At 39.3% G+C, this 72,089-nt stretch overlaps 2 protein-coding genes and 1 long non-coding RNA gene across 3 annotated transcripts; all 3 read left to right on the forward strand.

Annotated features, from left to right (window-relative positions):
* Positions 1–11,225: 11,225 nt before the first annotated feature.
* On the forward strand, positions 11,226–16,253 carry LOC106089856 (uncharacterized). The gene is made up of 4 exons (XM_059363408.1): positions 11,226–11,246; positions 11,315–11,609; positions 11,679–11,831; positions 16,115–16,253. The coding sequence occupies exons 1-4, from the start codon at positions 11,241–11,243 to the stop codon at positions 16,153–16,155; spliced, it is 495 nt and encodes a 164-aa protein (XP_059219391.1). The 5' UTR covers positions 11,226–11,240; the 3' UTR covers positions 16,156–16,253.
* A 4,501-nt stretch (positions 16,254–20,754) lies between these two features.
* Positions 20,755–34,991, forward strand: LOC106089850 (U-Kazal-Dg21.2-like). The gene is made up of 4 exons (XM_013255847.2): positions 20,755–21,056; positions 21,115–21,261; positions 31,606–31,758; positions 34,834–34,991. Exons 1-4 carry the CDS (start codon positions 20,828–20,830, stop codon positions 34,899–34,901), a joined length of 597 nt encoding a protein of 198 aa, XP_013111301.2. The 5' UTR covers positions 20,755–20,827; the 3' UTR covers positions 34,902–34,991.
* Positions 34,992–37,864: 2,873 nt separating this feature from the next.
* On the forward strand, positions 37,865–39,035 carry LOC131995195 (uncharacterized). The gene is made up of 2 exons (XR_009397249.1): positions 37,865–38,834; positions 38,912–39,035. It is a non-coding gene; the product is annotated as an uncharacterized LOC131995195 (long non-coding RNA).
* The last annotated feature ends 33,054 nt before the right edge of the window (positions 39,036–72,089 follow it).

Raw genomic sequence — 72,089 nt, forward strand, 5'->3', positions numbered from 1 at the left:
AGAAAATTATATTTTCTTAAAAGAAATTAAGTGGAGTTTATCATAAAAATAAAAAGCTATAAAAAAATCCATTGTTTTTTTTTTTTTTTAATTTATTTAAATGGTGTCATAGGGTATGGTTCACTTGATAAAAAGTAAAAATGCAATATGGTACCCACTACTATAGATTATAACAAGTAAAAATCCATTTAGATACCCAACACCTCGGGTATATATGTAAACCCCCTTTCGTAACAATCCGGTGAAAATGGGTTAACTTATGTACCCAAATTCGGACATTTGAGTGGTCTAATAAATATAAGTCACTGATCAATTTTGTAGAACAAAATGTTGGTCTTTTTGGCAGCTTTATACTAAAACAAGTAAAAAAGCGTTCAGCCGGGCCGGGCCAGGCCAGGCCGGCTGTAAACCACCTTTCATCAAAATCCGGTGAAAATTTCATACCTTATGTGCCATAGCAGTAATATCGAAATATGATCCGATTTGGACCAAATACTAATAAGTACAAATCATTTTTCAATTGTGTATAAAAAATATTGGCCATTTCAGTAGATATATCTAAAAATAAACCAATCTGAACCATATACAACATGGATGTCGAAAGCCTAACATAGGTCAATGTGTCAAATTTCAATTGAATCTGATTATAAATGCGCCTTTTTGGGGCCAAGACTTTAAATCGAGATATAGGTCTATATGGCAGCTATATGTAAATCTTGATCGATCTAGACCAAATTGCATAAATACGTGGAGGGGCTTAACTTAACTCCCTGTCCCAAATTTCGGCAACATCGGACAATAAATGCGCCTTTTAAGGGCCCTAAATTGGAGAAGAATGTCGAAGAGCCTAACACAACTCACTGTCCCAAATTGCGGCGACATCGGATAATAAATGCGCCGTCTATGGCCCCAAAACCTAAAACCTAGAGATCGGTCTATATGGCAGCTATATCCAAATCTAGACCGATCTGTGTCATAATGCAGAAGTATGTCAAGGGGCTCAACATAAAAAGCGATTTAGCCATGTCCGTCTGTGAGTCCATGTATTCTTGTAATCAAAGTGCAGGTCCTATTTGTTGTCCGATTGTCACGAAAACGCTATTGATTTTGAAAAAAATCGGTGCAAATTTAGTTATAGCTCCCATATATATCTTTCATCCGATATGGCTTTTTAAGGCTGTAGAAGCCACAATTTTCTTCCGATCTTTACAAAATTTGCCATGGGGTGTTTAATTTGACGTCTCCATTTCATAAAAATCGGTCTAGATTTAGATAAAGCTCCCATATATATGTATCGCCCGATTTGCACTTAAATGGCCGTAGTAGCTACAATTTTCAACCGATCTGCAGAAAATTTGGCACGGACTGTTTTGTTACTGCACTTAATATATCTGGAAATTTTCATTAAAATCGGTTTAGATTTAGATATAGCTCCCATATATATCTTTCATCCGATTTGAACTATTAAATCTGTAGAAGCCGCAATTTTGATCCGATCCTTACCAAATTTGGCGTGGAGTCATTTTTGTGAAGTCCCAATGTTTGTGCAAAACTTCATAAAAATCGTTTCAGATTTAGATATAGCTCCCATATATATCTTTCATCCGATTTGGCCTTTAAAGCCTGTAGAAGCCACAATTTTGGTCCGATCTTTACAAAATTTTGCATGAGGTGCTTTATTTGACGTCTTCATATTTGTGCAAAATTTCATTAAAATTGGTTTAGATATAGATATAGCTCCCATATATATATTTTATCCGATTTGGCCTTTTAAGGCTGTAGAAGCCACAATATTGGTCCGATTTTGCATGAGACGTTTAAATTGACGTTCCAATACGTGCGCAAAATTTCATTAAAATCAGTCCTTATTTAGATATAGCTCGAATGTGTATATTTCATCCAATATGGACTTTTATGGCAATAAAAACCACAATTTTGGTCACATCTTATTGACACATACTGGGACGTCATATTTGACGCCCCAGTATGTATTATTAAAATTGGCACAGGTTTCGATATAACTCCCATATCATCTTTTATTCGATATGGCCTTTTAAAGATGTGGAAATCCAAATCTTTTGTCGTATGGTAGGAAAATCGTACAAGGTTCTAAATTGCTATTTCAATTGGTATCCAAATTAAAGTCTGACTAGATTTCGAGATAAGTTCTACATATAAAAAGTACTACATGCACTAGTTTATAAATGTTTTTTGTTGTACTTTTCTTTGAATAGAAAGCATTAAACAATGGTCTAAACCCAGACAATATTCTGCAATGGAATCTCAATAAGATTTCAAGACCGAAAAAATAAAGCCCAAACAGACAATCCATGTAATATTTTTGCTGTCATCTACATTTTTATTTAACTTAAACATGCAGAAACCAAAACACCTTAAAACCGTTCGTGATTATTTTCGAATCGAGTATGCACATGTTTAAGTATCGCACAAAGTTCAATTGCAACTAAATTCTAATTATGTCCATTGTTTAAACACAATATAAGGGCATTAGTTTCTACTTAGAGCAATTAATTGAAAATTAATCCTCCATCGTGTAGTTTCAATAATATGAACTTTTTGAGAATCTCCCTCTGCTTGGCAGTGCTGGGGTTGCAATACGTGTCATTATGTCAAAGTGCAACACTAAAACCCGATTACACTTCTAGCTATTCCGGTTGCCCTACCTCTTGTACTAAGGAATTCGAGCCCGTTTGTGCCAGACTACGTGATGGCAGTCGTCTACAGTTTTCAAATAGATGTTTACTTTCCCTGGAAACTTGTAACAAGAATTTATGTATGTAGTGATTTAATCAAAAGTCAATATAAATCATTTATTTAATAATATTTTTTTTTGTTGATTTTGCAGATGTTGTCGAAGTTGTAAAAGGAACTTGTTGATCTTTATCACTTAATTACAAAAAAGCGACACAAATTTTGGACATTATTAAATAAAGAATTCAAATCATCATAGAAAAATAAAAGCAAAAGTCTTCTAAGTTGGGCGGGCTTAATCTTGGGTACCCACCATCATGAATTCTGTTAAACATTAACCATTATTAACTGAATTTTTATTTGAATTATTTTGGTCTCAAGAAGTCATATCGGAATATCGGTAGTTAAGAGGGCTTATATCACCATATTGACCGATTCGGATAAAACTTGGCATGGATGTTGTAAGTCATAGGATAGGGCTTTGGGCCAAATTTCAGCCAAATCAGATGAAAATTTAGGCTTCCAGGGGCTGAAGAAGCCAAATCCAGGGATTGGGATATGGGGTCTATAACCATTTATAGACCGATTTGGATCATACTTGGCATGAATGTTGAAAGTCATAACTCAAGTCCTTGTTCCAAATTTAATTCAAATCTGATGAAAATTTAGGTTTAAGAAATCAAATCCGGGGATCGGCTAATGGGGGCTATATCTGCTTATAGACCGATTCGGATCATATTTGGCATGGATGTTGGAAGTCAAAGCATAAGTATTTGTTCCAAATTTCAGCCAAATTGAATGAAAATTGAGTATTTTAAAAGGGTCAATCCAGGAATCGGTTTGTATGGGGGTTATATCTGCATATAGGCCGATTAGGATCATACTTGACGTGGATCTAGAAGTCATAGCACAAGTCTTTGCTCCAAGGGATCGGTTTATATGGGGGGCTTTAGCCAAATCTGAACCGATATGGTCCGTTTGCAATCCCCAACAACCCAACAACAACAATCTTATATATAAAAATCAATTTGTGTTTGTTTGTTTGATATGGTATTTCACTAAAAGATCTTTAATTGTCGAAAATAAATATTCCAAGGAAACTTTTTTTCCATATAAAGTAAAAGAAGGCGCTGCGGAGCGGGCCCGGTGTTTCTTTGTGGGTTTGTAAATTTGTTTTTTCCGCCTAGAGTCAAAAACGGCTGAACTGACTTCTCTCAAATTTTCGCAGATTGTGGGGAGTGGTCCGGAAGGAGCAATAGGCTACATAATTTTTTGATATCTCAAGGGGGTCGGACCCTCCCCCTAACCACGAAAATACCAACCAAATATAAAAGTGGACCGATGGGGGCAATATGGGACTCAAATGAAAGGTATTCCGGAGTAGAATAAAAAGTTGGTATCAAAATTTGGATCCAAGTACCTAGGGGGTTTACCCGATCCCAAAACCCCTTCAAATAGGCATATTGAACGATAATGACAATATGGGACTCGAATGATTGGTATTCTGGAGTAGATTACGAATATGGTCAGGAAGGAGGAATAGCCTATGTAATTTATTGATATTGGAAGGGAGCGGACCCTCCTCCGTTACCCCAAAAACACCACCCTAAATCAAGGTTGACCGATCGAGACAATATGGGTATCAAATGAAAATTATTGGAGAGCAGAATACGAATATGGTATTAAAAGTTGAGTCCAAGGAACCCAGGGGCCACTCCAACCACACAAGTATTAGGCGTAAATATCAATATGAGACTCAAATGAAAGGTATTCGGGAGAAGATCACGAATATGACATAACAAATGATGTCTAAGTATTTGCGGGTCGCCCTACCCCCAAAGGGCCCCCCAAATGGGAATTTTGCTTGGTCATATCTATATAAGACTCAAATGAAAGGTATTTGGAAGTTGATTACGAATATGACATTAAACTTTGTGTCCAAGAATCAAAGTGGCGCTTTACCTCCAAAAATCGCCTCTAATATATTATTTGGCCAATTAAAATGGCGCTAATTTGGAAAAGATAACATGAATAGAAAGTGGGGAAAGTGGTCAAAATTGATCATACAGCATTTATCTTCGTTATGACTTCGTTGCGGTTATTTGCGGCATTATTTTTTAACTTTCCCACTCTAAGACGGGCCTTAACAATAATTTTTGAAAACACCAGATCTGGGAGATGGGTAGGGCGATTTAAGCGAAATTTTGTTTGCATACAGTAACCTTAACCTTTGTAACCTTTGGTGCCTAGGAGGGCCGCCCACCCCAAAACCCGCCAACCGGATTTATAGGCCATTCACTACAATATGGGTATCAAAATATTTGAGAGTAGAAAGCGAATCTGATATCCAATTGTGGAACAAAGTGTTTCGTTTGCCACCCCATCCCTAAAAACCCCTCAAATTGGACATATTTACCGACCATAGCAGTATGGAACTAAAATAAAATGGGTTTGGGAGTAGAGCACGAAATTGATATGCACTTTTAGGACCAAGTCTCTGGGGATCCACCACACCTTTAAACAGGACTTTTATTCATTGGGGTTTAAATAAGAGGTATTTGAGAGCAGATACCAACACCCCCAAACAGAACTTTTTTCCTGAATTGACAGTATAGGGCTCAGATAAAATAAGAGAGTGAAATAAGGCGCAGCGAAACGGGGCCTATCCAGCTAGTCTAATCTTAATGTCATGGAAGTCGGAAAGAAAATGTGCCTTTTCCACGGATGGCTTAACTGGATAGGATATGACTAAATCTGATTAGACCGTCAAGCCAATCAAGAGAATATATACCTTATAGTATCACAAATTAAATGACTAATGATCATGTTACAAATTAAATGTTTGTCTCCATCCTATTCTGCTTGTGGTACCGTTCTGTTGAAACCACATTTTGTCCTGGTCCATGACTTCCAATTCAGGCAAAATATATTCTATGCGCGATACAATGTGCAGTCACGGTAACGTGTGACGATTGAAATCGTCGACGAAGAAGTATGATCCAATGACGCCGCCGGCATGCAAACCGCACCAAACACAGTTATTTGTTGAAGATGACCAATATGATGATTTTGCTCTTAGCGTAGCGATAACCGACTCCGAATTTCATTTCGATGTTCGTTCGTTTAGTTTACCATAATGAACATGTTGAGTTTACTTAATAAGTTAACAAAGACATTTTGATGATTAGTGTAAGACTGCGTTCACAAATTAAGTTCAAAGTGGTCAAGTCCCAAAATAAAAAACTCTATATATTCATTGAACATGAGATGTCTTATAAATATCACGAGTATATATTTATATGCTAACGATATGTTCAAACAAGAAATCTAGAAGCGTTAGCAGATGATTTCCCAAAATACAATTTAAACGTAAATGTACACAAATGCTTGATCGCCGAAATTTTTATGTCCAATAGTCAAATAATGACGACAACAGTTTCTAACATTTCAAACCAGATTGATTCACTTAATTGTGCCTGTTTACTGTATCTAAATAAAGCATTATCTTTAAAACAAACTAAAAACAGGAAAGTAATATTATCACATAATTGGCAGAAATCATCAAGCAATTATTGATAGTTCAAAATATTTGAAACAAACAATCACTTCAATACAAGAAGAAAAGATAAACACAAAACCAAACAAATTATTTAAATAAAGTTACGGAGCAAACATAAGAACATCGACTCTATGTGAGTGATAGTGGGAGATAAATAAACAAATAACAACAACCACTTTCGAATTAACAACTAAATAGTAACAAGTAAACGTGTGCTAAGTTCGGCCAGGTCGAATCTTATATACCCTCCACCATGGATAGCAATTGTCAAATTCTTGGCTTGATATTGGTGCTATATCAGCTTAGGGACTGATGCGGACCATACTTGGTTTGAATGTTGGGCAGCATATTAGAAGTCATTTTTTAAAATTTCAGACAAATATGATAAAAATTGCTCCCTATATAAGCTCAAGAAGTAAAATCGGAAGATAGGTTTATATTATATGGGTATATCAGGATATGGATCGAATTAGAACTTTATAGGCAAATAAAGGGTAATTGCCATTCTATTAGAGCTATATCAGCTTATTGGCCGATTAGGAACATACTTGGATTGGATGCTGGAGACCATTGCAGAAATCATTGGGGCTTATGAAGTAAAGTCGGGAGGTTTTGAAGTAAAGTCTGGAGATCAGTTAATATGGGAACTATATCAGGCTATGGATTGATTTTGATCATATTTGGCACGCATATTAAGTGTACATTTCAATCAAATGGGAAAAGAATTGTGTCTTCTAGAGGCTCAAGAAGTCAAGATCTGAGATCGGTTTATATGTGAGCTTTATCAGGTTATGAACCAAGTTATTAGACCATACTTATCATAGCTCGTTGTACAAAATTTCAACCAAATGGGAAAAGAATTGTGCCTTCTAGAGGCTCTGAGATCGGCTTATATGGGAGCTTTATCAGGTTGTGAACCAAGTTAGACCATACTTTGCATAGCTATTGAAAGTCAAAACAAAACATTTCGTGAAAAATTTCAGCTGAATCGGATGAGGATTGCGCCCTTTAGGGGCTCAAGATGTAAAATCGGGAGATGGCAGCTTTATCGAAACATAGACCGATATGGCCCATTTACAATCCCAACTGACCTACACTAATAGGTAGTATTTGTGCAAAATTTTAAGTGCCTAGCTCTATACATTTGGAGTTATTGTGCTTTCAACAGAGGGACAGACGGACGGACATGGCTGAATTGATTTAGAATGTCAAGACGATGAAAAATAGAACTACTTTTTTGGGTATCAGATCAATATTTCGATGTGTTGCAAACGGAATGAGAAATAATATGGTGGATTGTATAAAAACGCATTAAGTTTGATACCTCTAGTATAACTTTACTATATCCATATTAATTTCCAATTATTGACCGATCATAATCATATTTTGTTTTGGTTACGCGAAGCTTAAAATTGGGTTTTTTCATAAGAGCGCTAAAATTTTTTTTTATAAAAGAAAAACGGTTGTGGATATCAATTAAATTATTTATTTCTGTACGAAGGTACATTCGATGCCATTATATATGGAACTCGATTTCTTTTGCATGACCATCATGGGCGCGCTTGCAGAAGCCTAGTCATACGACCAAACCGACTAATCGACTGGACCATTTCATGAGATAACACATTTTTCAAACTTGGTTTCCAATAAATTCATTGTGACATTCGCTGTGTGCCTTGTGGCGGCATCCTATTGGAGTCACATGTCTTCCAAATCCATATTATCCAATTGGGGCCGAACATATTCTGTTATCATTGAGCGGTAGCGATTCCCATTCACAGTAACGTGCTAGTTTTGATCATTACGGAAAAAGTACGACCCAATGTAGCAACCGGCCCATAAACTACACCAAGCCTTAATTTTTTTGGGATGCAATGATGACTGCTGTGTGACCAATAACACATAAGCTATTCAGCCAGTAATGATAGAACGATTATGACGACCATAAATTGGACGTAGCGCTCTTAAAGTTGAGGCCACTGACTGAGAATTTCGGTAGTTAGTTTTAATAATTTCGACTTGTTGGCTCGTATATCTTTCCATCTTGAAATGACAAACCTTACTGAAGAGAGCTGTCGTTTATGTCGTATGGCGTCGTTTGTTGTCGCTATCGGTCTACTTTTGTAGCGTCCCTGTTGAAAATCCTTTTACAAGTAGCAGTTTAAAATTTCAACGAAATTGGGTAAAAAATGGCCATTTTATGTGATTCAGACCTTTATCGGCAGAATTTAGTAGTAATGTCGAATTATAATCTGAATTAGACCGTCTATAGTGTCTGAGCATACTATTCAAAATTTTAGCGAAATGGGGTAAAAAATGTGCCTTTTTTGGATTAAACACCCTAAATAGGCTAATCGGTCTATACAGTAGCAATATTTAAATATGGCCCAATATACACCATATTCGAGTCGGATTTCGGGGCCCATAGTGCAATTTGGTGTTTCAAATTGCAGCGAAATCGGACATAGAATGCGAGTTTTATAGGTTTAAGACCCTAAGTCGCCAGATCGGTCTACATGGCAGCTATATCTAAATTTGGTCCGAATATAGTCCAGTTCTCGGGTCGGATATTGGGAGTCTTGGTACAACTAACTGTTTAAAATTTTACTAATATCGGATAAGAAGGCTTTCTTTCTCGAGTTTCAGCGATATGTAAATCGGATGTCGGGGCCATTGGAAAAACTCACTGTTTCAAATTTCAGCGAAATTGGACAAATAATGCGCCTTTTATGGGCTTAAGACCCAAAATCGCTATATCCAGTCCAGTATTTGGGTCAAATGTCGGGAGTCTTAATACAACCTAGTGTTTTTAATTTCACCCAAAATCGGATAATAAATGTGCCGTTTATATGCTTTAGCAGTTCAAAATTCACCTTTTCTGGGTGCCGGGTCACAGAGATATCCCAGGGAATTGTAAAGCGGATGAGCTTGCGAGACTAGAAAGTACCCTACACATTCCAGGGAAGCTGGAATCTGTGGGTATGCCTCTAGCGACATGTAAGCTAAGTTTTCTGTACCAGGCCCGAAGGACAACGAATGATGTGAATAATGAATGATAGATGGTCACAATGAGGGGGCTGTGAACATTCCAAAACTATATGGCCTAATCTAGATTTGAAGAGGTCTACTGCTTTGCTGTCATTGGCTAGAACAGACGTCTCAGTCATTGTGTCCGTCATGCAGGTCACTGTCTAATCGGAAAACATGCTGACAGACTGAAGTTTGCCAGCAACGACTTTTGCAGAAGCTGTGAGGACACCGAAGAAGAAGAGACTATAGACCACCTTCTGTGTGTGTGTCCCGCACTAGCCATCAGAAGGAGTTCTACTTTAGGTTCTCATTTCTTTGAGAACCTGTCTGTTTTAGCGGATGTGAACATTCGCCAATTATTGGGCTTTTTAAAGCGATCTGGATGGTTCAACGGTAGTAACTAAAAGGCATCTTCCATCTTTTGTTGCTGTGGTATCACAAGGGAATAGAATGAATGCAAAAGCCACAGAGGGGAGTTGGAGTTTGTTTGAAGAGATATTGCTCAGTGAAAGAGCTTACAGCGAACAGTCTGGTAGTAGAAGTTTAGATTTCTCATAGGATTTGTGCTTATGATCTCAACTATAAGTACTACGAACAACAGGCTGTGAACTGTAGGCCGGTCAGACGGACGGACATAGTTCACGATAGTGCCGATGAGATAATGAAACCCAATTATCGAAACGCGTTCACCAGTGGGGTGACATGTGTCCTGCCTTGTCTGAGGAACTGGCGATGTCTTTTCTTCAAGACTCAATTATCAATCTCTCCTTTGGATGTTGCATTCCCTTGGTCATTAAGCTCGACTTGAAAGACAATGAACAAAAAAGCCGTTAAAAGCCAAACAGATGATAAAGATGGACGAAAACTTCTAAGTGAGTCTGATGGCAGACTGCCACTTTAACCTAACCTATTCTAACCTAAGTTCTAAATCGTCTGTCCGATATGTATGGCAGCTATATCTTAACATGTTCCGATCTGAATCATATTTGGGTTGGATGAGGAGAGACTAAAAGCATGTCACTGTTTCAAATTTCAGCGAAGTAGGATAATGAAAGCGCAATTTATGTTCTTTAAGCCCTAAAGCGGAAATCGATCTATATGGCAGCTATATCTAAATATAGCTCGGTCTGTATCATATTCGGGACAAATGTCATTGTTCCAAATTTCAACGAAAATGGATAATAATTGCGGTTTTATGGGCCTAAGACCCAAATTGAGCATATTGGTCCATAAGGCAACTATATCCAAATAAGTTCCGATCTGGATCATAATTGGTTCGGATGTCGACGGGCCTAATACAACTTTAAGTCGTAAATTTTAGCAAAATTGGGTAATAAATGCGCCTGTTATGAATGTAAGATCCTAAATAGGCAGATCGTTCTATATGGCAGCAATATATAAATATGGCCACATATGGACCATAGTCGGATGAAATTATGATGGATCGGGTAGTAAATGCGCCTGTTGTGCGCTTAAGACTTTTAATCAATATATCGTTCTATATGGCTGCAATATCTAAATATGACCCAATATACATCATATGCGGGTCGAATATCGGGGCCCATTGAACAACTCACTTTTCAAATTTCAGCGAAATCGGATAAGGAATGCGGCTTTTATGGGCTTATACCCCCAAATCGTCAGATCGGTCTATATGGCGTTAGATCCTAATAAAGTCAGATTTGCTCCACTTAGCCTTTGTATACAAGAAACACGAGTCTGTGAAAATGTTGTACTCAATAACTCAATATTTAAAGACTGTAACGTGATTACAACTGACCGACACATGGACAGATAGACGGCCAAACGGCCAGACGGACATTGTTAAATCTTCTTAGAATTTTACCAATATCAGAAATACATGTACTTTGTTGGGTCGGAAAATGTATATTTCGATGTGTTGCAAACGGAATGACCAAATGAATATGCCTGCTTTTCTATGGTGGTGGGTAAAAAAAAATCCCCTCTTATTTCGATATGAAACATTGAAAATTATAAAAATTCTAATGCTAGCTCACCGCAACTCAGTCAATCGTCAAACGTTCAACTAGCAAGTCGTCATCATTATTGTACTTGGAGTATTTCAAAATGTTTTCATTAACACGAATGACATCATATTTGCTGGCTGTTATTGTAACTTTAAATGCCATCAATGCCACCTCAGTACCTGATCCCTGTTTGATTCATCGCAAGTGTTCAACCACAGAGGATATAGTCTATGCAGTGGATGATCATCAATGTTATCTATTCCGTAATCCTTGCATATATGATACTGCTATATGCCAAAGAAGAGAAAATAAAGAGTCAGGTGAGTTTGATTCCAGTTTTTTTTTAATCAATGTAAAGTTTTTGGATAATTTCATCAATTAAATTTTAGAACTTAAAACTGTCACCAAGGAAGAGTGCAAAGAGAAGTGCCATAACTACTGCACTGAGGAACTGTTTCCAGTTTGTACTGAATATAATAGTACTCTTGAGACCTTTTCAAATAAGTGTGAATTCCTTAGGACCAGTTGCCAGAATGACAAATGTAAGTATTATGAGAAGAGGGCACAGCAGGTGAACTTGCCAATACACGAAGATAATTTTCATAGTTGAGTTTTGGAGCTGGTGCTGTAAAGTGTAAAGGAAAAGTTATGGTTAAGAAGTACATAGACGAAAAAGGAGTTTGAAAAATACTTCTAGATTTAAAATCGGGAGCTCAGTTTATATAAGGTTATAGATCGATTTGGATCGTACATAGCACGGTTGTTGAAAGTCCCAACAGAACTCCAAGCGCAAAATTTCAGCCAAACCGGATAACAATTGCTGCTTCTAGGGTCTCAAGATCTCAAATCGGGAGATAAGAGAGCTATATCAGGTTATGGACCGATTTTAATCCTGATTAACTCGTTTGTTGAAAGTCGTAACAGAACACTATGTGCAAAATGTCAGGCAAATCGGAGAACAATTGCGGCTCCCTGTGTCTCAAGATCTGAAATCGAAAGAACGGTTTAGCTATATCTAAATCTGAAGCGATATGGTCCATTTGTAATCCCCAACGACCTACATCAACAATAAGTATCTGCACAATCAATTCGTTCGACTACTATTGTGATTTCGATATACGGATGGACGGATTTCGACATATGGATATTGAGGTAGTGGTAGTCGTTGAGAATAGCCTTACGCGGAATTTTCAAAATGTTGGTTAATACATGTGCTTTCCTTGATGAAACTACACATTGGGAGCAAATGTGGCAACAATTTTGCTTAAAGCTTTTTCATTCGTGGGATTTTAGCAATGAAAAAAACCAAAGAACCAAAACTTTAAAATATAGATTTTATCTTTATATTTAATTTCCTATTTACTAACGGACCATGACCATCCATTTCAAACTTTGATCGCTGATTGATTCTTATTTACTTCACCGATGAAAAAATTTTTTTATTTAACTTAGCATCTTAAATGAAAACAAGTAAAAGCGTGCTTAGATCGGCTGGGCCGAATCTTATATATCCACCACCATGGATCACATTTGTCGGGTTCTTTTCCCGGTATCACTTTTTAAGCAAACAAAGATACAATAAAAGAATTGCTACGCTATTGGAGCTATATGAAGTTATGGTCCGATTCGGACCATAATTAAATTGAATGTTGGAAAGCATAGTAGAAGTCATTGTGTAAAATTTCAGCCAAATCGAAAAGGAAATGCGCCCTTTAGGGGCTCAATAGGTACAATAGGGAGATCGGTTTATTGGGGAGCTGTAGCATAATACAAGGTTATGGACCGTTTTCAACCATACCTTGCATAGTTGTTGGAAATCATAACACGACACCTCATGCAAGATTTCAGCCAAATCGAATAAAAATAGTCCGATTCAAGTTTAAGCTCAATGATAAGGGGCCTCCAAAGTTTCCTTAAAAAGTTGGAAAACTTATCATCAGTAAACAAATAGCCTGTTTGTCGATGCCGAACGATTAGTTTTCGGTGTTTGGCCTAAGTGTGTGCAAGTATTCAAAACACTTTGACTGGTTAGTGGATCATGATTCTTGAATGTCGTGACATTTCAAGTTGGTCTAGCCATGTCCGTTCATCCGTCTGTCGAAAGCACGCTAACTTCCAAAGGAGTAAAGCTAGGCGCTTGAAATTTTGCACAAATACTTCTTATTAGTGAAGGTGGGACTGTAAATGGGTCAAATCGGTCGATGTTTTGATATATATAAACCGGTCTTGCATCGTAACTCCTTGGGCATCTAGAGGGCGCAATTCTTTTCCGATTAGGCTGAAATTTCGCAGGTGGTGTTTTGGTCTCACTCCCAAAAACTGTGCTACGTAGGGGTTAATCGGTAGATAACCTAATATGGCTGCCATATAAAGCGATCGTGGGTGTTGATTTCTTAATCATCTAGAAGGCGCAATTCTTATCGGATTAGCCTTAAATTGGTGGTGTTTTGGTATCACTCCCAACAACTGTGCTACGTATGGGCTAAATCGGTAGATAACCAGATAAAGTTGCCATATAAATAAATCTTGGATCTTGACTTTTTAGGCCTCTAGAGGGCGCAGTTGTTAAGACTTCCAACAACTGTGTTAAGTATGGTTAAATCGGTACATAACCTTATATAGCTGCCATATAAACTGATCTTCGATTTTGACTTATTAAGCCTCTAGAGGGCACAATTCTTATCCGATTTGGCTGAAATTTAGCATGAAGTTTTTCGTTATGACTTCCAATAACTGCGTTAAATATTGTTGAAATCGGTTCATAACCTGATAGAGCTGCTATATAAACCGATCTTTGATCTTGACTTTTTGAGCCTCTCAAGGGCCCAATTCTATTCCGATTTGGCTGAAATTGTGCATGAAGTGTTATGTTATGACTTCCACAAACTGTGCTACATATGGGTTAAATTGGTAAATAACCTGATATAGCTGCCATATAAACTGATCTTGGGTCTTGAGCCGCTAGAGGGTGCAATTCTTTTCCGATTAGGCTGCAATTTCGCAGGTGGTGTTTTGGTATCACTCCCAACAACTTTACTATGTATGGGTTAAATCGTTAGATAACCTGATATAGCTGCCATATAAACCGATCTTGGGTCTTGACTTCTTAGGCCTCTAGAGGGCGCAATTCTTATCCGATTTTGCTGAAATTTTGTACAACGGCATCCCCCATGACCTTCAAATTGGTCTATAACTTGTTATATCTCCAATAGCATAACAATTCTTATCCATTATTCTTTGTTTGCCAAAAAAGATAGCTGCAGCGCAAAGAAATCGACAAATGCGATCCATGGTGGAGGGTATATAAGATTCGGCCCAGCCGAACTTTGCACGCTCTTCGTTTTTGGCAGGTTGCCACTATTCGAAAAATCATTTATTTTCATACTTCAACGGCTATGTATTTGTCAGGTCGGCCAGTTTAACACTGCCCTCTTAACTAAATTGAGTTAAAAAGTTATTATGACTCAATCCGGAGGCCATCGTGGGGCAGTGGTTGGCGTGTCCGCCTATGACGCCGAACGCCTGGGTTCAAATCGCGGCGTGAACAACAGAAAAATTTCAGCGATAGTTATCTCCATACTAATGCTGGCTTAATTTCTGAGGTATCCTGCCATATTAAAACTTATCTACCAAGTGGTGTCGCTATGCGGCACGCCGTTCGGACTCGGCACTAAAATGAAGGCCCCTTATCATTGAGCTTAAACATTAATCGGACTGCACTCATTGATATGATAGAAGTATCCCTGTTCCTAAATAGAATGTTCAAGGGAAGTTTAGTGTTAGTTTATCTCTTTGTTCTGGTTATCACAAAAATAATTAACTAAGTAATAATACCCTATACCACCATCGTGGTGTTGGGTATAATAACAAAATTACCTAATAAAGGGTGATTTTTTTGAGGTTAGGATTTTCATGCATTAGTATTTGACAGATCACGTGGGATTTCAGACATGGTGTCAAAGAGAAAGATGCTCAGTATGCTTTGACATTTCATCATGAATAGACTTACTAACGAGCAACGCTTGCAAATCATTTTCAGTGAATCATTTTCAGTGAAATCATTTTCCGTGAATCGACAAATTTTGTTCAGCGATGAGGCTCATTTCTGGTTGAATGGCTACGTAAATAAGCAAAATTGCCGCATTTGGAGTGAAGAGCAACCAGAAGCCGTTCAAGAACTGCCCATGCATCCCGAAAAATGCACTGTTTGGTGTGGTTTGTACGCTGGTGGAATCATTGGACCGTATTTTTTCAAAGATGCTGTTGGACGCAACGTTACGGTGAATGAACACATTTCGAACCGAACACTGATTTTGGTAATAAAATTCAATGATTTGCAAGCGTTGCTCGTTAGTAAGTCTATTCATGATGAAATGTCAAAGCATACTGAGCATCTTTCTCTTTGACACCATGTCTGAAATCCCACGTGATCTGTCAAATACTAATGCATGAAAATCCTAACCTCAAAAATCAAAATGCATTTACTTTATATATACTGAGTGATAAAGTATGGTGTTTGCTGTAGTTATTTTGTTATATTGATATGCCCAAAAAGTAATTGCGGATTTTTTAAAAGAAAGTAAATGCATTTTTAATAAAACTTAGAATGAACTTTAATCATATATACTTTTTTACACCTTTTTTCTTAAGCAAGCTAAAAGTAGCAGCTGATAACTGACAGAAGAAAGAATGCAATTACACAGTCACAAGCTGTGAAAAAATTTGCCAACGCCGACTATATGAAAAATCCGCAACTACTTTTTGGGCAACCCAATATTTAAAAATTTAGATTAATTGAACTTTTCTTATTTTTTTTTATTTTCAGCATACATTTTCAGCCACTATGGAGCTTGCGAGAAAGCATAAACATTTAATCTAAATTATTAAGATATTTGATAGTACTGAGGAATGTTATGATGTTATATCATATAAATGTAATAAAATTAGTTTTTTTTAATATATTATTCCTAGACTTTTGTTTGAAAATAAAGAATAAATATTTATCAAGCCATCGAAAGAACTTTCATGTGCAAATCGGTATACGGTTCGGTTTAGTCCTAAATACAATTCACTGTATGAAACTTCAATCTATAAGGGTGTAAAGTACATCTTTCATGAGCTCAAGAAAGGCAATTGGAAAATCGGTCTATATAACAATTATATCCCCATCAGTGTTTCCACTCAAAAAAATGATATCCTACCAAATTTTAAGATAAATCCTGCCAAGCCCGACCAACACCTGCCAAATGTTCTACAAGCCAAATATTGCGTAAATGCTTTTATACCCACCACCAAAGAGTTAGCCATTTGGCATTCCATTTGGAACACATCATATTACACATTTTCAAGGCTGTAAAATACCAGATCGTCGTTATTCATATATGATCTAGACATGTCCGTCTGTCTTTTGGATGAAATCACTCTACAGCCTTAAGTTCAAAAATGACAGATATCTTGATATATTGGGTTGCACAAAAAGTAATTGCGGATTTTTCATATAGTCGGCGGTGACAAATTTTTTCAACGGCTTGTGACTCTGTAATTGCATTCTTTCTTCTGTCAGTTATCAGCTGTTACTTTTAGCTTGCTTTAGAAAAAAAGTGTAAAAAGTATATTTGATTAAAGTTCATTCTAAGTTTTATTAAAAATGCATTTACTTTCTATTAAAAAATCCGCAACTACTTTTTGGCCAACCCAATAGCTTCCTTAATGCCGATCTCCTGATAAGAAATCTTAAGTTCATAAAGTCGCATTTTTGCCCCGATTTTAAATGAGCAAACGTGCCGAGTTTGGGAAGAGCAATCTAGCGATTCAAGTGTTTGAGCCCAGAAATCCGTTTTTACTTCCTATTTTCGCCGTTACAGCGAGATGCATGTACCCCTCAACTTTTGAGTATAGACCAGATTTGACCATATTTGTATGCAGCTGCCACATAGCCCTGTTTTCCGATTGAAGGGATTGAACGCACAAAAATCGCATATTTAATCCAGAATTTTCGAAGTTTGGAAGATATGCCTTAACACTCGTACCAACAGTCACGGTTAATATCAGAACTTACGCCCTTTTTTCTTGAAATTTGAAGCAATGATACCCTATGTCACCTTGCATTTATTATGCACTCTTAACAAATATACAGAAATGACACGAAGTGAATCATTTTTAAGTCACCCCGGCGATTTTTCGGTAATTTACATGGTGTTTATATGTTGGAAAAACCTTCCAAAAATTGAGGTCGACCTACCAAGGGAATAACAAGTAAAAGCTTGCTAAGTTCGGCCGGGCCGAATCTTATATACCCTCCACCATGGATCGCATTTGTCGAGTTCTTTTCCCGGCATCTCTTCCTAGGCAAAAAAGGATATAAGAAAAGATTTGCTCTGCTATTAGAGCGATATCAAGATATGATCCGGTTTGGACCATAATTAAATTATATGTTGGAGACCTGTGTAAAATGTCAGCCAATTCGAATAAGAATTACACCCTTTGTGGGTTCAAGAAGTAAAATGGAGAGATCGATTTATATGGGAGCAGTATTGGGCTATAGACCGATTCAGACCATAATAAACACGTATGTTGATGGCCATGAGAGAGTCCGTCGTACAAAATTTCAGCAAAATCGGATAATAATTGCGACCTCTAGAGGCTCAAGAAGTCACGATCTCAGATCGGTTTACATGGCAGCTATATCAGGTTATGAACCGATTTGAACCTTATTTGACACGATTGTTGAAAGTAAGAATAAAATACGTCATGCAAAATTTCAGCCAAATCGGATAGGAATTGCCCCCTTTAGAGGCTCAAGAAGTCAAGACCCAAGATCGGTTTATATGACAGCTATATCATGTTATGGACCGATTTGAACCATGCTTGGCACAGTTGTTAGACATCATAACAAAACACGTCGTACAAAATTTCATTCCAATCGGATAAGAACTTCGCACTCTAGAGGCTCAAATATCAAGACCCAAGATCGGTTTATATGGCAGCTATATCAGGTTATGGACCGATTTGAACCATACTCGGCACAGTTGTTAGATATCATAACAAATTACGTCGTTAAAATTTTCTTTTCAATCGGATAAGAATTGCGCACTCTGGAGGCTCAAGAAGTCAAGACCCAAGATCGGTTAATATGGCAGCTATATCAAAGCATGGACCGATATGACCCATTTACAATACCAACCGACCTACACTAATAAGAAGTATTTGTGTAAAATTTCAAGCGGCTATCTTTACTTCTTCGAAAGTTAGCGTGCTTTCGACAGACAGACGGACGGACGGACGAACGGACAGACGGACGGACATGGCTAGATCGATATAAAATGTTGCGACGATCAAGAATATATATACTTTATGGGGTCTCAGACGAATATTTTGAGTAGTTACAAACAGAATGACGAAATTAGTATACCCCCATCTTATGGTGGAGGGTATAAAAATAAAGCATTTATGGGCATTAAACCCTTTATCGGAAAATCGGTCTATAAAGCAGCTATATCCTAATATGGTCTGATTTGGCCCGTTCAAGAACTTAACCAGCGTGCATCAAAAAGACGTATCTGTGCCAAATTTCAGCTCAATATCTCAATTTTTGAAGACTGTAGAGTGATTACAACAGACCGGAGGACATACACACGGGCATCGTTAAATCGTCTTATTTAGAATTTTACGACGATTCGAAATATATATACTTTGTATGGTCGGAAATTGATATTTCGATGTGTTGCAAACGGAATAACTAAATGAATCTACCCCCTATCCTACGATGATGGCTATAGAATTATGGGATTCAGAAAACAGCATTTATATTGTTATATATAATGTTAGTCAAGCGATATACATATACTATTTTCGTAGCATGATATTTCACTAAAAATCTTTACTTATCGAAAATTAATGTTCAAAAGATAGTTTTGTTCCATACAAAGTAAAAGTAGGCGGAGAGAAGCTGGCCCAGTTCATCTAGTAATAAATAAAGACAGACGGACAGGTGTGGCTGAATTAGCTGAGAAAGTCAACACTTTATTGGCTTTCAGATCAATATTTCGATAAGTTACAAACGGAATGACGAAATCAGTTAACCCCCATGCTACTATGGAGGGGTATAGAAATCAATGGAGGCTACCGTAGCGCAGAGGTAGCATGTCCGCCTATGACGCTGAACGCCTGAATTCGAATCCTGGCGAGACCATCAGGAAAAAATTTCCACAGCTGAAATTTCCCTTTTTCCTTCTTAATGCCTGCAAAATTTTGAGGTATTATGCCATGTAAAACTTCTCTCCAAAGAGGTGTGGCACTGCGGTACGGCGTTGGGCTCGGTTATAAAAAGGAGGCCCCTTATCATTAATCGGACTGCAGGTGAGAAGTTTGCCCCTGTTTCTTAGTGGAATGTTCTTGGGCAAAATTGTAATTTGCATAGAAATCAATTTAAATAACATTTCATATCCGGTTTTGATGAAAATAAGGTCCCGTCCACTTTTTGTTTAACACCACAAGCACTATCTCGGCTGTTCCAGACTTGAGTGTTGCCATCATACATTCCATGTAGGGGTCACAAATATCAATCGCAGGCGAGGTATATGGCAGATGGTTGATGGAATGTTCTATTAAGAAAACCAGTTTCCCAACTCTGCTTCGTGTGCTATTTGTATGCAGCAGGCTATTTCCTTGATGACCTCTGGTGGCACTGCATCAAGAGCAGGACTGTTTTTGGAGACTACGAGCTGCACTTCTCAGCTCATCGGAGAAAGAAGTTTCATGCAGGAAGTGCGCTCCTTATAAACCTCTATTTCGCTCATATTGTATCAGGGAAAGAGTGTCTTCGATTATTCTCTAAACTTCCTTCCATGCATCTCCGTCATTGGGGTTCTAGCACCGAGTTTTCCTATTACCCTATTGTATCTTCAAAACCTTCGGTTTAAGTTTCCCTAAAAGGCTTCGGTCCTGGTTTACCCTCAATTTCTCCCACGTGCTATTATTGTCTCTTTCTAGCAAGGATCCGTAGCAAGGAACTTCCTAACATAGTTGTATTGGGCGTTCTTTTCCACGTCTTAGTCGGATGTAGTTGCGTTGTTGTACCAGTATGATGAAGTGTTGAATACTGAATTGTATTTGAACCAAGAACAAACAAAAGTTGAACAAACTCCGAACGTGAAAGTGTGCATTAATTATTTATTAATGTTCCATATGTGTTAACTGGACAAATTTATATGTAGATACGCTCTACAGTATTTCTGATTTAATACACTCAACTAGGGCCATGTCATTTATGAGTATGCCAGGCATTAGAAAAATCTCTGTGGCATGACTTTTGGACTTTTGAGCACTTTGTAACCTATTGTGTTCTATTCCAACAGATATATGAATGATTCAGAAAAGCTTATATGAAAGCCATAGTTATTATTGTAAACCCCCGAAATAATTGGTGAGTTTACTTCACCGCAGAAAGCTTTGCTATATAATGACAATAAATCGTGACAGATATTCAGTTGTAGATCAGTTCTCAGGCAGGTCATTAAATAAAGTAAAAAGCCAAACTATGACCAATTTGTATAAGCCATTTTTACTGGTGATATTTGCCGCAAGTGTTTTATCGGCTTCATATAGCTCGTATCCCAGTGAATATGATCCATGTCTGGCACAGCGCAGATGTTCCTTAGAAGAATTTATTGTCCGAGCTGTGGATAACAATAAGCAATGCCTTTTGTTTCGAAACGATTGTTTGTTTCTGAATGAAGTGTGTGCGAGACGTGCCAATAATCAACCAGGTGAGTGCTCATTTTGAGATACTAGTAAAATTTTTGATTATTATTGTTTTATTAACAGCCCTCGAAAAGGTCGAACCAGAGGCATGTAGATGTACGGACATTTGTCCAGCTATCCATAAACCAGTATGTGGTGAACACGGTGGAGTCTATACGACATTCCCCAATTCATGTACTATGAATAGCATGGCTTGCAGACAAAATAAATGTAAGTAGGGCATGATGGATTTATACAATATATACTCGGTAGTTAACAAGATAACAAGAATCTGTGCAAATAGATGACCATAAATAAATTTCGGGGTTTTTGACAATAACAAATTAAAATATTGGCGACTAAATATGGCTAAGATCATACAAAATTGAATAAACAATTAGCGCTATTTAAAAAAACTTACTCGGTAAATTTTGGGACCACATGCAAACTAGAATTTCGTATATAGTTTTAAGAATTTTTATACACACCACCGAACGATGAGGGTATATTCATTTTTTCATTCCGTTTGCAACACATCGAAATATCCATTTCCGACCCCATAAAGTACATATATTCTTGATCAGCGTAAAAATCTAAGACGATCTAGCCATGTCCGTCCGTCTGTCTGTTGAATTCACGCTACAGTCTTTAAACATAGAGATATTGAGCTGAAACTTTGCACAGATTCCATTTTTGTACCATAAGCAGGTTAAGTTTGGAGATGGGCTATATCGGATAATATCTTGATATAGCCTACATATAGACCGATCCGCCAGGGTCTTTGGTTCTTTGGTCCATTTATTATCCGATTTTGCTGAAATTTGGGACAGTCAGTAGTGTTAGGCTCCTCAACAATTTTCTGCCATTTGGCCCAGATCTGTCTTGATTTGGATATAGCTGCCAAATAGACCGATCCTCCGATTTATGGTCTTAGGCCCATAAAAGCCACATTTGTTATTCGATTTTGATGAAATTTGGGACAGAGTGTTATGTTAGGCCCTTCGACATCCTTCGTCAATTTGGCCCGGATCGGTTTAGATTTGGAGATAGCTGTCATATAAACCGATCCTCCGATTTAGGGTCTTAGGCCCATAAAAGCCACATTTATTATCCGATTTCGCTGAAATTTGGGACAGCTAGCTGTATTAGGCCTTTCGACATCCTTCGTTAATTTGGTCCAGATTTGGAAATAGCTGCCATATAGACCGATCCTCCGATTTATGGTCTTAGGCTCATTAAAGCCACATTTGCTATCCAATTTTCTGAAATTTGGGACAGTGTGTTGTACTAGGCCCTTTGACATTCTTCTTCAATTTCGCCCAGATGGGTGCAGATTTGGATATAGCTGCCATATAGACCGATACTCCGATGCAGAGTCTTAAGCACATAAAAGCCACATTTATCATTCGATTTTGTTGAAATTTGGGACAGTGAGTTGTGTTAGGCCCTTCGATATCTTTCGTCAATTTGGCCCAGATCGGTTTAGATTTGGAAATAGCTGTCATATAGACCGATCCTCCGATTTAGGGTCTTAGGCCCATAAAAGCCACATTTATTGTCCGATTTTTCTGAAATTTGGGACAGTGGGTTGTATTAGGCCCTTCGGCATTCTTCTTAAATTTGGCACTGATCGGCCCAGATATAGCTGCTATATAGACCGATACTCCGATGTAGGGTCTTAGGCCCATAAAAGCCACATTTATTGTCCGATTTTGCTGAAATTTGGGACAGTGAGTTGTATTAGGCCCTTCGATATCCTTCGTCAATTTGGCTTAGATCGGTCCAGATTTGGATTTAGCGGCCATATAGACCTATCTCTCGATTTAAGTCTTTGGGTCCATAAAAGGCGCATTTATTGTCCGATGTCGCCGAAATTTGGGACAGTGAGTTAAGTTAAGCCCCCCGACATATTTCTGCAATATGCCACAGGTTCAGATTTGGATGTAGCTGCCATATAGTACGATCTCTCGATTTAAGGCTTTGGGCCCATATAAGGTGCATTTATTGTCCGACGTCGAAGAAATATGAGACAGTGAGTTAAGTTAAGCCCTAGACATACTTCTGCAACATGTCACAGATCGGTCCAGATTTGGATATAGCTGCCATATAGACGATATCTCGATTTAAGGTTTGGAGCCCATAAAAGGCGCATTTATTGTCCGATGTCGCCGAAATTTGGGACAGTGAGTTGTGTTAGGCTCTTCGATATTTTTCTGCAACTTGGCCCAAATCGGTTCAGATTTGAATATAGCTGCCAAATAGACAGATCTCTCGATTTAAAGTCTTGGCTCCAATAAAAGCATATTTATCATCCGATTTCACAGAAATTTGACACAGTGGCTTATGTTTGACTTATCGACATCCGTGTTGTATATGGTTCAGATCGATTTATTTTTAGATAAAGCTACTAAAACTATGTAGCTACTAAAACTACTGCTACTATGTAGTCCAAATCGGAACATATTTCGATATAGCTGCTATGGGGCATAAGTTATGCATTTTTCACTGGATTTCGACAAAAGGTGGTTTACGTATATACCCGAGGTGGTGGGTATCCATACTTCGGATCGGCCAAACTTTACGCCCTTTTATTTATTGAACATATTGTTATGAATCTATAGATTTTCTTTGTCTATGTTATTACTTTTCAAGTATGGTATTACTATTGGGTTGCCCAAAAAGTAATTGCGGATTTTTCATATAGTCGGCGTTGACAAATTTTTTCACAGCTTGTGACTCTGTAATTGCATTCTTTCTTCTGTCGGTTATCAGCTGTTACTTTTAGCTTGCTTTAGAAAAAAAGTGTAAAAAAGTATATTTGATTAAAGTTCATTCTAAGTTTTATTAAAAATGCATTTACTTTCTTTTAAAAAATTCGCAATTACTTTTTGGGCAACCCAATATAAAAACAAAATCGGAAGATCGGTTTATATGGGAGCTGTATCAAGCAATAGATCGATTAAGACCATATTAGACACGAATGTTGAAGGTCATGAGAGAAGCCATTGTACAAAATTTCTTCCAAATCGGATAAGAATTATGTACTCTAGAGGCTGAGGAAATCAAGAACCCAGATCGGTTTATATGACAGCTATATCTGGTTATGTACCGATTTGAACAATTCTTAGCATAGTTGTTGAAAGTCATAACAAAACACCGCGTGCAAAATTTCAGCCAAATCGGATAAGATTTGTGCCCTCTAGCGGCTCAAGAAGTCAAGATCCCAGATCGGTTTATATGACAGCTATACCAGGTTATTAACCGATTCGAACCATACTTGTTGGATATCATAACAAAACACGTCGTGCAAAATTTCATACCAATCTGATAAGAATTGCGCACTCTAGATGCTCAAGAAATCAAGACTCAAAATCGGTTTATATGGCAGCTATATCAGGTTATGTACCGATTTGAACTATTCTTAGCACAGTTGTTGAAAGTCATAACAAAACACCTCGTGCAAATTTTCAGCCAAATCGGATAAGATTTGTGCCCTCTAGCGGCTCAAGAAGTCAGGATCCCAGATCGGTTTATATGGCAGCTATATCAAAACGTGGACCGATATAGCCCATTTACAATCCCAACCGACCTACACTAATAAGAAGTATTTGTGTAAAATTTCAAGCGGTTAACTTTACGTCTCGAAAGTTAACGTACTTTCGACAGACAGACGGACGGAGTGACAGACGGACGAACGGACAGATGGACGGACAGATGGACGGACAGACGGACGGACAGATGGACGGACAGACGGCCGGACATGGCTAGATCGACATAAAATGTCACAACGGTCAAGAATATATATACTTTATGGGGTCTCAGAGGAATATTTCGAGTAGTTACAAACAGAATGACGCAGTTAGTAAACCGCCATCCTATGGTGGAGGGTATAAAAAAATTGCAATAGTGTCGACTAAATATTTTTAAGATCATACCAAATTGAATCAACGATTAGAGCTATTTAAAATTAATTTTGGCACATTTGAAAAAAAAAGAATTTCTCATATAGTTTTAAGAATTGTTATTTATGAATTAATTGATTTATTTTCTCAATTTCAGCATATATCTTTGTACAAGACGGTGAATGTCCAACTTCTTTCACTTACTAAATGGAAATAAGTCGCAAGATTTTTTTTGTCGGCCCACTATTTTTGGTAGATATATCGGGAACTTCAATAACTATTTTAGCCAGTAAGAATACGAATGTATATACATATATATTTGTATATTAAGTGAATGTGATTCTAAGTTATTGTAATCGAATATGTCCAAGTGCGTCTAATAGCAGACGGCCACTAAGGCTTAACATAACCTAATTCTATTAATAAAGGAAAGGCTAAAGTCGGGCGCAGCCGACTATATATACCACCAAACACCACTAAGTCCACATGAAGCTTGTTATACACTCCTCCATAGGGTGGGGGTATACTAATTTCGTCATTCTGTGTGTAACTCCTCGAAATATTCGTCTAAAACCCTATAAAGCATATATATTCCTGATCGTCATGACATTTTAAGTCGAACTAGCCGACGAACTATGTCCGTCCGTCTGTCCGTCCGTCCGTCTGTCCGTCTATCTGTCCGTCCATCTGTCCGTCCGTCTGTCTGTCCAAAGCACGCTAACTTCGAAAGGAGTAAAGCTAGCCGCTTGAAATTTGGACACATACTTCTTATTAGTGTAGGTCGGCTGGGTTTGTAAATGGGCCATATCGCTCCGTGTTTTGATATAGCTGCCATATAAACGGATCTGGGATTTTGACTTCTTGAGCCGATAGAGGGCACAATTCTTACCCGATTTGGCTGAAATTTTGCATGAGGTGTTTTATTATGACATCCAACAACTGTGCTGGGTATGATTGAAATGGGTTCATAACCTGATATAGCTGCCCCATAAACCGATCTGGGGTTTTGACTTCTTGAGCCTCTACAGGGAACAATTCCTATCCGATTTGGCTGAAATATTGCATGACGTAGTTTGTTATGATTTCCAACAACTGTATTAGGAATGGATCAAATCGATCCATCACCTAATATAGCTGCCATATAAACCGATCTGGGGTCTTGACTTCTTGAGCCACTAGAGGGCGCAATTATTATCCGGTTTAGTTGAAATTTTGCATGAGGTGTTTTATTACGACTTCCAATAACTGTGCTGAGTATGGTTCAAATCGGTCCATAATCTGATATAGCTGTAATATAAACAGATATCGGGGTCTTGACATCAAGTATTACCGCAAGTATTACCCAATTTGGCTGAAATTTTGTACAACGGCTTCTTTCATGACCCGTAACATACTTGTCGAATATAGCATGAATCGGTTTATAGCCTAATACAGCTCCCCTATAAACCGATCCCTCTATTTTACTTCTTCAGCCCCTAAAGTGAGCAATTCTTACTAGATTTGGCTGAAATTTTACACAATAACTTCTACTATGGTCTCCAATATTCAGTTTAATTGTGGTTCGAAATGAACTATTACTTGATATCGTTCCAATAACATAGCATTTATTTTCTTTTATCCTTTGTTTGCCTAAAAAGAGATACCGTGGCAGGGCTCGAGAAATGCGATCCATGGTGGAGCATATATAAGATACGGCCCGGCCGAACTTAGCACGCTTTTACTTGTTAGAATGTCTAAATCTTGTCAGAATTTTATTTTATTTGCGCACTCAATTATCCCATAGCAACCGCAGTTTTAAATGCGGATATGGGCTAAAAAATGTATATGGAGATACATATAAATCTGGGCCGATTTTGATGAAATTTTGCACACATATTGGGACGTCAAATAGAACAACAAAATTGTGGCTTCTACAGCCTTAAAATGCCATATCGAATGAAAATGATATATGGGAGCTGTCCGTCCGTCTGTCTGTCTGTATGTTGAAATCACGATACAGTCTTCAAAAATAGAGATATTGAGCTGAAACTTTGCACAGATTCATTTTTTGTCCATAAGCATGTTAAGTTCGAAGATGGGCTATATCGGACTATATCTTGATATAGCCCCCATATAGACCGATCTGCCGATTTAGGGTCTTAGGCCCATAAAAGCCACATTTTTGATCCAATTTTGCTGAAATTTGGGACAGTGAGTTGGGTTAAGCCCTTCGACATCCTTTGTCAATTTGGCCCAGATTCGTCCAGATTTGGTTATAGCTGTCATATAGACCGATATTCCGATTTCTTAGGCCCATAAAAACGGCATTTATAATCCGATTTTGCTGAAATTTGGGACAGTGAGTTGTCTTAGGCCCTTCGACATCTTTCTACTATTTGGCCTAGATCGGATCAGATTTGGATATATCTGCCATATAGACCGATCTCTCGATTTAAGGTTTTGGGCCCTTAAAAGGCGCATTTTTTGTCCGATTTCGCCGAAATTTGGGACAGTGTGTTATGTAAGGCCCCGGAAATTTGGGACAGTGAGTTGACGACATCCTTCGTCAATTTGGCCCAGATCGGTCCAGATTTGGTTATAGCTGCCATATTGACCGATCCTCCGATTTACGGTCTTAAACCCATAAAAGCGGCATTTATTATCCGATTTTGATGAAATTTGGGACAGTGAGTTGTGTTAAGCCCTTCGAAATCCCTCGTTTATTTGGCTTAGATCGGTCCATATTTGGTTATAGCTGCCATATAGACCAATCCTCGGATTTAGGGTCTTAGACCCATAAAAGCCACACATCGCATTTTTTGTCCGATGTCGCCGAAATTTGGGACAGTGTGTTAAGTTAAGCCCCTTGACATACTTCTGCAAAATGGCACAGATCGGTCCAGATTTGGATATAGCTGCCATATAGACCGATCTCTCGGTTTTAGGTTTTGGGGCCTTGAAAAGTGCATTTATTGTCCAATTTCACCGAAATTTGGGACAGTGAGTTGCTTTAGTCCCTGCGTCATTCTTCTTTAACTTGACTCAGATCGGTTCAGATTTGGATCAAGCTTCCGTGTCGACCGATCTCTCGATTTAAGGTTTTGAGCCCATAAAAGGCGCTGTTATTGTCCGATGTCGCCGAAATTTGGGACAGTATGTTATGTTAAGCCCCTTGACATACTTCTGCAATATGGTACATATCGGTCCAAAGTTGGATATACCTGCCATATAGACCGATCTCTCTGCTTAAAAGGGCCCATTTTGACGAAAGATGGTTTACATATATACCCGAGTTGGTGGGTATCCGAATTTAACTCCTTTTTACTTGTTTTACACTCAAATGTTTATTTTCATAATTTGGCTTAAAAAAAACAAACAATTAAACACCATAAGTAACGAAAACTTTACCGGATGATTTCTATATACAGGGTTGCCACCTAGGTCCAATATTTTGTTTTTGGATTTTGAAATCACTTAAGCATAAAATGCTATTTGTTTTCGAAAATGTGTTAAATTCAAAACTTTACTGTTTTGTCCCTGCGACTGGTCATTGGGCACATCGTGAAGTGTAACAAGAGATAAACGCTTTCTCTGAGAATGGCCCGATTGGCATTGTTTGGGCAACGTCTTAAAGCGAAGCATTGAGGAATAAAAGAGCATACAATTTGGCAGTGTAGGCCAGAGGACTGTAGTCAATAAACCTGGTTAATCCGAAGCCTTTCGAAGCGATGCAGTCCTAATTGAGGGCGTAGGCTACAAATGCATTGTGGAACAGGAATGGTAGGGCGGCGAAAATTCTATGGGGAGGTTTGGACCGTGAGAAGACGAGGCTATTACCGAAAGGAAGTAAGAAGAAGAACAGTATAGCTTTCGTTATCATAACGGGACATATAGGACTACGAGCTCATTTATGCAGAATAGATGTGGCAAGTGATTGCATGTGTAGGGCATGTGGGGAAGGTGAAGAGACGTTGAAACATTTCCTATGTCATTACCTGGTTTTCGCTGCAAGTAGACACCGGCACTTAGGTGGGAACACAATGCCATCCATTAACCACATTAAGGGCGTAGGTAGGAGTACAAAAGAGGATTTTTTTAGAAGCACTGAAATTCTTACTAAGATTTTTCGAGGATAGTTATTAGTATTAAGTTAATTTGGAACAGGATAGGTATGCATATAAATGGAATTTATTTTTTAGGGCACCAATACCATTGATTCTTAAGTTAAGAATAGCGTGGAACACGTGTGCGCTAACTTTAAAGAATAATATTTGTTCAACTTCAAAAAAAAACTAAAAAAATAAACATTAAAACTAGGTAAATATATAACAATGCGAATTTAATCAGATGTTTAAGTGCGAAAGAGTTTTAAACAAAAACTTGAAACTAAAAACATATACAACATAACCATATATCTACAAATATTTATCCGAAAACACTTCTGTGCAACATGTTTTGCCTATAAATAGCATAAAAAATTAAAAAATAAATTCAATACAAAAACGGTTTAAATCGCGTTCGTCACAGAAAGTCTGAGGAATTAAATTGGAAAAAATGCATAAAACCACAATCACTTTGTTCTCATCTCTGCTGCTGTTGCTGTTCGTATCGGAATCATGTGGAGCCAAAGTAGATCCATGCGCTAATCTGGCCAAATGTTCTCTGGAAGAGTCCATTGTCCGCACGTGGGATAGTCAAAAGAATTGCATTTTATTCAGAAACGAATGCTTCTACACTGCCGATATGTGCGAAAGGAAAGCCAACAAAATGCCAGGTAAGATTCAAAAACAGTTTGTAAGAAAATACCTGTGGGGGAAAATATGTGTGGGTGAAATGTTCGCTCTTTTCTAAGTTGAAGCGCTTTTATGGGAATATCGCCAACCCAGTACAATGGTTATTTCATTTTGTCCAAAAAAATCCTATAAACATCTTCAACTATTTTGCCGCTTGTTATGGCGTTTTCTATTTTTGATATCTAATCTCAAATAGCTTTCATTTGAGCCACATATTGGCATGGTCGAAAAATTGTTACCCTTTGGGGGGTGTATTGGGGAAGGGGTGATGCCTTAAATACATGGTCCTTGGATATCATATTCGTGTTCTTCTCCCAAATACCTTTCATTTGAGCTCCATATTGCGATGGTCAGTAAAAAATTGCTGCTTGTGGCGTGTTTTGGGGAAGGGATATACCCCCAGAAAAATGTTCCCGAAAGTGGGTATCAATTCTTGCTCTACCCCCCAATTCCTTTCATTTAAGACCCACATTGACATGGTCGGTAAATGTGCCCGATATGAGGGGTTTTGGGGAGTGGGGTGTTCACCCAAACACTAATCCCTAAATATATATCAGCTATCATGCTCTATTTTCATATATTTGAACCCCGTATTGCCATTGGCCTCAAAATTGAATATCAAATTCGTTTTCTAATCTCAAATATCATTCACTTAAACTCCTTATTGAAAAAGCCAGCAAATATGTCCGGTTTGGGGTATGGGCCCTAAAAACTATGAATATCGAGCTCCACTGTCTTGAAGACCAAAATTGTCTTGGTGAGCAAATTCGTCCTACTTGGGGGTTGTTATGGTGGTGGGACGTCCCCTAGACAGTTGATATCAGATACGTGGTCTACTCCCAAAAACCTTTAATTTGAGCCCCATATTTCCATAGTCGGCAAACGTGACCGGCTTGGGGGGTGTTTTGGGGGATGGGCGGCCACTCAGTGAGTTGGCCTTGAAATATATATCGGATTCGTGTTCCACTTTAAAAACCGTCTTATTAGAGCCTCATATTGCAATAGTCAGAAAATACTTACTATTTAGGTGGTGTTATGGGGGTGGGGTGGCCCCATAGACACTTTTCCCGAACATTGATATCAGATTCGTGCTTTACTACCAAATACCTCTCATTTGAGCCCCATATTGCTATGGTCGTAAATTTTTTCCGCTTTGGGGGATGTTTTTGGGGAGTGGCGCCCCCCAAACACCTGGTCCCATATTTGGATATCAGATCTGGATATTTGAGTGTAGAATTTCACTCAAATACCTTTTATTTAAACCCCATAATCCCATGGACAGTAAATAAGCCCTGTTTGGTGGGTGTTTTGGGAAAGGGGTGGACCCCCAGAAACGTGGTCCCACATTTGGATATCAGATTCGTATTCTACTCACAAATACCTTTCATTTGAGTCCCATATTGCCATGGTCGGTAAATATGTCCGATTTAGGTGTGTTTGGGGGCTTGGGGTGGTCCCCCAACACTTGGTCCGACAATTGAATATCAAAAACGTTTTTTTATCCTAAATACCTTTCATTTGAGTCCCATATTGTCGTGATTGGTCTAAATATGTGTTTGGTGGGTTTTAGGGTGGGGCGGCCCCCCTAGGTACCCTATCCGAAATTTGGATACCAAATTTTTATTTTTATGGTACTATATGAGAATTGGCTTAAATTGCACCACTCATCTCCGAGTTCTGGTTTTTCTAAAAATTAGGGTAAGGGGGAGGGTCCACTCCCCCTTCAGATATCAAAAAATATAGTACCCTATTTTCACCACGAGATCAGTGAAAATTTCAGACGTTTCTGAGTCTATAGGGAACACACAACCAAATCTACAAACAAACACAAAATTATTTTTATATATAAGAAGATATTCAATTTTGTTTATTTTTATGCACTTTTTATTATATTTTTACAGCTCTTACAAAAGTTAATCGTGCTAAATGTCAACGCAAATGCCCTGACAGTTGTCCTGGTGTGTATTCTCCTGTATGTGCTGAATATAATGGAGCCTATTCGACATTCTCCAACATGTGTACCTTGAATATGATGTCCTGTGAATTGGATAAAAGTAAGTGGAAACAAGTAAAAACTCATTCGGCTGGGTCGAATGGATTCTGCAAAAAGTTTACAGCCAAAAATTTAAGCTTCTGGAATTAGTGGAAGACTAATCGGAAGAAGGGTTTATATGGGTGCTTTATCAGATTATAGCCAGATTTGGACTATACTTACTATAGATGTTGAAAGTCATTACAAAACACCTTGTGCAACATTTCAGATAAATCGACTAACCATTTCGGCATCTAGGAGATCAAGAAGTCAAATCAGAACTCGATGCGCAATGGGAGAAAAAGAAAAGACTAGTAAGAAATATGCCGTAAGAGAACCGGTAGACATATATCTTTGAAAATTGAAATGGTTAGAGACGAGGTGTTAGCGAAATCGATTTTAAGGCCCTAGGATGTTGGGGCGCCTTTCGGCAGGCTCCTAAAGTTGGTCACTTTGGTATTTCGAAATTTTGTTGAACCTGACAAATCTTCATTAGTGGTTCAATTTTTTTGCTGGATAGTACTCAAAAATCCCTACAATCAAGTCAATTTGAGGTCTAGAATATCTCGTCCTGTTTCGAGAATATTCGACTTTTAATATTTTTCTTTTGCAATTTTGATCGAGCCCTGCTTAGTATTTTTAAACTTACAAAGGCATTTGTAGTCCGCACTCATTTTATGCATGTATTGGATTTGTGACAAAATTAACAACGACTTTGCCGCAAAAAGTATCCATATCCGATTATGCAGTTAAAAGGTGTACCGCTTAAAAGTCAACAAGTGAGAGCGTGTTAAGTTCGGCCGGGCCGTATCTTATATACTCTCCACCATGGTCGCATCAGTCGAGTTCTTTGCGCAGTACCTCTTTTTAAGCAAACAAAGAATAAATAAGGACGGAGGAGGAGCTATATCAAGTTATAGTCCGATTCGGGGCTGAAGAAGCAAAATCAGGAGATCGGTTTATATGGGAGCTGTATCAAGCTATAGATCGATGCAGACCATATTGCACACGTGAAGGCCATGGGAAAAGCTGTTGTACAAAATTTGCGCCAAATCGGATGAGAATTGCGCTCTCTAGAGGATCAAGAAGTCAAGATCCCTGATCGGTTTATATGGCAGCTATATCAGGTTACGTATCGATTTTGACCATACCTCGCATAGTTGTTGGAAGTGACATCAAAACACTTTGTGCAAAATTTCCGTTAAATCGGATGGGAATTGCGCCTTCTAAAAGCTCAAGACGTCAAGACCCAAGATCGGTTTATATGGCAGCTATATCAGGTTATGAACCGGTTTGCGCCATACTCATCACAGTTGTTGAAAGTCATAACAAAACATCTTATTCTAAATTTCAACCAAATTGGATAAAAATTGGGCCCTCTAGTGGCTCAAGAAATCAAGATCCAAAATTGGTTTATATGGCACCTATCCAGGTTATGAACCGATTTGGACCATACTTCGCACAAATGTTGCAAGTGATACCAAAACACCACGTGGAAAATAACAGCCGAATAGCATGAGAATTGCGCCTTATAAAAGCTCAAGAAGTCAAGTCCCAGGATCGGTTTATATGGCAGCTATATCAGGTTATGAACCGATTTTGACCATACTCAGGAAAGTTGGTGAATGTCACAATAAAAAACCTCATGCAAAATTACAGCCAAATCGGAAAAGAATTGCGCCTTCTAGTGGCTCAAAAAGTCAAGACCCAAGATCGGTTTATGTGGCATCTATGTCTGGTTATGGACCGATTTTAATCATACTTCGCACAAATGTTGGAAGTGATACCAAAACACTACGTCCAAAATTACAGCCAAATCGGATAAGAATTGTCCTTCTAAAAGCTTAAGAAATCAAGACCCATGATCGGTTTTTATGGCAGCTATATCAGGTTATGAACCGATTTGAACCATACATAGCACAGTTGGAAGTGATATCAAAACACTATGTGCAAAATCTCAGTCAAATCGGACGAGAATTGCGCCCTCTAGAGGCTCAAGAAGAAGAAGGCTAGCTTTACTCCTTTGAAAGTTAGCGTGCTTTCGACAGACAAACAGACGGATGAACGGACAGACGGATGGACATGACTAGTTCGACTTTACATGTCACGACGATCAAGTATTTATAACTATGCTTTATGGGGTCTTAGACGCATATTTCGAGGTGTTGCAAACAGAAATTAGTATACCCCCATTTAAAATAGAGATATAAAGATGAAACTTTGCACAGATACTTTTTTTTTTGTCCATAAGCAGGTTAAGTTTGAAGATGGGCTATATTGGTCAATATCTTGATATAGCCCCCATATAGACGAACCGCCGATTTAGGGTCTTAGGCCCATAAAAGCCACATTTATTATCCGATTATGCTGAAATTTGGGATTGTGAGTTGCGTTAGGTCCTTTGATATCCTTCTTCAATTTGGCCCAGATCGGTTCAGATTTGGATATAGCTGCCATACAGACCGATCTCTCGATTTAAGGTTTTGGGCCCATAAAAGGCGCATTTATTGTCCGATTTTGCCAACATTTGGGACAATGAGTTTTGTTTGGCTGATTTGGATATAGACCGATCTCTTGATTAAAGGTTTTAGGGCAACAAAAGCCGCATTTATTGTCCGATTTCTCCGAAATTTATGACAGTGAGTTGTGTTAGGGTTTTCAAGATTTTTCTGCAACTTGGCCACAATCGGTCAATATTTGGATATAGCTGCCATATGGACCAATATCTCAATTCGATTTCACTGAAATTTTACACTGTGACTTATATTAGGCTTTTCGACATTCAGTTTTAGATATAGCTACTAAAAAGACCAATATTTGACTTGCAATTATTTGTATTTGGTCCAAATCGGAACATATTTCGTTATAGCTGTTATAGGGCATAAGGTATGCAGGTTTTACCGGATTTTGATGAAAGGTGGTTGACATATATAACCGAGGTGGTGGCTATCCAAAGTTCGGCCCGGCCGAACTTAACGCCTTTTTTTGTAATAAAACAAAACTTTTGGTTTGATACTTTTTCGCTAGGATTTTGGCATTTTATGACAATTAGATGCTTGTTTCACCAATAACTTTTATTTTTATTTATTTTTTCCAGCATATATGCTTGCTCATGAAGGTGCATGTAGAGAAACTGCCAACGATAATTTCGTATCTATTCAATAATCTGTGTTATATTAGAAGTTAATATAGCTGTTTATGTATACAAATTAATTGATGTTAAGTGGCATAATAAAACATGGAAAAAAACAACAAGTAAAAGCGTGCTAAGTTCGGCCAGGCCGAATTTTATATACCCTCCACCATGGATCGCATTTGTCGAGGTCTTTTCCCGCTATCTCTTTTTAGGAGAGCAGAGGATAAGGGAAAAGAATTGCTATGCTGTTGGACCTATATATAGTTAATGGTCCGATTCGGTCCATAATTGAATTGAATATTGGAGAGCATAGTGGAACCAAAATAGGGAGATCGGTTTTAGGGGAGCTGTATCAGGCTATAAGCCGATTCAGACCATATTTGACACGTATGTTGAAGGTCATGGGAGAAGCCTTTGCACAAAATTTCAGCGCCCTCTAGTGGCTCAAGAAGTCAAGATTCAAAATCGGTTTATATGGCACCTATATCAGGTTATGGACTGATCTGAACCGTAGTTACCACATTTGTTAAAAGTCATAATGAAACACATCATGCTAAATTCAGCCAAATACGAACTGCGCCCTCTAGAGGCTAAAGATGTCAAGATCCCAGATCAGTTTATATAACAGCTGTATCAAAACATGGACCGATATGGCCCATTTACAATCCCAACCGACCTTCACTAATTAGAAGTAATTGTGAAAAATTTCAAGCGGCTAGCTTTAATCTGTCGAAAGTTAGCGTACTTCGACAGACTGACAAACGGACAGACGGACGGACGGATGTGGCTAGATGGACTTAATATGTCATGACGATCATGAATATATATATTTTATGGGGACTAAGACGAATATTTCGAGGAGTTTCAAACAGAATGACGAAATAAGTATACCCGCATCCTATGGTGGAGGGTATAAAAAAGCGTGCTAAGTTCGGCCGGGCCGAATCTTGGCCGAATCGCAACAGAAAATTTCATCCAAATCGGACAAAATTGCGGCTTGTAAGGGCTCATGAAATCAAATCGGAAGATCGGTTTATGTGGGAGCTATATCAGGTTATAGACCGATTAGAACCGTACTAAGCACAGCTCTTGAAAGTCGTTAGATCGGTTTATATGGGATCTATATCAGGTTATAGACGGATTTGGACCGTACTTGACACAGTTATTAGAAGTCTTAAAAGAGCATTATATGCAAAATTTCAGCTAATCGGACAAAATTGCGGCTTTTAAGGGATCAAGAAGTCAAATTTAGAGATCGGTTTATATCAGGTTATAGACCGAACGGAACGTACTTGACACAGTTGCTGAAAGTCATAACAGATCACCACATGCAAAATTTTAGACAAAAATTGCGGCTTCCATGGGCTCAAGAAGTCAAATCTGAAGATCGGTTTATATTGGAGCTATATCTCTCCGAATCATTTAATAACAAACGAGGTTTCAGACAAGGAGACAGCCTATCTTGTGATCTCTTTAATATATTGCTGGAGAAGATAATACGATATGCAGATGTGAGTAAGTATGGCACACTTATCACAAGAGAACACATGCTACTCGCCTATGCCGACGACATCGACATTATAGATCGGTCACCGGAAGTAATAACTGCAGCCTTTGAAAGAATCGAAAGAGAGTCAGTGCAAATGGGTCTGGCAGTAAATGGAGATAAAACGAAACAGATGGTTTCAACTCCCAAAAAGCCTTGCACTACCGAGCAGATAAAGAAAATGGAGAAAGTTGGGAACCACAACTTCGAGACAGTCAGTAACTTTATATACCGCGGCAACGCCGAAACCGAAACGAATGACACCAGTTTTGAGATTAAGCGAAGAATAATACTGGCAAACAGATGATACTTTGAACTCAGTGGGCAGTTTGGAAGCAAGGCCACTTCTCGGCAGACGAAGCTTACACTATATAAGACACTGATACTATCCGTGCTGTTATATGGTTCTGAAGCATGAGTACTTGTGAAAGCAGATGAGGTAGTTCTTGGAGTATTTGAAAGAAAGATTCTTCGTAAAATATATGGACCAATTTGCGTTAATGGAGAATATAGGCGACGTATCAACCACGAGCTGTATGAGCTGTATGACGACGATAGCATAGTTACACGCATCAAAATACAACGGCTGCGTTGGCTAGGTCATGTTGTCAGAATGGATGAAGAAACTCCAGCAAAGAAGTCTTTTAAAGGCAAACACGGTGGTACACGCAAACCGGGAAGACCAAAGCCCGATTGATATCAAGTTGTGGGAGACACCTCGAAACATGGTGTGAGGGATTTTAGAATGAGCGCAGAAAATCGAGGCGCCTGGAACGCTTTTCCAAGTTCGGTTAGTGGAACAAATATTCTGTCATAGCCAATTAAAGCAAAATAAGGTTTATAAAGGGTGATTTTTTTGAGGTTAGGATTTTCATGCATTAGTATTTGACAGATCACGTGGGATTTCAGACATGGTGTCAAAGAGAAAGATGCTCAGTATGCTTTGACATTTCATCATGAATAGACTTACTAACGAGCAACGATTGCAAATCATTGAATTTTATTACCAAAATCAGTGTTCGGTTCGAAATGTGTTCATTCACCGTAACGTTGCGTCCAACAGCATCTTTGAAAAAATACGGTCCAATGATTCCACCAGCGTACAAACCACACCAAACAGTGCATTTTTCGGGATGCATGGGCAGTTCTTGAACGGCTTCTGGTTGCTCTTCACTCCAAATGCGGCAATTTTGCTTATTTACGTAGCCATTCAACCAGAAATGAGCCTCATCGCTGAACAAAATTTGTCGATAAAAAAGCGGATTTTCTGCCAACTTTTCTAGGGCCCATTCACTGAAAATGATTTTCAAGCGTTGCTCGTTAGTAAGTTTATTCATGATGAAATGTCAAAGCATACTGAGCATCTTTCTCTTTGACACCATGTCTGAAATCCCACGTGATCTGTCAAATACTAATGCATGAAAATCCTAACCTCAAAAAAATCACCCTTTATAGCAGTTGCGTCAGGCTATAAACCGATTCGAATCATTTACAGCGTTGCCTGGAATTTTTCCCTGCTCGTGCTCAAAAAAGCCTAATGTTGAGTTTCGTTTAAGTGGGAATTGTAAAAGGGTATGAACCCATCAGCAACATACATAGCATGAATGCTGGATGTTACACCAGAATAGTACGTGGGCTATATCGGGCAGTACTGAACTATAGCTACTATATAAACCGATTTCAAGATTTGACTTTTAGAGCACCTAGAGGCCTCTTATTCAATTTGGATGACAAATTTTACATATTATTCAGTTATAACTTCAAATATCGATACTAAGTATGCCTCAAATCAGAGCTCAACCTTATGGCAATCCCATATAAACCAATCCGATACCTGGATTACGAGAATTCCCATGTATGGTATATGCAAAGGTGGCCCAAAAGTTGTTTTTCGAAGCATTTCCATATTTTATGTGTTTGCCACTTGTGCTCACATTTTGAATGTTTATTTAAAAATTGTTTTTTTGATCATTCGATGCTGTGCGATCTCTTGCTCTTATCAATACCTCCACATGACCTACATCCGCATATGTGGCACCCCTTATCAAATGGGTCAGTTTTTGGTTGTTTTAATTGAATTTTTTTATTTGGTTTTTTTTCTAATATTTTCATGAAACCCGAGTTGCTGTTCTAAAACTAAATAAATGCCTTGCCATGCATGGCGCTGACAACAGTCTTCAAGAGTCTATTCGTTGCTTTGGCCGTTAGTGTTTTGGAACAAAATTGTCCAGAATGAAATTCCTTTTGATTTGCATGACATTGGTTATCAGTTTGTTTGCCCTAGTGCAAGGTGATAATTGTTTGCGTCCTTGTCCAATGAACTTGGCTTGGGTATGTGGAGAACATGAGGATGGCAGCCATAATAGTTACCCTAATGAATGCGCTATGGAGGCAGCTGCCTGCAATCTTGGCAAAGGTAAGTGATTTTTTTCTAAAATTGACGTTAGATCTGTGGCATGATTCAAATAAAAACAAACTCCTCTCTTATTGCAGCAATTGTTAAAGCCTATGACGGAGAATGCAAATAAATGGAGATACTTGTGATTGGTTAATATTGGTAATTTTTTTTAATTTTCGTAAAATAAAAACTGCAATATTGAATACTCAACATCATCGATCCCCTGCATTCTTCTTATAACATAGTTCAGTTTTTAGGATATATAAAAAATTGTATCAATACAAGTATTGAACAAAAATCACAAGGAGTAAAACCAGGAGTTTGGCCACCGTAACTCAAATGACGCTGAACGCCTGAATTTCGAATATTATCAATATCAGGTTCAATGAATCCAAATGAACTAAATTTACCGATATAGCTCAATTTTTGCATATTCCGTTTATTTATGATTCAAATCGGTGCATAATGTGATATAATTTCCACATAAAGATATTTTTTAAGCAACTAAAAGTCATTGATATGGGTCAATGATCTGGGCCAAAATGAAGAAGGACGTCGAAGAGCCTAACTAAAAACACTGTCTCAAACTTCAGCGACATCGGAGAATAAATGCGCCTTTTATGGCCCCCCAACCTAAAACCGAGAGATCGGTCTATATGGCAGCTATATCCAAATCTGAACCGATCTGTGCCATATTGCAGAAGTATGTCAAGGGGCTTAACTTAACTCACTGTCTCAAATTTCGGCGACATCGGATAATAAATGCGCCTTTTATGGGCCTAAGACCCTAAATCGGAGGATCGGTCTGTATCGCAGCTATAACCAAATCTGAACCGATCTGGGCCAAATTGACGAAGGATGTCGAATGGTCTAACACAACTCACTTTACCAAATATCAGCAAAATCGGATAATAAATGTGGCTTTTATGAGCCTAAGACCCTAAATCGGCAGATCGGTCTATATGGAGGATATATCAAGATATAGTCTGATATAGCCCATCTTCGAACTTAACCTGATAATGGACAAAAAAAGAATCCACATTTATTATCCGATTTTGCTGAAATTTTGGACAGTGAGTTGTTTTAGGCCCTTCGACATCCATCTGTAGTTTGGCCCAGATCGGTCTAGATATGGATATAGCTGCCATATAGACCGATCCTCCGATTTAGGGCCTTAAAAGCCACATTTATTGTCCGATTTTCCTGAAATTTAGAACAGTGATTTGTGTTAGGCCCTTCGACATCCTTCTTTAGTGTGGCCCAGATCGGTCTAGATATGGATATAGCTGCCATATAGACCGATCCTCCGATTTAGGGTCGTAGGCCCATAAAAGCTATATTTATTATCTGATTTTGCTGAAATTTGGAACAGTGGGTTGTGTTAGGTCCTCCGACATCCTTCTTCAATTTGGCCCAGATCGGTTTATATGTGGATATAGCTGCCATATAGACCGATCTCTCGATTTAAGGTTTTGGATCCATAAAAGGCGCATTTATTGTCCGATTTCGCCGAGATTTGGGACAGTGCGTTTTGTTAGGCTTTTCAACATCCGTGTCGTATATGGTTCAGAGCGGTTTATTTTTAGTTATAGCTACCAAAAAGACCAATATTTTGTTATACACAAGTGAACAATGACTTGTACTTATTAGTATTTGGTCCAAATCGGAACATATTTCGATATAACTGCTATGGGACATATGGTATGCATTTTACACCGGATTTTAATGAAAGGTGGTTTACATGTATACCCGAGGCGGTGGATATCCGAAGCTCGGTCCGGCCGAACTTAACGCCTTTTTACTTGTTCGATATATATATGAGCTACATCAACGAAAGTTTATAAGAATTGCGTCTTCTAGACGCTCAAGAAGTCAAGACCAAGATCGTTGTATATGGCAGCTATATCAAAACATGGACCGATTTGGCCTATTTATAATCCCAATCGACCTACACTAATAAGAAATTTTAATGCAAAATTTCTAGCTTTACTCTTTCGAAAGTAAGCGTGCTTTCGACAGACAAACAGAACCGGTTTTCTTAAAATTTTCACAGATTGTGTAGGATGGTCTGAAAGGAAAAGTAGGCTATACAAAGTATTGATATCGGAAGGGGAGCGGACCCTTCCCCTTACCCCAAAAGCACCACCCAGAGATAAAAGTGGATCTATCAGAGCTATATGGGACTCAAATGAAATGCATTCGGTAGTAGAGTACTAATTTGATAATAAACATTGGGTACTGGCCCGGACCCCAAAACCCCTTAAAATAGGTATATTGGACGATAATGACAATATGGGACTCAAATGAAAGGAATTAGAGAGTAGATAACGAATATGGTATGGAAGGAGAAGTACGCTAAAGGATTTGTTGATATCGTAAGGGAGCGGACCCTCCCGCTTACCCCAAACGCACCACCCAAAAATAAATGTGGACCGATCGGTACAATATAAGGCTCTAATAAATGGTATTCGGGAGTAGAGTATTAATTTGATAACAAGTAGAAGCGTGCTTAGTTCGGCCGGGCCGAATCTTGGGAACCCACCACCATGGGTTCTGCTCAAAATGTATACAAACTAAATTTAGTGGAAGGGCATAATTCTAATCTACATACCAAACTTCTGACAAACCAGCAAAAATTAAAGCTTCAAGAAACCGAACAACGATAATCGAGAAACCGGTCTACATGGGAGCTGTATCAGGTTATAGACTGATTTGGACACAGTATTGGAAGTATTTGTTATTGAAAGTCGTAACAGAACGCCGCATGCAAAATTTAAGCCAAATCGGACAAAAATTACGGCTTGTTAAAGACTCAAGAAGTCAAATCGAAAGATCGGTTTATAAGTGAGCTATACCGGGTTATAGACTGATTTCAATTTTACTAAAAACAGTTGTTGTTATAACCGAACACTATCTGCAAAATTTTAGCAGAATCGGACAAAAATTGCGGCTTCTAAGGACTCAAGAATTCAAATCGGGAGATCGGTTTATATAAAAGCTATATCAGGTTATAGACCGATTCTGACAGTACTTAACACGGTTATTAGAATTCATAACAGAACACCGCATGCAAAATTGTAGCCAAATGGGAAAAAAATTGTGGTTTCCAGAGGCTCAAGAATTCAAATCGTTTATATGGAAGCTATATCAGATTATATACCGATTCGAACCCTACTTAGCAAAGTTGTTGGGAGTCGTAACAGAACTCTATATGTAAAATTTCAGCCAAATCGGACAAAAATTGCGGCTTTCAGGGGCTCAAGAAGTAAAAAGGCGACCACAGTAGCGCAGAGGTTAGCAGGTTCGCCTATGATGCTGAAGGCCTGGGTTCGAAATCTGGCGAGACCATCAGAAAAAATTTTATAGCGGTGGCTTTCCCCTCCTAATGGTGGCAACAATTGTGAGATACTATGCCATGTAAAACTTCTCTCCAAAGAGGTGTAGTACTGCCGCATGCCGTTCGGACTAGTCTATAAAAAGGAGACCCCCTTATCATTGAGCTTAAACTTGAATCGGACTGCACTCATTGATAGGTGAGAAGTTTGTCCCTGCTCCTTAGTGGAATGTCCATAGGCAAAAGTTTTAATTTGCAAGAAGTCAAATCGGGAGATCGGTTTATATGGGAGCTATATCAGGTTATAAACCGATTTGGACCGTACTCGGTACAGTTATAGGAAATCGCAACAGAACACTATCTGCAAAATTTTTGCATATTCGGACAAAAATTTCGGCTCCCAGGGGCTCAAGAAGTCAAATCGTCAGACCGTTTTATATGGGAGGTATAGTAGGTTATAGACTGATTTGGACCTTACTTGGCACAGCTACAGGAAATCGCAACAGAACACTATCTGCAGAATTTTAGCTGAATCATACAAAAATTGCGGCTTGTATGGACTCAGGAAATCAAATCGGGTGATCGGTTTATATGGGATCCATATCAGATGGTAGACCGATTTGGACCGTACTTGGCCCAGTTGTTAGAAGTAAAATTTGCAAAATATTACCCAAATCGGACAAAAACTTTGGTTTCCAGCGGCTCAAGAATTCAAACCTGGAGATCGGTTTATATGGGGGCTATATCCAAATCTAAATCGATATGGCCCATTTGCAATACCCAACGACTCACATCAATATTAAGTATCTTTGAAAAATTTCAAGCGGTTAACTTTACGCGTTTGACCGCTATCGTGATTTTGACAAACGGGCGGACGGACGACATAGCTAGATCGACTCAGAATGTCGAGACGATCCAGAATATATATTAGAATTTCGAGGTGTTACAAACGGTTTGACTAGATTAGTATATCCCTATCCTATGGTGGTGGGAATAAAAAGGGATTAAGTTCGGCCGGTCCAAACTTTGGATACCCACCACCTCGTGCTTTTTATATGCTAACCACCTTTCGTCATTCACAATTCTCTGTTCAAGTTGTTAAAACAGAATATTGGTGATTGGCACGGATGTCGAGAAGCCTAATGTTGGTCACTGTGCAAAATTTCAGCGAAATCGAATAATATGTGCGCTTTCTATGGGCCCTAGACCTTAAAACGGTAGATCGCTCTTTATGGCAGTTATATTCATATATAGACCGATGGGGGCCATATTGAATGCGGATGTCGTAGGGCATACAACAGCTGTGTTACATTTAAGCAAAATAGAACAATAAATGTGGCTTTAATGGGCCTAAAACCTTCAATCGGAAGAAAGGTATACATGGGGGCTATATCAAGGTATAGTCCAATAAAACCCATCTTCGAACTGAAACTGTCTATGGACAAATTAAGAATCAGTGCAAAGTTTCAGCTAATTGTCATCATTTTTAAGGCCTGTAGAGTGAATGCAACAGATATACAATACAGACGGACATGGCTAAATCGTCTTAGATTTTTACGACGATCAAGAAGATATATATATATAATACATATATTCGGAAATGGATATTTCGATGTGCTGTCAACGAAATGACAAAATTAATATACCCCCATCCTTTGGTGGTGGATATCTCAATAAATTTCAACGCAATTTTCTCTAAAGACAAGTATTTTTTAAACCGTATTTATCTAGTCGGGGGTAAAAAAATGTCAGCTTTGTTATTTGTTGATGGTCAGAGTACAACAACCTTTTGGAATTAGAAATAATGTCTATCGTTGTTGTCTAATTTTTCCTAAGGCAAATTTTTGATATTTTTGTAAAATTACTTGATATACAGGATTAGTATCTGCTTTGAAAAATATTTGAGTTCTTGTTAAAAAAAAAACTTTAAATTATTTGCAAAGGCTCTTTGTAAAGATCTTTTTTGTTCAGTTTTTATATGAAAGCAACTTTCTATCCATTCTCTACATAAGTGACAACACTTATCTGATGGAATCACATTGGTTGCAAAACTAATCCATTTCAATAAAATATTTGCAAATGTATTGCCTATGCCAAAATGTATAAAATCGAAGGCCAGTGAAGTTGGATCGTTCAGTCTTTGAAAAGCAAAGCAATTCTTCTTTTATTTCATAAACATTTAAAGAAAATGAGACTCCTATTGCTGTGTATACCAATTTGTATTTCCTTATTCGCTATGGCCAAGGGAGACTGCTACAGGCCTTGTTCTTTGGAGTACAACCCCATATGTGCTAATCATGATGATTACTTGCTTACATATCCCAACGAATGTGCCATGGAAGCTGCTGCTTGCACTCTTAAGAAATGTAAATACTAAAGGAAGGAACGGAATCATTTAAATCCTTTTTTATACACTCTCTACCTTTTGCAGCAATAGTGAAGGTGTATGATGGACAATGCAAACGATCAACTGGTACATCATCAGAAGATGTCCCAGTAGCAGCAATAGCAGATGCCCCAGCAATTCTAACAGTAGATGCCTCAGCAATACCAGTAGCAGATGCTTCAGCATTGGAAACAGCAGACACCACAGCAACGGCAACACCAGTTGATTCAAAATTCGATGTAGAAGCTCTATAATAATTTGTTTTTGTAGATTTATTCGATACAATTTGTTTGAACGAAACGACTGATGGGCGAGAGATTAAGAAATAAATGTGATCGAGAGACATTTTTATTCGCACCTCCGAAGGATGGGGGTATATTCATTTTGTCATTGCGTTTGCAACACATCGAAATATCCATTTCCGACCCTATAAAATATATACATTCTTAATCAGCGTAAAAATCAAGGACAATCTAACCATGTCCGTCCGTCCGTCTGTCTGTTGAAATCACGCTACAGTCTTTAACAAGTAAAAGCGTGCTAAGTTCGACCGGGCCGAATCTTATGTACCCTCCACCATGGATCGCATTTGTCGAGTTCTTTTCCCGGCATCTCTTCTTAGGCAAAAAAGGATAAAAGAAAAGATTTGCCCCGCTATTAGAGCGATATTAAGATATGGTCCGGTTCGGACCACAGCCAAATTATATGTTGGAGACCTGTGTTAAATGTCAGCCAATTCGAATAAAAACTGTGCCCTTTGGGGGCTGAATAAGTAAAATAGAGAGATCGATTTATATGGGAACAGTATCGGACTATAGACAGATTCAGATCATAACAAAACATGTATGTTAATGGTCATGCGAGGATCCGCCATACAAAATTTAAGGCAAATCGGATAATAATTGCGACCTCTAGAGGCTCAAGAAGTCAAGATCCCTGATCGGTTTATATGGCAGCTATATAAGGTTATGAACCGATTTGAACCTTATTTGACACAGCTGTTGAAAGTAAGAATAAAATACGTCATGCAAAATTTCAGCCAAATCGGATAGGAATTGCGTCCTCCAGGAGCTCAAGAAGTCAAGTCCCCAGATCCGTTTAAATGGCAGCTATATCAGGTTTTGAACCGATTTGAATCATACTTAGCACAGTTGTTGGATATCATAACAAAACACGTCGTGCAAAATTTCATTCCAGTGGGATCAGAATTGCGTCCTCTAGAGGCTCAAGAAGTCAAGATTCAAGATCGGTTTATATGGCAGCAATGTCAGATTATAAACCGATTTGAACCTTATTTGGCACAGATATTGAAAGTCATAATAAAATACGCCATGCAAAATATCAACCAAATCGGATAGGAATTGCGCCCTCTAGGAGCTCAAGAAGTCAAGTCCCCAGATCGGTTTATTTGGCAGCTATATCAGGTTATGGACCGATTTGAACCATACTTAACACAGTTGTTGGACATCATAACAGAACACGTCGTGCAAAATTTCATTCCAATCGGATAAGAATTGCGCCCTCTAGAAGGTCAAGAAGTCAAGTCCCAAGATCGGTTTATACGGCAGCTATATCAAAACATGGACCGATATAGCCCATTTACAATCCCAATGGACCTACACTAATAAAAAGTATTTGTGCAAAATTTCAAGCGGCTAGCTTTACTCCTTCGAAAGATAGCGTGCTTTCGACTGACAGACGGACGGACATGACTAGATCGACATAAAATGTCACGACGATCAAGAATATATACACTGTATGGGGTCTCAGACGAATATTTCGAGTAGTTACAAACAGAATGACGAAATTAGTATACCCCCATCCTATGGTGGAGGGTATAAAAACAGAGATATTGAGCTGAAACTTTGAACATATACTTTTTTTGTCCGTAAGCAAGTTAAGTTTGTAGATGGACTATAGATCGGACTATATTTTATTATAGCCCCCATATAGACCGATCCGCCGATTTATTCATCCTTCTTCAATTTGGCCCAGATCGGTCGAGATTTGGAAATAGCTGTCATATAGACCGATCCGCCGAATTATGGTCTTAGGTCCATAAAAGCCACATTTATAATAGGATTTTGCGGAAATTTGGGTCAGTGAGTTGTGTTAGGCCCTTCGATATCTTTCTTTAATTTGGTCCGATCGGACCCGATTTGGATGTAGCTGCCATATGGACCGATCTCTCGATTTGAGGTCTTGCGCCTATAAAAGGTGCATTTATTGTCCGATGTTGCCGAAATTTGGGTCAGTGAGTTAAGTTTAGCCCCTGGACATACTTCTGCAATATAGCACAAGTCGGTCCAGATTTGGGTATTGTTGCCATATAGACCGATCCGCCGATTTATGGTCTTGCGTCCATAAAAGGCACATTTATTATCTGAATTTGCTGATATTTGGGACGGTGTGTTAGGCCCCCCGACATCATTCTTCAATTTGGCTCAGATCGGTCTAGATTTGGATATAGCTGCCATATAGACCGATCTTTCGATTTGAGGCTTTGGGCCCATAAAAGGCGCATTTACTGTGCGATGTCGCCGAAATTTAGGGCAGTGTTTTGTGTTAGGACCTTCGACATTCTTCTTCAATTTGGCTCATATCGGTCCCGATTTGGCTATAGCTGCCGTATAGACCGATCTCTCGATTTAAGGTTTTGGGTTCATAAAAGGCGCATTTATTGTCCGATGTCGCCGAAATTTAAGACAGTGAGTTAAGTTAAGCCCCTCGACATACTTCTGCAATTTGGCTTAGATTGATCAAGATTTGCATATAGCTGTCATATAGACCGATCTCTCGATTTAAGGTTCGTTGTCGCCGAAATTTGAGGCATTCAGTTGTGTTAGGCCCCTCGACATTCTTCTGCAATATGGCACAGATCGGTCTAGATTTGGATATAACTGCCATATAGACCGATCTCTCGTTGTAAGGTTTTGAGCTCATAAGAGGCTCATTTATTGTCCGATTTCGCCGAAATTTGGGACAGTGAGTAGTGTTAGACCCTTCGAAATTTTTCCGCAACTTGGACCAAATCGGTTCAGATTTGAATGTAGCTGCCATATAGACTGATATCTCGATTTTAAGTCTTGGCCCCATAAGAGGCGCATTTATAATCCGATTTCACTGAAATTGACGGATTGACTTTTGTTAGGCATTCCGACATCCATGTTGTATATGGTTTAGATCGGTTTATTTTTAGATATATTGGGTTGCCCAAAAAGTAATTGCGGATTTTTTAAAAGAAAGTAAATACATTCTTAATAAAACTTAGAATGAAATTTAATCAAATATACTTTTTTTACACTTTTTTTCTAAAGCAAGCTAAAAGTAACAGCTGATAACTGACAGAAGAAAGAATGCAATTACAGAGTCACAAGCTGTGAAAAAATTTGTCAACGCCGACTATATGAAAAATCCGCAATTACTTTTTGGGCAACCCAATAGCTACTAAAAAGACTAATATTTTGTTATATACAATTTTACAATGACTTGCACTTATTAGTATTTGGTCCAAATCGGAACATATTTCGATATAACTGCTATGGGACATAAGGAATGCAATTATCACCGGATTTTGATTAAAGGAGGTTTACATATATACCCGAGGTGGTGGGTATCCCAAGATAGGCCCGGCCGAACTTAGCGCCATTTTACTTGTTACTTGTTTATATTCACCTACGAAAGGGGAGGGTATATTTATTTTGTCATTCCGTTTGCAACACATCCAAATATCGATTTTCTGCCTTATAAATGATGTACATTTTGGATCCTCGGAAAACTCTAAGACGGTCTAGCCATTAGTCAGTTTGTTTCTTTAGGCTCCTCGTTATCCATGCCAAATATGTCCCATAGCGGTTTACAGTTGAATATTGATGCCATATAAACCGATCTTCTGTTCTTGGGCTCTTAAAAGACACATTTATTACCAGATTTCTTAAAAATTTGGCAGTGTGAACTATGTTAGTCCCTTCGTCGTAAATGCGGAGCATGGTTCAGATCGCACCATATTGCCATACATACCGATCTTTTGATTGAAGGTCTTTCGCCCATAAATACCGTATTTAATATCCGATTCTGCTCAAATTCAGTACAGTGAGTTGTATTAGACACCTTCACACCTTACCAAATATAGTACTGGTCATATTTGGATAAAACTGCCGTAAATACCACTCTCCCCATTTGCGGCCCATTAATTAACCTATTTCGTTGAATTTGGGAACTGAGAGCTTCCATATAAACCAATTTCCAGATTTGGTTTCTTGACCCCCTAGAAGACTCTAAGGAGATATAACTGAAATTTTAACAATGACTTCAATTATGACTTTCAATATCCATATCAAGTCAAATTTTGCATACGACCTCATGTATGTTTTATTGCTATATGATACGGAGTTTTTTTTTTGTCACCTCAATTTTGCTGACAATTAGAATTAATTGTTCTCCAATGTGTCTGCTGCAGTACTTTTTCCAGTAATCGCGTGCCAATTTTTACCTTTGTTGCATGAAAACCATTTAAATGGAAATCGTGACTATTATGTGACGTCACATGTTGATGAATGTGCACTGCTTTTATGGATTATGTAAATAATGAATAACAACAATGACAAATAATAATAATGAAATAAATCAGGTCGATGGAATCATTCGTTACACGTGACAATTTTGTTTTTTGTTTTTTTTTTTAGAAAATAAAATTTAAAATAGAGTCATGTACCATATTGGAAGAATGCAACTAATTTTGGACTTTGAAATTCAAACAAATTTCTACGAATTGCGACATGCACATTTATTTAAAACAACTAAAAGTGCGTTAAGTTCGGCCGGGTCGAATCTTATATGCCCTCCACCATGAATTTTTCGAATAAATAGCACTATCACGTTATGAACCGATGTTGACCGTACTTATCATAGCAGTTAGAAGTCAAAAAAAACTATGTTAAAATTTTTGGTCAAATCGGATAGTAATTGCACCCTCTAGAAGTCGGATCAGGTGATCGGTTTATATGGGAGCTATATCAAGTTATGATATATCCGTGCTGTTATATGGTTCTGAAGGATGGGTACTTGTGAAAGCAGATGAGGCAGTGCTTGGAGTGTTTGAGAGAAAGATTCTTCGTAAAATATATGAACCAGTTTGCGTTAATGGAGAATATAGGCGACGTATGAACGAGCTGCATAATCTGTATGACGACGATAGCGTAGTTACTGGCATCAAAATCCAACGACTGCGTTATGTGCGTTATGCTAGGTCATGTTGTCAGAATGGATGAAGAAGCTCCAGCAAAGAAGTCTTTCGAAGGCAAATGCGGTGGTACATGCAAACCGGGAAGACCAAAAGCTCGATGGAAAGATCAAGTGGTGGGGGACACCTCGAAACTTGGTGTCAGAGATTTTAGAATGAGGCGCTTGGAACGCTATTCTACGTTCGGCTAGTGGAAATTTGGGACAGTTAGTTAAGTTAAGCCCTTCAACATATAGCTGGCATATAGACCGATCACTCGATTTAAGGTTTTGTGGCCATAAAAGGCGCATTTATTGTCCGATTTCGCCGATATATGGGACAGTGAGTTGTGTAAGGCCCTTCGACATCCTTCTTCAGATTTGGATATATTGGGTTGCCCAAAAAGTAATTGCGGATTTTTTAAAAGAAAGTAAATGCATTTTTAATAAAACTTAGAATGAACTTTGATCAAATATACTTTTTTACATTTTTTTTCTAAAGCAAGCTAAAAGTAACAGCTGATAACTGACAGAAATGCAATTACAGAGTCACAAGCTGTGAACAAATTTGTCAACGCCGAAAAATCCGCAATTACTTTTTGGGCAACCTAGCTGCCATATAGACTGATTTCTCGATTTAAGGTTTTGCGGCCATAAAAGGCGCATTTATTGTCCGATTTCGCCGAAATTGGGGACATTGGGTTAAGCTAAGCCCCTCGACATATATCTGCAATTTGGCCTAGATCGATCAAGATTTGCTGCCAAATAGACCGATCTCTAGATTAAAGGTTTTGATTTCATGAAGGGCGCATTTATTGTCCGACGTAGCCGAAATTTGAGACAAAGAGTAGTGTTAGCACCTTCGATATCCATCTTTAAATTGGCCCCGATCGGTTCAGATTTGAATATAGTTGCCATAAGACCGATCTCTCGAATTAAGGTTTTGGGCCCATAAAAGTCTCATTTATTGTCCGATTTCGCTGATATTTGGGACAGACCCTCCGACATTTTTCTGCAATTTGGCCAATTTTCCAAATCGGAATATATTTCGAAATAGTTGCTATGGTAAGGTATGCATTTTTCACCTAATTTTGACGAAAGATGGTTTCTATTCCCGAGATGGTTTGTATCCAAACTTCGGCCTGGCTGAACTTCACGCCTTTTTACTTGTTTTTTTTTTTTAACTTTCATATAGCTCTTGAAAAATCACCCTTTATATCTTTAATTGAGTTAGTTTTTGGAAATTTTTTGCAGAATCTTTGGTGGTGTGTTCCCAAGATTCGGCCCGGCCTAAGTTAGCTCGTATTTACTTGTTTTTTACCCATGCATATCTGTATGTTTCCACATGAATGGCTCGGGTAATCTGATGGGTCATTTTTCGCAATAAATAATTTAATTCTGCTACAGCTTATATTGGGGTGTTTATTAAATATTTTCCAATCACGTGTTTATTATCCAAAAATATATAAATTAGAATGACAATGTTATCACAAAGTTCAGTCTCTCAAATTTTGGTTGTGCGCTTATTTCAAGAATATCAAGAACAAATATGCGTTTTCCTTTAGTTGGTATTTTAATTTGCATTTCATTATTCGCCTTGGTAAAGGGTGACTGTTACAGGCCATGTCCTTGGAAATACACCCCAGTTTGTGCTCTGCACGATGACTATTTAATGACCTATCCCAATCAATGTGCTATGGAGGCAGCTGCCTGTACTCTTGAGAAAGGTGAGTACTAATACTGCAAATATATATTTGGAGCTTATTTTTAATTTTTTATTGCAGAAATTGTCAAGGTTTACGATGGAGAATGTAAAAGATAAAAAATTAAATGAATTGTAATACAAAGAGTCCAAATACATAGGGGTTAATACTTTATATTACACTAGTACACTAGTATACAAGATTTTGCACATGTCCCTTTTTGGCAAAATCGGTTCAAATTCAGATATAGCTCCCATATATATTTTCATCCGATATGGACTTTTAAGGCTGTCTAAGCCACAATGTTGATGCGATCTTTATTAAATGCACGAAGTATTTTATTTGACGTCGTAATATGTGTGCAAAATTCCATTAAACTCGGGCCAGATTTAAATATACCTCTCATATATATCTTTTATCCGATATGTACTTTGAAGGCTTTAGAAGCCACAAATTTAGTCCAATCTTAACAAAATTTGGGACGAGGTTTTTTGTTTGACATCCCAATACGAGTTCAGACGTCGAAACTAGAAACCAAGTAAGGTCAAGTGGTGGACCCGTGAGCAGGAAACAATACGGCGGAACGTCCGGCGTCTGAGGAAGCGATTTCAAAAAGCCAGAAGTTCCAATGCTAAGGATCTTGTCTCACGCCGAAACGACTACCTTAGCAATTTGAGGACGTACAAGCAACTGTTGGTCAGGAGCAAGCAAGATCACTTTAGGAGATTTGTACAGGACAACAGAGATGATCCATGGGGCAAGGTAAACCACGTGTGCAGGCGCGTTGAGCAAGAGGGTTCTAGTCAGGGTGACCTGAGCGGTTTTAGAGTGGGGGACAATGTGTTGACTTCTTGGAACGAGTGTGCTAGTGTGTTAATGAGAACGTTCTTTCTCAATGCGGATGAGTACGAACAGCCTTCCAGTGGGGAGATGATAGTGCCTCCTCCAAGTCTGGAAAGGGTCGAGATAGTGGATAGTGTTTGAGGGCTGAGAAGTGGGAGGTCACCTGGCACGGACGGTATGACTGGACAGATGTGTAAAAGCATCTGAAAGGCTATACCTGACCATGTCGCGTTGATCCTCACACGATGTGTCGAAGTAGGTTATTTCCCTTCTACGTGGAAATGTGCTCGAGTCGTAGTCCTTCTGAAATCGCCCGTTCGATTGAGGAGCAATCCAAGATCGTATCGAGGCATCAATCTCTCCCCGTGCTTGCAAAAGTATTGGAGAGGATAATGGTGACAAGATTTAGGGAGGGCTACGAGGAGGGTACTTCTCCGTACCAGTTCGGCTTTCGGGTGGAAAAGAGCACTGTGGATGCCTGGATCCACGTGCAGAACTGTGTGAGAGAATCGAGCGTCAAATACGTCCTTGGCATATTTGTCGATTTCAAAGGTGCGTTTGATTACCTTTCATTGCGTAGTGTACTCACGAGGTTAGGCGAAATAGGTTGTTGGGAACTTTCTCTCTGGCATAGTTACTTCTGTGATAGAAGGGATTTCGTGGTTGGCGCTAGCGATACGGTTTGGAAGGATATTCAGCGTGGCTGCCCTCAGGGGTCCATCTGTGCTCCATATATATGGAACCTCATGATGGATCCCCTTCTGGGACATCTCGCTGAGTCCTTCATAATCAGTGCATATGCGGATGACCTGCTCATCCTGGTTGAAGGAGATTGCAGACTCGCTCTGAAAACTCGCGGTAAGCTTGCCATGGATATTGTGCGCGAATGGAGCGATCGTGTTGGTGTTGACGTCGCAAAGGACAAACCCGTGACAATTTTGCTCAAGGCCATCTTGTAGCGAAATCGTTCACCCACGATTCGATCTGGTGGAGGAATGTAGCGCTCGTAAAATATCTGGGAGTGACAGTGTCGGAGAGAATGGGTTTCCTGGTTCATTTGGATCGGATGAAGGAGAAGATGACTGGAGAAGACGGTATGGTTAAGCGTGTTCTGAGAAGCGATTGGGGTCTTAGTCGTCGCACTGTTCGGTCCATATATGATGGTCTATTTGTTGCTTGCGCATCTTATGGAGCGCTGTATGACACGGAATTGCTGCTACAGTCTTAGGACGAAAGAAGATCCTCTCTTGTCTGATGGTGGCAATGCTGGCTTGCTTGCCTGTGTGTAGGACTGTTTCGACAGATGCACCACAGGCATTGCTTGGCGCGCCGCTTGATTTACTCGTGAGTTACATGGCCGTTCTGTTTAGTGTGAAAATGGGAATTCCATTAGAGAGTGAGGATTGGCTCACCGCTTCTGAGCTTGCAGATGGGGATGTTAGATGGCTCAAGGCACTCCTTTTGGAGCGTCTTGATGATAGGTGGAGAACTAGATGGATGAACAGTGACAATGATCGGATGACTTACAAATTTATTCGTAACGTGACGATCGTATGAGACCGCCCGGACTTTGGCTTTGGCCTCAGTCTGGGCTTCATACTGACGGCTCACCGCTTCTGAGCTTGCAGATGGGGATGTAAGACGGCTCAAGGCACTCCTTTTGGAGCGTCTTGAAGATAGGTGGAGAACTAGATGGACGAACAGTGACAATGGTCGGATGACTTACGAATTTATTAGTGACGCGACGTTCGTATAAGACCGCCCGGACTTTGGCTTCGGCCTACATCTGGGCTTCATACTGACGGGGCATGGTTCCTTTAATGCATTTTTGCATCAGAGGAATTTGTCCGCCACTGATCTGTGCGACTGTGGGAGACCTGAGGACTGGAGGTATGTACTGACGAAATGCCCGTACTATGCAGACATTAGGGATTTAGGCACGAGGGGGATTAGCGAGGCGCTGTGGGATTTCAGTAGGGCCCTTGAAGACGAGACGACTGTTGCAAGGCTGGCCACCTTTTTCCCGGGAAGTATTTTTTAGGAGGCGGACAAGACTTAGTGGAGCGATGAATAAACGCCATCCATAACGAGGTGTTGCTGTACTGGTGCGACCGAGTGATTTGGTGCAGTGCATGGTATGGCCTGTCACCTGCCTTGCCCATGTTGATGCAGCGGCGTTTGCCCATCGTTGGTTCCCGTAGCTGTTGTGGTTGTGTTCGGTCATCCGTGAGGGTGGCCGCATTGATTGTGAGTCCCATGTTGATGCAGATATGTGTGGCGTAGCCCGTGGGGGCTAACGTGCCCTGTTTGTGTTTGTGTTTATCGTCCTTTTGTATGTTTGGTGCATACTTTTGTATGCTGGCTTAAGGTCGGCTTAGGGGGATTCATTTCTTTCAGGTGACCAATCCGGTACTGTTTGAGGTTCAACTGTTAGTAGTCTTTTAAGGCTTTTAAGGCCCCTGGAACTTCGGTTTCAGCCTGACAATGGTGAGGCCCCAGTGGGGAGCAACGTTGTGGCTGTGGTTTGTACCCAAATCGCGGGTAGAGCATAAGCTCGGCGTGGAGTTGCGTTTTAAACCGAGTGCTTCACTCCTAACCAAGGAGGTGAACACGTCCAAGTACGTGGCATCAAATTGGTACTCATGTGTGGGTTACCACATGTCGGGGCTTTGGTATATGCATTGTTTTCACCCTTGGGCCTCGCAGGTTTGGACCGTGGTGGCAGCCATCTGCGCTAAACACGACATTCGCGTACTATTGGATACGACAATTCGAACGCTATTTGGATGTAGCTGTCATATAGTTTGGTCTCGGGATTTTAAATTTTTCTCAACATCCGTGCCAATACTGTTCAGAACGGACCTCATTTGGGTATAGCTGCCAAAACAAGAATCTGGGACAAGTTTCGCTTTAGTTTTAATACCCTCCACCTAAGGATGGGGTAAATACATTTTGTTATTCGATTTTCAACACAACGAAATATCAATTTCCGACCCTTTAAAGTATATATATTCTTGATCAGCGTAAAAATCTAAGACGATCTAGACGTGTCCGTCCGTCTGTCTGTTGAAATCACGCTACAGCCTTTAAAAATAGAGATATTGCTGAAACTTTGCACAGATTCTTTTTTTGTCCATAAGCAGGTTAAGTTCGAAGATGGGCTATAGCGGACTATACATTGATATAGGCCCCATATGGACCGATCGGCCGATTTAGGGTCTTAGGCCCATAAAAGCCACATTTATTATCCGATTTTGCTGAAATTTGGGACAGTGAGTTGTGTTAAGCCCTTCGACATCCTCCGTCAATTTGGATCAGATCGGTCTAGATTTGGATATAGGTGCCATATAGACCGATCCTCCGATTTGGAGTCTTGGGCTGAAAAAAGGCGCATTTATTGTCCGATTTCAACGAAATTTGGAACAGTGAGCTGCGTTAGGCTCTTGAACAACTTTCTGCAATTTGCCCCAGATCGGTACAGATTTCGATATAACTGTCATATAGACCGATCTCTCGATTTAAGGTTTTGGACCCATAAAAAGCGCATTTATTGTCCGATTTCACCGAAATTTGGGAGAGTGAGTTGCCTTAGGCTCCTCAACAACTTTCTGCAGTTTGTTCCAGATCGGTCCAGATTTGAATATAGCTGCCATATAGACCAATCTGTCGATTTGAGGTTTTGGGCCCATAAAGGACGCATTTATTGTCCGATGTCGTCAAAATTTTGGACAGTGAGTTAAGTTAGGCCCTTCGACATTTTTCTGCAATATGACACAGATTGGGTTCAGATTTGGATATAGCTGCCATATAGACTGATCTCTCGTTTTAAGGTCTTGGGCTGATAAGAGGCGTATTTATTGGCCGATTTCGACGAAATTTGGGACAGTGAGTAACGTTAGGCTTCTCAACAACTTTCTGCAATTTGCTCCAGATCGGTCCAGATTTGGATATAACTGTCATATAGACCGATCTCTCGATTTAAGGTTTTTGACCCATAAAATGCGCATTTATTGTACGATTTTGCCGAAATTAGGGACAGTGAGTTGAGTTAGGCTCTTCAACAATTTTCTGCAATTTGGCCCAGATCGATTCAGATTTGAATATAGCTGTCATATAGAGCGATATCTTGATATAAGGTTTTTGTCCCATAAAAGGGGCCAATCGGCATTTATTGTCCGATGTCGCCGAAATTTGGGACAGGGAGTTGTGTTTGGTGCTTCGACAGCCCTATTCAATTTAGCCTTCGATTCTTCATTGTTAGATATAGCTGCCATATAGACCGATCTCTCGATTAAAGTCTGGGCCCCATAAAAAGCTCATTTATAATCCGATTTAGCTGAAATTTTACACAGTGATTTTTGTTCGGCTTTTCGACATATGTGTCGTATATGGTTCAGATCGGTCTATATTTGGATATGGCTACCAAAAAGATCTATTCTACAAAATTGAACAATGACTTGTACATATTAGACCTCACAATATCTGAGTCGAATTTGGTCCAAATCGGAGCATAATTCGATGCTATTGTGGCATTAATTATGCATTTTTCACCGGATTATGACCAAAGTTCGGCCCGGCCGAACTTGTTTAAAACGGATTCACTTGTTACATCTCTTCCTTATATCATTAAGATCGTTTCAGATTTGTATATAGCATATTTATATGTACAATGCTCTGTTTTCATATATAAGCCCGTAGTCACTACAATTTTGAACGGACTGCTGTACACCTCCGCCGAAGTTCATTAAAATCGGTTTCGCTATAGATTAACTATCTGCAAATTGCAAATTTTGCCCATGAACATTCCACTAAGGAACAGGGGCAATCTTCTCACATATCAATGAGTGCAGTCCGATTCAAGTTTTAAGCTCAATGATAAGGGGCCTCCTTTTTATAGCCGAGTCCGAACGGGGTGCCGCAGTGCGACACCTCTTTCGAGAGAAGTTTTACATGGCATAGTACCTCACAAATGTTGCCAGCATTAGGAGGGGAAAACCGCCGGGATTCGAACCCAGGCGTTCAGCGTCAAAGGCGGAGATGCTAACCTCTGCGCTACGGTGGCCTCCGTAACTATCTGATACTGCCTAATTTTCACTTACAGTTTAGGTCTAATGCTGCGTAAATGCGGCTTAAGTTTGTCCATGTGTCTATCCTCCTATCAGCCATTAAACTGCCCTTCAATCCTTTCTCAGATTTTGTTCTGTAGTTTTGATGATTTTCTCAAATTTAAAAAAAAAATGTTAACCAAATTTTGTCTTAGTTTTTTTTTAATAAAAATTATATTTTTTATGCTCTAAGCACTAAATTACAAAAACAGTTTTATACTCAATTTAACGAAATTTTGTTTTATTTTTTTAAGAAAAAACTAAGTTTTTTATGTAGTGAGCACATAATGACAAAAATAGTTTAATGTTCAATTTTAGTTAATTTTTTTACCTTATCTGCATACAACCTTCACAGCCTGATGATATTATTTAATTTGGTCTAAATAGGAGCACCATTAAATAGGCGCATAATTCAGTGACAAAAGAATTAAATTTATCTTGCCAATAGGCTGAACATGAACATTTACAACGGCAGCAGCAGCAGCCCCAGCATCAGCATCAGCACCAGCATCAGAGTTGAACTACTACAAAGGAAAGACAGATGGAAAAAAGCCTAAAATTAAACAAAGTCTTTTTAATTGACACAGAAACTGCGCCCGAATTGCCACAGAATAACAAGTACTGCGAGTAATGCCGAACCGCTGTGTTCGTTGAAAGAACATAAAAAATAGTAACATTTAATTAAGATGAAATTGTGAAATAACCTTCGCCAACAATGTGCAGAAAACATGCCAAAAAAAAAATATATATCAAAAGACTTGGAACAGAAGCACTGGCACCAGCACCATCACCACTACCATTACCATCGCCACTAATACAACGCCAAAAGTCAACTTCTCCAGCATCTGTGGAACAATGCCAAAGGCGACAGTGGCGACACAGCGTCACAAGTACTACCTGTGAATTGCCTACAAAAAAGCGATTTATTTTCAATCAATCATTCGATTCAATTGAATTTTTGTTTAAACATAATGCGTTCACTTTTCGTACGCTCGATGCTTGTTTCTTTTTTTTTTGTAATTTTTTTTTTCTTTATTCATTTTATTCACTGGGTCTAGTGGTTTGGTGTCTTTTTTCGCCGATTTCATGACACCTCAAAAATGCTGTTTGTGATTTTTCGGATTTTTTTTTCTTCTTTGCTAACGGCACCTCAGCAAAAGAATAACAACCACAAATATACGATAGTTTGGGGAAAAAATGCTATTTTTTCTTTAAAACGAATATTTGTTTAATTTGCAGCTAAAAGATTTAATTGTCCACATGCTTAGCCGTTCGCAACGCCCAATATGGCGTGGACGCGTAAGAAAATGGTGATTTGTGAGAAATACCTACTAATTGGCCGGATATGCATGAAAGACATTTTATGAGAAAAATATCGATTCTTTAGAGTTTCTGCTTGATTTTACACATCGTTTTTTTTTTGGTTTTGGTTGAAACAACTTTAATTATTAAATTATGCTAGCAGAATTAGTTGCTTGAGTGACTTATTTGGAAAAACTAGAAACTAGAATTGCAGCTTGCACCCCCGATACAGTGTAACCAAAAAGTAGAAATGAATAAAAAACAAGTAAAAGCGTGATAAGTTCGGCCGGGCCGAATCTTATATACCCTCCACCATGGATCGCATTTGTCGAGTTTTTTTTTCCCGGCATCTCTTCTTAGGCAAAAAAAGGATAAAAGAAAAAATTTGCTCAGCCTTTAGGGCGATATCAAGATATGGTCCGGTTTGGACCACAATTAAATTATATGCTGGAGACCTGTGTAAAATGTCAGCCAATTCGAATAAGAATTGCGCCCTTTGGGGGCTCAAGAAGTAAAATAGGGAGATCGATTTATATGAGAGCTGTATCAGCCTATAGACCGATTCAGACCATAATAAACACATATGTTGATGGTCATGAAAGGATCCGTTGTACAAAATTTCAGGCAAATCGGATTATAATTGCGCCTATAAGGGCTCAAGAAGTCAAGACCCCAGATCGGTTTATATCCTATATCAGGATATGCATCGATTTCACACTGCACAGTTGTTGGAAATTAAAACCAAACATCTTATGAAAAATTTCAGCTAAATCGGATAAGAATTGCGTCCTCTAGTAGCTCAAGAAGTCAAGATCCCAGATCGGTTTATATGGCAGCTATATCAGGTTATGAACCGATTTGAACTATACTTGGCACATTTATTGGAAGTCATGACGAAACCCGTCGTGCGTAATATCATTCAAATCGTATAAGAATTGCGCCCTCTAGAGGCTCAAGAAGTTAAAACCCCAGATCGGTTTATATGGCAGCTATATCAGGTTATTGACCAATTTGAACCCAATTTAGCACAGTTGTTGGAAGTCATAGCAAAACATTTTGTGCAAAATTTCATTCCAATCGGATAAGAATTGCGCTCTCTAGAGGCTCAAGAACTGCTTGGGTCTTCACTTCTTGAGCCTCTAGAGAGCGGTTTATATGGTAGCTATATCAGAACATGGACCTATATGGCCCATTTACAATCCCAACTGACCTACACTAATAAGAAGTATTTGTGCAAAATATCAAGTGGCTAGCTTTACTCCTTCGAAAGTTAGCGTGCTTTCGACAGACAGACGGACGGACGGATGGACAGACGGACGGACATGGCTAGATCGACATAAGATGTCACGAAGATCAAGAATATATATCCTTTATGGGTTCTCAGACGTATATTTCAAGTAGTTACAAACATAATGACGTAATTAGTATACCCCCATCCTATGGTGAAGGGTATAAAAAGAGAAAAACAAGTAAAAAAGCGATAAGTTCGTATATATGTAAACCGTCTTTCATCATAATGCGATGAAAAATGCATAATTTATGCCCCCATAGCTGCTTTATGGAAATATGGTCCGATATGGACCAAATTCGCCACTGATATTGAGTCATTGTTTAATTTTGTTGAACAAAATATTGGTCGTTTTGGTAGCCATATCCAAATATAGACCGATCTGAACCATATACCACATGGATGTCGAAAAGCCCAACATAAGTCACTGTGTCAAATTTCAGCGAAATCGAATTCTAAATGTGCCTTTTATGAGGCTAAGACTTTAAATCGACAGAACGGTCTATACCAAAGCTATATCCAAATCTGAACCGATCTGAGCCAAATTAGTAAAGGATGTCGAAGGGCCTAAGACAACTCACTGTCCTCAATTTCAGCAAAATCGGATAATAAATGTGGCTTTTATGGCCCTAAGACCCTTAATTGGAGGATCCGTCTTTATGGCAGCTATATCCACATCTGGACTGACCTAAGCCAAATTGACGAAGGATGTAGACCATCTAGACATGTCCGTCCGTCGGTCTATTGAAGTCACGCCGTAGTCTTTAAAAATAGAGATTAAGAGCTGAAACCATGCACAGATTCTTTTTTTGTCCATAGGCAGGTTATGTTCGAAGATGGCTTACATCGGACTTTATCTTGATATAGCCCCCATATAGACCGATCCGTCGATTAAAGGTCTTAGACCCATAAAAGCCACATTTATTATCCGATTTCGATGAAATTTGGGACAGTGAGTTGCGTAAGGCCGCTCAAAAAACTTTTTCAATTTGGCCCAGATCGGTTCAGATTTGGATATAGCTCCCATATAGACCAATCTCCCGATTTAAGGTCTTGGGCCTATAAAAGAAGCATTTATTACCCGAATTCTCAAAATGAGTGAGAGTTCTGAGTGAATGAGTTCTGTTTGGACCTGAAACATTCGTACTGCTTATGATTCAGATTGGGCTTTATTTGGATATAGCCCTCATACGGACTGATCTCCTTACTTATGTTCTTGGCACAGTGAGATATGTTAGGCTTTCCGTCCCGGATCGGTTAATATTTGACTCGATTAAAAGTCTGGGGTCCATAACATGTGCATTTCTACACGATTTCGCTGAATTTTGGTGAAAGGAGTTGTGTTAGACCTCTATACATTCTGAAGATATCTAAATAGGACTATATTTGGTGATAGCTATCATATACGCCAATCTCCCGTTTTGTGATCTCTGACAGCGATCCGTGTTAGACCCCTTGAAATTTGTACACAAATTAGCATGGGTAGACAGACGAACATAACTAAATCGAATCATTATGAGTCGATCCTTTTATTTATCGATGGGTATATCTCATTTCCTTCGCTGTGTTAAAAACAAGTGCACTAAGTTATAATACCCTATACCACAGTAATGGTGTAGGGTATAATAAGAAATACTAATCCGATCAAAAAGGGAATGCACATATAGGTTTGGCAGAAGGTAACCCTATATTAGAAACTAGAATATTTTACGATTTGTCATCACTCACATCCTTTTTATAGCATTTAGGCTTTTTATGGCAATAACTAGTATTGAATTCGCACTTCGATTGCTATATGTTGGGTGCGGCAAATTTTCGTATTAACCACATGCAATTTTGAGTTTCCCACCAGCCAGCGGAAGTTCTAGTGATTTTTTTTTTGCTTAATCAGATTAACACATTAACTAGATTGACAAATGATGTTTGCTTGGCCGAGTGTCTGATCGTTTAACTAACCACATTTATTGATAATAATTTTTTAATATTTTTCTTCATTAGTTCCAGTTCATTGAATTGTTAACAAGGTGAATTAGATGGTGTGGCAAATGCAATACTTTAAGCCACAATATTTGTTATTACAACAAATGCCTAATAAATTTCTAGCACATACGTGTGTGATATGATACGATTAGATGCAATAAATCGAGGATCTAATTTAGTTATACTTGATTTAGATGTGAGTGCGTGTTTGGCGATTGCCAACGATGAACAGGTTTATTTATCTTGAAATGTAGAAAGATTACATGCATAATATAAGAGATAACCTATTTTATGAGATTTTATTTTAAATGTTTTAGGTATATTAAATGTCAAGATTGTGTTTATGTTGGATAAGAAACTTTAAATTTTAGTAAATATATTAAAAAAAAAATTAAAACAAGCAAAAGTAAGCTAAGTTCGGCTGGGGCGAATCTTGAGAACCAACCAATATGGATTCTGCTAAAAATGTATATAAAGTAAATTTAGTTGAAGTGCATTACTTTATTCTACATACCAACCTTCTGTTAAAGAAGCACAAATTAAAGCTTCTTGGAACCGAGCAGGAAGCTCTACGTCCAACTGTCAAGTGGGCTACCGAAAGTGGTCTAGGTATAAATCCGTGCAAGATAGAAGTAGTTCTTTTCAGCAGGAGATACAAGTTGCCTACAGTGGAACCTGTCTCCTTGGGGGGGGAATGTTCCATTTACAGAAAGCGCAAAATACCTGGGAGTTTGGCTGGACAGGAAATTGAACTTCAAATCCAACATTTTGGAAAGGGCAAGAAAGACAACTCTTGCCCTATGCACCTGCAAAAGAGCCATTGGCAAAAGTTGGGGGCTTAGACCGTGTGTCATGCATTGGTTATATACTGCAATTGTCAGACCTATAATGCTATATGGTGTTGTGGTCTGGTGGACGGCGTTTCAAAAATCCACCTACTGCTCAATACTTAACCGGATCTAAAGGATGGGTTGTTTGTGCATCACAGCCGCTCTGAGTACGACAGCAACTGATGCACTGAATTCAATGCTACATCTTATGCCTCTGGGCATTGTTGCTGAACAAATTGCAGCGACCACTGCCGTGAAGTTAAGGGAGCTTTCTCATTGGTCATGTGGCGGCTACGGACACTGTGTTATTCTTGATACAATATTCGATGTTCCAGGTAGTGTGGATTACATCCTACCTGAGCCACTTTTTGATAAAAATGTCTGTACCACTATTTCTGATAGAACCGATTGGAACTACGATATCCCCGGTAACAAAAGTTACATAGACTTCTATACGGATGGTTCCAAACTAAAGGACCAGGTGGGCTTTAAGTTGTACTCTAAGGATCTAGAGCTGGTCATATCGAAAGAGTTATCCGATCACTGCAGTGTGTATCAAGCGGAGATCCTTGCAATTAAGGAAGTGGTGGAATAGTTAAGATACAATGTCATTACGACGATTGGCATAAATCTCTTCTCAGCCAGCCAGGTAGCCATTAAATCCCTGGAGAAGGTATTTCTGAACACAAAAACCGCACTTGAGTGTCGCAGATCTCTCAACGAGATGGCTGAACAAAATTCAAAATTCACCTGTTCTGGGTGCAGGGCCACAGAGATATCCCAGGGAACTCTAAAGCGGACGAGCTTGCGAGACTAGGAACTACCCTGCTCATTACAGGGATACTGGAATCTGTGGGTATGCCTCTTGGGACATGTAGGCTAAGTTTTCAGGACCAGGCCCGAAGGACAACGAATGATAGATGGTCACGAAGAGGGGGCTGTGAGCATTCCAAAACTATGTGGTCTAATCTAGACTTGAAGAGGTCTACTGCTTTGCTGTCATTGGCTAGAACAGACGTCACAGTCATTGTGTCCTTCAAGGCAGGCCACTGTCTAATTGGAAAACATGCTGACAGACTGAAGTTTGACAGCAAAGACTTTTGCAGAAGCTGTGAAGACATCGAAGAAGAAGAGACCATAGAACACCTTCTGTGTGTGTGTCCCACACTAGGAGTCAGAAGGAGTTCCACTTTAGGATCTCATTTCTTTGAGAACCTGTCTAATTTAGAGGATGTTAATATTCGCAAGTTATTGGGTTTTTTAAAGCGATCTGTGTGGATCAATGTAGAAACTAGAAGGCATCTTCCTTCTTCTGTTTCTGCGAAAAAGTCTAAGTCAGTCTGATGGCAGACTGTCACTTAAACCTAACCTCCTATGAACCGTGCATGGATGTAGGATGATGTAGAGACCGGTTTATATGGGAGCTATATCATGTTATTGACCGCTTTGGATGTACTTAGCACAGTTGTTGGAAATCATAACAGAACACGACATGCGAAATTTTGGGCCTATCGGATGAAAATTGAGGCTTCCAGGGGCTCAAGAAGTCAAATCAGGAGGTCGGTATATATGGGAGCCATATAATGTTCTTGACTGACATAGGCCTTAGCACTGTTATTGACAGTCATAACAGAACATTAGGTGAAAAATTTCAGCAAAATCGGATGAAAATTGTGGGTTCTAGGGGCTCAAGAAGTCAAATTGAGAGGTCGTTTTAAATGGGAGCTATATCAGGCTTAAGACCGATTTAGAGCGCACTTGTCATAGTTGTTGGAAGTCATAACACAACACTACGTGCAAAATTTCACCCAAATCGGTTTAAAATTGAGGCTTCCAGGGGCACAAGAAGTTAAATCGGGAGATCGGCATATATGTGAGCTATATCAGTTTATAGACCGAGTCGGAACCATCCTGCTCCCTCAACAATCCTCAGGAGAGATACCAGAGGTACATTCGCAAGTTCACCCAGATCACAGAAGAAACGGCTCCCCAGAAAGGAGAGCCTACGTCTGTGCAGACCCGAACAGAAACACAGCAAGTGCTCAATAGCGTCCTACTCATCCTCACTGAGGCAACTCCTACAGAAGTCATTGTGTGGTAAACCCATGCGCGGCGCCATGCGGCCTAAGGCACAGTGTCCGGTTATGACCCCATATCAAAGTACTCATCGACTTTTTCGCCAGCAATTCCCTCATCCTCTTCCGTTCGATGACCGGCCATAGCTCCTTCGCAGTAGCTCGACAAATGGCTGTTCAGTAGCTCGACAAATGGCTGTTCAATAGCTCGAGCAATGGCACGTAGGCAAGACCGATGACTGGTCCGCCCGCAGTAGACGAACCCCTCCTGGCTCTTTCGGCCGCCCTCTCATCTCCTGGAACCTATGTCAACTTCACATCGTGCGCCCGGAGCCTATCCAGAGATTCCAAACAGTCCGCCACGCATATCGACCTCACCATCCTCGACCCCAAGGCCTTGAGCGCCAGCATACTGTCCACATAAATTCTGAGTTTCGAGGGCGGTCAGCCCCTTGCCAGAATTTCTTTTGCTGCTACTGCAATGGCACAGACCTCTGCCTAAAAGACCGTACACTCGTCCGGCAGTCTCAGAGACATACTGATATTGAGTGCATCAGGGTAGAACCCCAATCCAGTCCTTGAGTCCATCTTGGAGTCATCTGTGTAGATCGAGGTCTCATTAAGTACACCATACGCCCTCCATTCGTTTCTCTCAGGAAAACGGATGGCGAATGCCCTCACTCCAGTCGGCACTGGTGCCAGGTAGTGGGATATCCTCCTCAGTCCACCCTCTGTATTCATAATATCCAGAATCAAACTGTGGCGCAACCATCCTCCTTTAGCATAGCGAGCTCTCTCAGCCTAAGCGCTACCCTGGCGGCTCAGTTCCAAATATAGATCCCAATGGGCAGCATCGCCTCCAGGCCTGCCTGCGTTGCAGATCTCAGCCCCCCTGTGATCCCTACGCAGGCCAGTGTCTGGACCTTCTCGAATTCCTTCGCACGGGTCCTCTTCCCTACGGCGTCCCAACATACCAGTGCTCCATAGGCCAGTACTGGTCTCACAATGGCCGTATACATCCAATAAATCAACTTGGGAGTCACCCCCCACTTCCTAGCGAATGGAGGACTATGCCTATGGACTTCGTCTCATTCAACAGCCGCATGGAGCCCTTGTGATCCCGACGAAGGACCTTCTCGAATTCATTCGCACTTGTCCTTTTTCCTACGGCGTCCTAACATACCAAGGCTATAGGCCATTACTGGTCTCACAATGGCCGTATACATCCAATAAGTCATCTTGGGAGTCAGCCCTCACTTCCTTGCTTATGGACTTCGCCTCATTCAACAGCAGCAGGGAGTCTGAACTTCGGTATCTTATATCTACGCGTAAAGAGCACCAGCTCCGTCTTTCCTGGGTAGTTCCTCAACCCATTTTTGGTAGCCCATCCGATATTTCTGGTAGCGACCCTTCCATGATCTCGCTGATCGTCGATAGAAACCACCCTCAGACCAGCCTCAGACCAGCCTCAGACCAGCCTCAGACCAGCCTCAGACTAGCCTCGGACCAGCACCACGACGTAGTCGCATAAGCGATAATCCTCGAGCCGTCCCCACGAGATCCATCAGGATTTCATTAATCACAAGGTTCCACACTATCAGTGAGAATACCCCTCCTTGGGGTGTTTCTCTGATCACCCACCTTCTGACCACACATTTTGCCAGGTTTGCATTAAAAATCCTGCCATTTTTTGTCCATTATGATATTAAGGGGTGAATCCCCTTGCGGTCCAGTGCGGCAACTATCGCCCCAATCTCCACATTATTAAAAGCCCCCTCAACATCCAAGAAGGCCACCAAAGTGTAATCCTTCTGCCCGAGAGACGTCGTTCAGAGAGTTCTATCGTTCAGAGAGTTATTGCCAAAGTAGGCCCATAGGCTTAAATCCTAATTTATTCGAATTAACTGAAATGTTAAGTGGTTTTACACTCCTGCAAGTGAATAGTCGGCCTCAATGCTCGCCTGCTTATTATTTACTTAGTTTTAGTGCAACATATAACTCAAGTTTGTTTCCTAAGTCTTTTGTTTTGTTAGAAAAGTACCAACTAAATATGTCGAATTTAATTTCAAAAATTTTCAAAGTCAACTTTCATTTTCACTTATCTTTTGTTTAGAATTCAAACAACATGCAACTGTTAAACCTAAAACAGTCTAACAAATCTAAACACTTAATTAGCCTATATGACGTCATATGGAAAAATACATCTTTGGACATTGTTCGTACATTAATGCACTTGATGCAGCAACCATTGTCTAGACTAAAGCATAACAAAACACACACACACACACACGATTTAGCCAACACTTCAGCAGCAGAGCTCACGAACTCAAAGTTAAGCGTTTGGTTGAAAGCCGCCATACCTGCCCGAACAGAAGTGAATGAAAATCCAAAAGTTTAGATTTGATATCAAATTAAACCTTTTGGAGCAAGTTGAACAACGTGCAACCAGCCAGCGTACTGTGTACATGAAACGTCCACATGAAATGTTATTTGTTTGGGTTCGTCCAATGGCTCACGTACAATAGTTGTATAAAGCATGGCAGCTGCTACGCATGCGTGCTTGCTTGCCAGCTATGAAAAGCGGCATCTAGCACCGGGTCAACGCCAAATGTTGGATTCGTGAGCATGAGTGTGGAGATTTTGTTTTGTTCGTTTTTGAAGTGCCACAAAGCATTTGTTATTCTAACCTCTTGTATTAAAAGAAAACAAATAAGAATAACTTATGAAGGCAACAGCACTACTGCAATGAGTAGGCTGTAGTTTAAGTGTGTGTGGGGGGGCCAGTGGGGAGAAAATTGGAGGTAATGTGCCAAATTTTAGAAAAGTTTACCAAATTTCGATTTTATACAGTATAATGCCATATAATACATATTATTCTTTAACCCCAAAACATAGACTCAGTCTAATCGGTTTAAACAGCTCACGCACGTTTCGTGTTTTGTTTTACGATCAAACATCTCCAGTTTGTTCTATAAATAAACCATGTATCGTCTTACAAACAAAAAACGCTTGCAAATCATTGAATTTTATGGTCAAAATGCGTGCTCTGTTAAGAAAGTTCATCGCTCGCTTCTTTAATTTTACGACAAAGCTAAATTTTTGGCTTGATGGGTACGTAAATATGCAGAGTTGTCGATTTTGGAGTGAAGATCAGCCAGAAGCATTGCAAGAGCTACCCATGCATACAGAAAAATCACAGTTAGGTACGGTTTATAGGCTGGTGGCATCATTGGTCCGTACTTCTTCAAAGATGATGTGAATCGCAACGTTACTGTGAATAGTGAGCGCTATCGTAAGATGATGGTATCCAACTTTTTTCTTGCCCAAAATGCAAGAGCTTGACTTGCATGACATGTGGATTCAACAAAACGGTGCCACATACCACACAGTAGGCGTAACAATGGACTTATAGAGAGTCGAGTTCGGTGAAGCTATTTTTTGGCTCAATGGGTACGTAAATAAACAGAGTTGTCGATTTTGGAGTGAAGATCAGCCAGAAGCATTGCAAGAGCTACCCATGCGTACAAAAAAAGTCACAGTTTGGTGCGGTTTATGGGCTGGTAGCATCATTGGACCGTACTTCTTCAAAGATAATGCGAATCGTAACTTAACTGTTAAAGGTAAGCGCTATCATGAAATGTTGGCATGCAACTTTTTTTGCCCAAATTGCAAGAGCTTGACTTACATGATAGGTGGATTCAACAAAACGGTGCCACATACCACATAGTAGGCGTAATAATGGACTTATTGGGAGGCGAGTTCGGTGAACATTTTATTTCACTCTTGGCACCGGTCAATTGGCCGCCTAGATCTTGCGATTCAATTTCCTTAGACAATTTTTTGTAGGGCTATGTTAAAGCTCATGGCTATACAGACAAGCCCGCTACAATTGATGCATTGGAAGACAACATTGAAGCATTTATTCGTGAGATACCAGCCGAAATGTTGGAAAGAGTATGCTAAAATTGGACTAAGCGGATGAACCATTTGAGGCGCAGTCACGGTCAATATTTGCATGAAATAATCTTCAAACATAAAATTATTTAATTATCATCAAAATCGGTTCAGATTTAGGTATAGCTCCCATATATATGTATCGCCCGATTTACACTTAAATGGCCGCAGTAACTAAAATTTTCAACCGATCTGCACAATATTTGGCGCGGATTGTTTTGTTACAAATTTTGCCCAAGAGCTAAGGAACAGGGGCAGACTTCTCACATATCAATGAGTACAGTCCGATTCAAGTTTGAGCTCAATGCTAAGGGGCCTCCTTTTTATAGCCGGGTCCGAACTTCATACCGCAGTGCGACACCTCTTTGGAGAGAAGTTTTACATGGCGTGGTACCTCACAAATATTGCCAGCATTAGAAGGATTCTAACCATGGCATTCAACGCCATAGGGGGACGTGATAACCTCTGCGCTACGGTGGCCTCCTATACCCTTACAAAATAATTTTCCAATCGGTTTACAAACGAATGCAGTGTCTATACAAAACTTTTAAGCGATGTGGCTTCTTGAGCCTCTAGTTGTCCCAACTCTTAGCCGATTTGGCTATGTGATGGATTGTTAAGTTCTACCATGAGTATTTTTCCGAAGTCCCTTTTCCCTACTCATCACACCAACTCCCTCTGGGGTCTTTTTTGATTTGAAATCTCCCAAGCCCTGTTAGACAGCGGTAGTGGCAATTGCTGGCTCACGCATTTTAGTTCATTTGATGTTAATAGCGCTACCGCAGGAAAGCCTCAAAAAAGCGGATCGGATTTTCATCTGCATAGTCAGCGTCTTTCGAATGCTAAGTTTCCATTTAAGTGAGGACTCGCATATGCACAAAACATTTTATTTTTTTTTTTTTTTGGGCAGCATGCATTGGATATGTGTGGTTACTTCAGCCAACGAATAAAATTTGGTTTTTGTTGCATACTACACCACCGACACCCATACTAACACCAACATTGACAATTATTACATGCCACACACATGTAAGCGATAAAAAGTTGTGTAAGACCCCTTACAGAGGGACAAACGAATATAGGCGAACAGACGAGTTCGCATCCATAGTGCAGCGCCGCACAATGAATGCATGGCTATCATATTACGGCCATTGGAAAACACGGCTAAAAACCCGAGAGGCATGCAACAAACAAACAGCCTTTGCTAACGCACTAACGCAGTTTATCTGCCTCTATCTGTTTCGCTCGCGCTGGTTGGCAGTAAAGTTTTAGTTTGAATGAATGCACAACAGAAAAACTAGAGCAAATCATAAAAATAAAACTGCAAACTAACTCGCAACGAGATAAATAATTAAATTGTAGTCATTTTCGTTGATCGTAAAAATGACAGCCAAACATAAACTGAGTAAATGCCTTAAAGACATTTTTCGAATGCAACAATGCCACCAACAAAATCAAACAACAAGACTCTATGTCCAAGAATGTGACAGCCAAATTTATTGTGATCACTAGGAGCCTGTGCGCAGCAGGCTCACACATTCACAATCTAACCCATTGACCCTGCTTGATGACGGGTCGATGCAATAAGATTTGCCTTACCTATTGTGGTGGCTTATCTGCGTTGAATAGGTTTTTGGATTTTTGGATTTCAATTTCAATTCATTAGCCATATCGTATGACGGAAAGATAAATTATTGCTTGGCAGCTTTAATTTGATTAAAATAGTCCATACAAGTGTCATTATTGCCTAAGATAACCATTATTCAGCAATTGCTGATGTTATAGTGGATTTTAAGTAAAAATGCAAATTATATTAAACTGACAGCTTCTAAAATATTTCTTAGAAAGAGGTCTACAATTGCTTGCATTTAAATCGAAATTCTTTGAAATTGCCGAAATAAATAAAATGAATCATTGATCTCTTAGAGATGAAAAAAATAAAAAAAATATTTTTTAATAACATTATTAACTAAAAATGTTTATACCCTCCGCCATAGGATGGGGGTATACTAATTACATCATTCTGTTTGTAACACTTTGAAATATGCTTCTAAGACCCCATAAAGTATATAATGGGTTGCCCAAAAAGTAATTGCGGATTTTTCATATAGTCGGCGTTGACAAATTTTTTCGCAGCTTGTGACTCTGTAATTGCATTCTTTTTTCTGTCAGTTATCAGCTGTTACTTTTAGAAAAAAAGTGTAAAAAATTATATTGGATTAAAGTTCATTCTAAGTTTTATTAAAAATGCATTTACTTTCTTTTAAAAAAATTCGCAATTACTTTTTGGGCAATCCAATGTATTCTTGAACGTCATGTCATTTAAAGTCGATCTAACCATGTCCGTCCGTCTGTCCATCCGTCTGTCCGCCCGTCTGTCCGTCTGTCCGTCCGTCTGTCAGTCTGTCCGTATGTCCGTCCGTCTGTCGAAAGCAAGCTAACATCTGAAGGAGTAGAGCTAGCCTCTTGAAATTTTGCACAAATACTTCTTGTAAGTGTAGGTCGGTTGGGATGGTAAATGGACGAAATCGGTCAATGTTTTGATATAGCTGTCATACAAACCGATCTTGGATCTTGATTTCTTGAGCCTCTAGAGGGCGCAATTCTCGTCCGATTTGACTGAAATTTCGCACATAGTGTTTTGATATTACTTCCAACAACTCTGCGAAGTATGGTCCAAATCGGTCTATAACCTGATATAGCTGCCATACAAGCCGATCTTGGGTCTTGACTTCTTGAGCCTCTATAGGGCGCAAATCTCGTCCAATTTGACTGAAATTTCGCACATGGTGTTTTGATATCACTTACAACAACTGTGCGAAGTATGGTTCAAATCGGTCTATAACCTGATATAGCTGCCATATAAACCGATCTTGGGTCTTGACTTCTTGAGCCTCTAGAGGGCACAATTCTCATCCGATTGGCACAAATTTTGTACAACGGCTCCTACCGTGGCCTTCAACACACGTGTGCAATATGGTAAGAATCGATCTATAGCTTGATACAGCTTCCACGATTTCTCACGATTTCGCTTCTTGAGCCTCGAATCGGACTATAACTTGATATAGCTGCCTCTCCGTCCTTATGCATTATACTTTGTTTGCCTAAAAACAGATACTGCGCAAAGAACTCAACAGATGCGACCATGGTGGAGGGTATATAAGATTCGGCCCGGCCAAACTTAGCACGCTTTTACTTGTTATATATAAGATTTTGCTGAAATTTGGGACGGTGAGTTGTACTAGGCCACAGT

The sequence above is a fragment of the Stomoxys calcitrans genome, chromosome 2, assembly GCF_963082655.1.
Source record: "Stomoxys calcitrans chromosome 2, idStoCalc2.1, whole genome shotgun sequence".
NCBI classification, from domain to species: domain Eukaryota; kingdom Metazoa; phylum Arthropoda; class Insecta; order Diptera; family Muscidae; genus Stomoxys; species Stomoxys calcitrans.

Excerpts from the sequence above, each read along its gene's own strand:
- LOC106089850 (XM_013255847.2), top strand. The coding sequence starts at position 20,828 with ATGACCAATTTGTATAAGCCATTTTTACTGGTGATATTTGCCGCAAGT. Across the intron at positions 21,057-21,114 it reads ACGTGCCAATAATCAACCAG|CCCTCGAAAAGGTCGAACCA; the intron begins GTGAGTGCTCAT and ends TTTTATTAACAG. Across the intron at positions 21,262-31,605 it reads GGCTTGCAGACAAAATAAAT|CTCTTACAAAAGTTAATCGT; the intron begins GTAAGTAGGGCA and ends ATATTTTTACAG.
- LOC106089856 (XM_059363408.1), top strand. Across the intron at positions 11,610-11,678 it reads AAGAGAAAATAAAGAGTCAG|AACTTAAAACTGTCACCAAG; the intron begins GTGAGTTTGATT and ends ATTAAATTTTAG. Across the intron at positions 11,832-16,114 it reads CAGTTGCCAGAATGACAAAT|CATACATTTTCAGCCACTAT; the intron begins GTAAGTATTATG and ends TTTTATTTTCAG.